We start from the raw sequence: 68,137 nt of genomic DNA on the forward strand, positions 1-68,137 counted from the left end.
CCGGACATCCAAGGAAGATCGCCAACGCGGTCGGGTCCGCGGCGTGGACGAGCCCTCGCTCGCATTCACGTCGCCGCCTGATCGACGGAATTCTCCCACTGATCGGCGTGATTTGCCGGAGAGCGCTGGTATCGGAGGTCATCCCGGCGGCGCGCACGAGTCCATTCTCATTCGCACGTCGCCGATTGATCGCCGCTACGTATCCTACTCGCTCGACTACCCTTTCCTGGATCGCGCGTAGTGCGATTCGTCTCGGCGCTAGCGCCGACGAATCGCACGTCTCGTGCGTTCCAATTATTTGAGTTCTTTGTTTCGATAGTTCTTGGGTTCATCATGCATAAGAATATAACAACTAAAAACAAGAACATGCTTCGAAAACAAAAACGCATGCATACATGAATTTCGCGAAATTTAAATCCAAATAATCAGAGCCAAAGACTGGCTCTGATACCAATTGAAGGGGTTGGCAGCGGAAGCGCATGCATAAACCAATTACATAATAATCAGATCTATTTAGCGGATTATTTAGAAAAATTCTATTCGCGTAATTATCTCACGTATCATGCTGATAACTCAAATAATAACATGCTTTAAATTAAATGAAACCTAAAACATGCTGTTCTAAGGTTTAGCCATTATACCTTGATGATTCTCCAAAGAATCGAAGATAGCTAGCGCCTTCTCCACGTGAAGATCTTCAGTACAAAACCACAGATCTTCTGACTGGTTCCCGGACTGTGAACTGATATCAGGGTGGGCTGATCTTACCAGCGCACTAGGACTTAAATAGAGAAGACAGAAATCCTTTCCCACGGAGGAGAAAAATTCGACCTCTACTAGGAATAGAGAGGGCCGAAAATTTTGAGAGAAAAACAAGTCTATTTTCTGTCTCCTTTATTCTCCTATTTATAATAAGTCACATATTGGGCCCAGTCAGGGATCTATGGAAGACTTTGGATATGGGCTCCCCCAATTAGCTTTTTACTAATTAAATTAAACCCAATTTAATATAAGCTTAAAATTGGAATATTACGATATTGACTGTTTAATTTGCATTTTTGTTATATGCAGATTGCATTTTTTATTGTTGAGTTTTGCATTTTCGATAATGACTGTTTAATTTGCATTTTATATCTATACGGATTGCATTTATATATGTGAAAATGCAAAACTTAACAAAATAAAATGCAATTTATGTGAACATGCAAAACTTAACAATAAAAAATGCAATTTTCCTATAACTAAAATGCAGTCTGCGGAAATGCATGAACAACTTCACAAATGTGTATTGCATTTTTATATATACAATATTGCATTTTTCTTGCCACATGGCAGCACGTGGTTGGATGTACGTTAGCACTCTAATTAAGGATACGCCCTAGTGCTCCCATATATATATATATATATATACAATATGCATGGAACTTAATTGAAACAAATTCAAATCACTCATTCAATAAAAAAGTGGATAACAATTAGTATAACAAATGGAATCAAGTTCAAATTTAATGAATTACTTACGCTTTTGACTTGAATAAATGAAAACTTGAAGATCTTCTTTATTTGAACTTGAGAATAAAATTGCAGACTCTGGTTCGGCGCTAAGCTTTTACGTTTATGATTTTTAATGACGATTGAATAAATGAAAGCTCTAGGGTTAATTTTAGGTTTTAGTTTTGTATTTCCTTTTTTAAAGAATACCTACATGGCAGCAAACTACTGGTGTATAAGAAAATGTATGATGATAATTAAATTTTTAGTCTTTTATTTTAGTAATTAAAAAAATATCCACATATCATTATTTGATTAGTATAGTGTTAAAAGATGTACCATATGAATGAGCTGATCCGGTCCGCTAATTTGTACACAGTTCTCGTACAAGACATGTTAACAAATTGATATAGTATCAAAAGATGAAAATCGCTTGGTCCCCAAATATTATAATTAGAATATTATTCGTAATTTAAAACTGACTTCATTATTAGTAAAATGGGACCCAAAAAGAGTCTTTTATTTTATGATAGCATAATTATTTAAGGATGCGGGGTCACGCCTAGCATAATTAACGGCGCGACTGCAGAAAGAGATGAAGGCGGCATATGGAATATGTGATTAAAGGGAACGAAAATTACGGCAAATATGAGATACAAGAATTTCAACAACATGCTTCGTCACAATTTTCTTACCTTCTTGCTCCAACTTAGTTTCATTTCTGCATCACACTTTCATCATTGAATCTTCCAATTTGCAATGAAGGAACGAAAGAATGAGGTTTTTCATGTAAATATCTATAAACAATTATATTGGGCCAAGTTAAATATATTCCAATTTTAAAACGAGCCCATTGTATCACGAGCCAAGGCCTCTTAAGTTAAACTATAAAGAATTATGCGTAGTACTATGCTTATATTGAAAATTACGTAAACCCCTCTTCCTAAACATTGGCAGACACAATCTAATATCACAAGGGAAATTTATATTATTACATAGGAGTATTTGATATTTTTGTGTAAATAAAAGTTCCAAAATCGAAAACAAATTATAAGTAAAATTCTTCTTTCTACATTTCAAATACAAAAGAAAATATGGATCATAAAACTCCTACTAAAATTCAATTTTGTGTCCTCTCAGTCACAGTGAAGAGTCGGTAAACCAGTTTGATTCTGGTGGTGTAGGTGTTAGACACGACCGTCGGCTTCTACACATCCGTGGGAAAGAGGGTCAACCCGGTACTCAACCCCAACCCCATAGTTTGTCGATCCATGTTAAGCTATTTCTTGTAATGTTCATTCCGATGCAACGAGTCAAGTGATACTTGTCTTCCCTTTCAATTTTTGTGTCCTCCCAATCACCAAAAATAATTTTATTAGGAAAATATATAATTTTAATGTGAAATTGAAAAATTATAGTAAGATAGAAAGATTATAAATAGATAAAATAATATTAATATAATTATATCTATGTGCATAATTTATCTATATTACAACAGAATAACTGAATAACTATCCCACATTTGTCTCATAATAACTCAATGCATAACATCTTATCAAAATTTGTTTTAAAAAATATAGCTTCCTTGATACAAAAATGCTACTATCTCAGTCCCCCAAAGCTTGACATGGTTTGACCCGGCACGGATTTTAAGAAATGTAATAAAAAATGTGTTGAAAAAGTTGGTGGGATGTGGGTCCTACTTTTAAAGTATTAGTTTTATAATAAATGTAAGTGGGAATGAGTTAGTGGAATATAGGGTCCACTGCCAAAAATGAAAAAAGTGAAGTGTGTCAAGTATTCGGGGACGAACCAAAATGGTAAACTGTGTCAAGCTTTGGGGGACGGAGCTAGTACTATGATTTTTTAACTGGACCAGGGAATGGAGAAATTGAAGAACATTCTCTTGAATTTCAAATAATCCGAGTGCAATAATTTAAAGTCATTATTTCAGGTGGAAGTGATGACGAAAAAACCCCCAAATTACAAATAGCTAGTAGGCTCAATTAGGGCACAGATCGTCTCCTCCAATTTTGGCGCAATTGCTGTGTATTCTTATTTCTCGACAACAGATAAAGCATGACAGTGGACGATAACAGCTCCATATACGTCGGTGGCCTCCCCTACGACATTACTGAGGACGGCCTCCGCCGCATATTCTACGTGTACGGCGCCGTCATCGCCGTCAAGGTTCAGTTTCTATCTATTTCGATCTGCTGCTTCTCATTTGCATTGACGTCTATTTTTATGGAAGGATTTCAAAATTCTTATGCTAGCAATTCCAGATTTTTATTTGATTTTTCTAATTCCACGTTTTTTTAAATATTTTCGCTGCGAATTTATCGCTTTTAGTTGTATCTCTAGCTGTACCCTGCAGATTGAAGCCCCTGCTTCAGTATATTTTTCAGATCTTGAGTTTAAGTTTTATGTCAATTAGTTATTCATCAAGAACTTCATTTTTAGCTCATGAGTTTAAGTTGCAAGTTAGTTAGTTATATCTCAAGAAATTCGGGGAGAGGGATTGTTTGCTCTGGGGTTTGCTCCTGGAGTTATTCCAGTTTTCATTCCTAAAAGCTATGAAATTTTTACTGAGATTTATAAACTTATGCTGAATTTCGAAAGATACCTTCTGTGCATATTCTGTACTTCTGATTAAGAGAGCTGGAGTACTTTAAACTAATGTTTTGAAAATATAGTTTTTGAAACCCGGTTAAACCAAATCATGAGAAGCCTCTTTAGAGCATCTCGAATGAGTGCCATTTCAGAATCTATATATATTACGTTTGGTATGCGAAATGCCAACCCCTTTGCTCCCCTCAAGTAAAATTATTCTGCAGAGTACAGACATTAACATAAAGCTTTTTACTTATTTCTAGATTATAAATGACCGAACCGTTGGGGGAAAATGCTACGGGTTTGTTACTTTCGCTAATCCAAGGTCATCAGTACAAGCCATCAGGGAGATGGATGGGAAGGTATTATTTTTTTCCCTTTTATTTTATCTATTACTGTATGATGATATAGAACCTACAAATAATTCTCATATCATGTCTAGGTGGATTTATTTTCCTTAGATTTTGCTGTAAAACTCTGAGTTCTTAACCCCTCAAGAATGATGTACATAATCTTTGATTCAGACCATTCATGGGAGAGTTGTCAAGGTCAATGATGTTAGAAGTAGGAATGGGAAACCGCACTTTAATCGTGACTCTCGGCGTGACTCGGATAGAAGTATAGATGGTGATAGAGGTAGAGATCACGGAAGAGAGGATAGTTATGATCGTCATCGTCATCATGATGGGCATAGGGACAGGTCTCTAGACCATGAAGAAAACAGGGAGAGAGGCCATGATCGGACACATGGTCATGATCGCATGAGGGATCATTATGTGGATGAAGAGAGATTTCGAGACTATAGCAGACATGTAGATGATGTTGAGCAGGATCATGGGAGAAAGCGTGAGCGCGACTGGGATAGAGATGGTGAAAAGAATACTGAGCAACAGAGAAACGCCATTCATCATAGAAGTGGGGACAAGGATAATGAGCAACAACATCATTACCCGAAGAGGTAAAACTTTCTAATCCTGTGCTGCCTGCATATTTAATTTGCATTACTCATTATCTTTGTATTTAATGTTGCCAGACAATTCATGATTCTGTCCTACATATTCAACTCATAGCTGTTGCATGCAGTTAATTGATCATTAGTTTTCTGATGGAAAACTGCTAATTGGAATTGTTCACTGTGTATTCCTGCCAGATCCAGATTTGATGATCATGGGAGTAGGGAGATTTCATTGGATTCTTTCAATGATGAAATGGATCAGGTTGAACTCTTGATTATATATATGTCTAGATCTAGTCATGAAGAAATCTGGTAACTGCTATGCTTATTATTTCTTGTGTTCAACAGGGAGAAAACCAATTAGCAGTTCTAAGTCTGAAGCTTCAAGAACTTCGTAAAGAGGTACTCATTGTAAATGTAGAATTAAACCATCCAATATTATATGGCATGGTTATTTTTGTAGCTTGGCCTCTATAATTCAATAAGTTTGAAAATGGGGAAAGATGTAAAAGAAAGCCTGGTTTAACCTAAATCCATTTAGGGTGAAATGGTGAACCCAATTAAATTGTGTTCTGTTAATTTGGGCAGAGGCACCACATGTCATGTTAGATCTCATCTCTGATGTGGTGGCCTGGTAGAAACTTGTTGCCAGTACTATTACATGTCTGTCTGCATGTCCTTATGATAAATGCATTGAATTCTGGTTGCATGAAATGAGTTTTTTCCAGCATGTATCTAGATTGGCATCATATTCTTAAAAGCTTTCAAAATCAGCTCATGAGTGAATATTAGAAATATATATGCATACAATATTCTACATTTCTTTTGATGTATGGAGTAGACCTGTCACTTATTTCATAGTTGTATGAACCGATTTATATGTCTAATTGTTTAGTGAGAGAATTTCATAATAAATTTGGAACTTGGTTAGATGCCAACTATTATAGTGAAAGATCAGTCACCATCCAGGTGGTAATAGAAATACATTGTTTTATTGATTCAGAGATCTGAGATGGAAGAATTAGTTGCAGAAAAACAAGAAGTTGTTTCTCAGTTGCAAGAAAATTACCAGGTAAGTAGTTCGTTTTGGTATAGATTTTATATTATATTTTTGTAGTGCATCATTCATTGGCATTAGTTTTGTAGCTTTCCAATGATAAGTAGTTCGTTTTGGTATAGATTTTATATTATATTTTTGTAGTGCATCATTCATTGGCATTAGTTTTGTAGCTTTCCAATGATACTCATTTGTTTGACCTTAGAAATTGGAGGATTCTGTAATTGCTGCGAAGAAGCTAACTTCACGTCGTCACATACAATTAACCAAGGTAGTGCGATGTGCCATTAGACATTATATTTTTCAAGGTAGAAATTCTTATGTTTGGTTGCTGTATCCGAATGTTGTAATTTGTGCAGCTACATAAATGTTATCTGCACATGAGAGACTGTGATGAGAGATTCAAACAAGCAGAACAAGAACTCCAGGTTTGTCTGCTTATAATCCTTCATGGTTTTATTTGAATCCAAATTTTAGTTATTCATATTTTCTCGTGTACTTCTTTCTTTCAGTGTTTAAAAATTGAGCCTCTCCGCTTTCTAGCTAAAAATTTTAGCCTGAGTAGATCACTTGTGCTCAAACTTCGTTCATAAGCTATATTTACCTGTTGCTTGGAAATTAACATTGATTAGTTTGCATTTCATACCCACCCTTTAATCAGCTCTTCTTTCTGTTTGCTTTCAAAAGCAAAACCAGCTATCTCATAAATCATGAGATGTACGTAATAAATGTAGGCACCTAGATATGGTACAGAAAAACTAGTTTGTCTGGCAGTTTCTGCTGACATTTTTTTATTTCAATGAACACAGTATCATTGATGAAATTGGTCCAATGTGTTTGTTTCTGGAGATCAGTGTAATGAAAAATCAAATCAGTACCTCTTATGATAATCCCTTCTTCTCCAAACAGCCATTACTCAAAACGTTTTCCTTGCAGTGGCTTGTGGATTCAACTGCGACTGAGTTGGGAAACGACGGGGGAGGTGTTGGTGATGGCATAGTCACAAATGGGAGGGCTTGATATTTTTTTTAGGCATCAAATACCAATGTCATGTGTAACTTTCTTTAAAGTCAGCTCTAACCAACAACGAAGTGCAAGATATCCGTTCCATCATGTGTCTACATTATCACTATCCATAATTTATTGCTTGGCCTAGATCACATAAACAACAATCAAGTCAAAGCATAACAAATGATGCTAGGCAGTTCTACAGTTCTTGGTTGTAGAACCCGGAGTCTCTCTTATCAAACAATCGCCCCAGCTAAGGCTTAGCTCATAACTCGAACAGGACCTCTAGCAAGAGATAAGGGATATTTGGAGAATGATAGTATTATTTGAACTTTTAGACAATAGAACTTAGTTCAGATGTAAATGTTTCTTCAGATTATATATTGATTGTTTTGCTGCTTGTCATTAGTAGAGATATAGGCATGTAAAAAAGGAAAACAATGATGTATTGCAGCAAGATGATGATGAGTGCACAAATATCTAATCAGACTTATATCCATGCATATAAAAAAAGGGTATATTTATGTATAATAAAATTAAACATTGTGTACATAGGGATTGAATACTAAAATAGTATTGAATCAATCCAAAAAAAGTAAACATTAATGAATATGCGTGAAAAATGTGTAGACTAAAAATTTCCTTTTGAGTCGAAATATTAAGAATTAAATAGTTTTGATTTGGATGAAATTGCTAGCGAAAACAGTGGAGCACTCATTATAATGGTAAGTCTCTTTGCAAGTGCAAAATAGTAGTGGCATTCAAGAGGAGGGAGGAGACTAGAATTTTTATCTTGCAATTGAAAATGTTAATTAACACGTGGATGAATGGAAAAGAGGGTACAGAGTAGTAATTAGAAGAAGTTAGGTTATGGATTCTAAATATTTGAATTTGTAGTTTTCCCCTTAAAATGGTTTAAAATTTTCAATTTGGGTGGCCTCTAGGTAATGTTACTTACTTGATACATCCACACTGGATGTCATTAATGCTTAAGTATGTAGCAAATTAAGTTCATGTTCTACTAATATGATATATACGGAGTAGTTTTTTTTACAAATTTTTTAATGAACCACTATAAACAACTCCGGATCCGAAAAATTGATCTCTTTCAATAAAATACATGATATTAGAGCAATACATACATATCATGACACCTTAAATTTTCCTTTGTCAAAACCTTGGTATATTACTTTCTTACCAACAACACTTTCATTAGACAATCAATTGACTACTAAGCGTCTAATTATCTAAATTTGAAGATATTTTGAAACTATATTGTCGAAAATTTCTTTGAAAGAAAACCCACAAGGAAAAATAACACCGACATGAATTTTATATCCTTAACAGCATAAAGACACGTGTGAGTAGTTTCATTCATCTATAAGGTCAACAGCTTTTGGTGAAAATACATTGGTTTATCATTATAAAATGATCTTATCATAGTTTGACTCAAGCAATTATTGATACATCACTCAAGGCCATTAGGGCATCCACAATGTGACGCCCTATGCGACGCCATATGCACCGCCACGTCAGCATATTATCCTCCTCCTATTCCACCTGCAGTGGGGCGGACTATAGCCCGCCCTAAGCGACGCCCTAAGCATTTTATCTATTATTTGAATATTTAAATACTTCAAAATTTGGAAAAATAACTTCATTTCATTAAAATTCAAACATTACAATACGAAATAAAAAAAACTACAATTTCTCAATGACGGCGGTTGCGGTTCCAAACTTCTTCAATCATGTCGGTCATGGGCTGAGTATGGTCTTGTTGGTTGCGCATTGAGGCCTGTCGCTGTAGAATCACACCGAAGCCAGTCGGTAATCCTCGAGAGACAGGCGAGGTCACCGTGCTGGAGCTAGATCCGGCTTCATCATCCACCTAATTGGTGACATGTCCACGTTCTTGTTCGACTATCATGTTATGCATGATGATGCACGCATACATGCCGTCGGCGATGACTTCCTTGTACCAGAAACGCGCCGGACCTTTCACGATTGCCCACCGCGATTGGAGCACCCCAAAAGCCCGCTCCACATCCTTCCGCCCGGACTCATGCTTTGCCGCAAACAAGACTCTCCTCTCACCAATTGGGCAGCTGATCATCTTCAAAAAAAATAGGCCACCTTGGGTATATGCCATCGGCCAAGTAGTACCCCATATGATGTGTGCGGCCGTTGGCAGTGAACTGAATGGCCGGACCGCGACCCCTGCACTGATCGGCGAATAGGGTGGACGAGTTGAGGACGTTGATGTCGTTGTTCGACCCGGCTACACCAAAGTAGGCATGCCAGATCCAGAGGTGGTGGTCAGCGACGGCTTCTAGGATCATCGTCGGGTGGCTGCCCTTGTAGCCGCTAGTAAATTGGCCGCTCCAGGCCGTCGGGCAGTTCTTCCACTGCCAGTGCATACAGTCGATGCTCCCTAGCATCCCAGGGAAGCCGTGCACCGTCTCGTGCATCTGCATCAGGTTCTGGCAATCATCAGCAGTTGGGCGTCGCAAATATGTGTCGCCAAAAGCCTCCACAACTAACTTACAAAATTTCTTGAGACATTCGCGGCCAGTTGTATCCCCGACGTGAAGGTACTCGTCGAACATATCCGCTAACTGGCGGATCGCAACCGTGCACTTCTGCAACGGCGTAAATCCGGGTCTGCCGATCCCGTCTTCCCGATACTGGAAGTACTCATCACGTCCCTCCAACGTGTGCACAATGCTGAGAAAAAGATCTCGGCTCATTCTAAAATGTCGGTGAAAAATATTCGGGCCCCAACTTGGATTCTTGGCAAAATAATCTGCGAACAGACGTTCGTGCGCTACGTCGTGCTCGCGGGGGACAAACGTCCGACGTCGTATCGGGCGAGGGACCCGCGCATCCGCCGCCTGCTCCCGCTGCATTTGTGCCAAGCATTCCGCCTTGGCTTCATTAACGGCATCGAACAAGGCTCAAGTCAAGGCCCGTCTGCAGCCATTCGATGTATTCAAATCGTAGTCGTCGGGATTCATTTTTGAGACGATGAGAGAGAATAATTGAAGAGAAATTGAAGAGATGTGAAATTGGAGTGTGTGAAATGGTAGAGAATTGTAGTGTTTAAATAAGAAAAAAATTTTGAAAAAATTCAAAAAAAAAAAAGGGCATGACCATCATCCGTCGCATTGTCCGCGTCGTCCACAGTGGCGGACAACGCGACGGACGATGGGTATCCTCCGTGCATCGTCCGCGATGCTGCAGTGGCGGACGATGCATCGTCCGCCCCATTGCGAATGCCCTTAAGTTGGATTTACGTGAATTTTGGTCCAGATTAAATTTTTCGTTGTTGGATAAGGGGAAGGTGAATACTTTCAACTATTATTGAGGCTAAAGCTACCACTAAATCACATTACCAAGCTAAACCTGTGCATTTTCATGTAGTACTACTTTGCACAATTGGTTGTCAAACAAAATTTATGATATTTCTCGAGGTTAATTAGAAAAAGTAGTATACAAGGTTGGGAATTTTTATATAGTTTGTAGTATCATTTACTTTTTATTTATGATCAATCTCAATGTTTCTTGTTACTAGTCACCAATGTATATTTTACCCTAGTATAGTATTTACAGACAAATCACGAAACTATACACCTCAAATGAAAATCATGCAAATGCAACAAATCCAAATATAAAATTCTCATGCCTCACACGTCTAAGCTCCACTAATTCAAAATCGATCGATCAATGATTGAGCCAACAGCATGATTTTGAGTTTCCCGTCAAACTATTGATATTACACTTGAAAACAAACAATTTTTGAAAAAGTATAAGTGTGTGTATATATACTATTCTATAGCAATAGCTCCTTGACAATTTGGTTTAAATGGATCAACAATACGTAAATGGTAAATAATAATAGTAAATTACAATCCCCTGTATGATAAGAAAGTAAGAAAAAAGAAAAATATAGTAAAAAATTAAACTAAACTATGAGATTACATTCTTATACCCAAAATATTTTTGAGTGATTTTGCATTCTCCATACCTAAATTTCTTTTGAGTGAAAGAAAACTTGGAGTGAAAAGAATAGAGCTAAAATATAAACAATCACTGTCTATTTCCCCAATCAAATCAATTCCTATAACATTTCTCTTCTCCTTTGAATAGTATAAAAAACGTCTATCGTGTGATAACATCAACATGCCGCCATTTCTGTAAATTTTGATAGGTTGACAACCCTTTTGGTAAGCATAGTTGTTACAAGGCTTTTCCTCGATGAGTTGTATAGTCATCCAAAATTTCTCCACTTGTTCATATTCTTTCAACAACCATATCACATTATTAGCTATTGTATCATTAAGAATACATAGGCAATCCCCCAAACCATACAACTTCCCCCTTTTAAATGTGACATTATCAACAGGCACAAGAAATGTGCTAAAACGTTCTGTTTCAAGATCAAAGCAACAAATATGAACATCCCCTGTCGTACTTTTAACTAACCAATGGAGATTGCCACTAAAAAATGCACCACAAATGGAGGAGTCGCAATAATCAGAAAAAGGGGGGGCGGCTTCGACGGTTCTCCACAAAGATCCCGCTTTAAGAGTGTACACATGAAATCCAGATTCAGGGCTATGATAGACAACTTTATGTTGTCCGCTTATTTTGCTCACTCCAAATCCAAAACGATCTCCCTTCCGAGTAACACGCCCACATAGCTCAACAAATTCATGGGTGATGGGATTACATACATAGAGATTATCATCCATGAAAGCATTTTTTAAAAGAAGCAGACCATTGGCAGAACATTGTATTGTTGATTCTCGACGAAAATCAAACTTGGTGATTGGACCATGCTTGGCATAAACATCGAACCAATTTGAGAACGGCTCGAGCTCGTCTTCCAATTTGAAAACACTAAACCAATTCGAATCCCACTTGGTAATGGAAACAGCTAGGGCGGGGGCCGATATAGAAAAATGGGACTTGACAAAAGCATCACTCTCAATGAGATTAAGCCATGGTTTGCAAATGCATTTGCAAGTTGCAATGCTTCGAGGGGAGAGTCTCAAGAGGATATTTGTGATGATTTCTAATGGTAGGTATGGCTTCATTTTTAAGATGGATAAATTTGGTCTTTCTTTAAAGATATTCTATTTCTCTGTAAAGAATAAACAATATATATATAAGCAGAAATTACTAACACTAACAAAATCTTCAAAATAATTTATTTCAACCAAATCTATTATTCGTATGCCATAGATTTAATCCTAATCAACACACCTAAAAAAGAAACCACATGTGTCGCATGAACTATGAGGATTTAATCTTAATCAAGGATGCGATATGTTCAAATTAAAATTCAAATTTATAACACTAAATATAAAATTTATATGAAAGTTTACCTTGATTAAACTTGCACACCACTGCTCTCTTTCTGTCCACCAATTGTCGACTCTTCTCTGGAAGATAATATTGCATATTTATAAGATTTATGAGCTAAGCTAGGGAATCCTATAACAAGTATGGTTAGGACGTAATGGGCTAACGCGATTTAATCTGTTCAGTTTATTAATATAATTTCAATAATTTATGCGATTCATATTTGATTAAGAGATATGTACGTAATGGGCTAACGCGATTTAATCTGTTCAGTTTATTAATATAATTTCAATAATTTATGCGATTCATATTTGATTAAGAGATATGTTCAAACAAAACTTCAAATTTTATAACATTACATATAAAAGAAAGTATATGAAAGTTTACCGTGATTAAGTTTGTATACCACCGCTCTTTCTTTCCACCAAATTTTGAATCTTCTTTGTAAGAAAATAAGTGCTCCTATAAAAATTAATTCAAAAGGTGTGTCTTTATAATCGAACAATGAAGCCTTTATATATAGAATCCTAAACTTATAAAAAAATAAAATAAAAGGAAATAAACTACAAAGGAAACTATAATTTGGTAAAACTTAAAATAATTAGTATATTTTTCCATTTATAAATTCTACTAACTAGGAAATAAATAAATACAAAATGCATAACTGCACACCTCAGATAACATAATCACATTAATTCACTCAACATATTATGTCTGTCCATATGTATTAAATATTATATTAGGTCCATATTATTTATGTTTAAAATATAGTACCACATTACAATTATATATACTACTAAAGTTTTTTTTTTAATATATTATACTCCGTTTAGAGGAAATATTTCATATGCATTGAATCTTCCTAAAACGATGCTGATCACATATTAATTACAAGAGCCATCCAGCCCTAATGACCTATATTGTGCTATTTTTGTGATTCTATGTGCTAAGTAAATTCTGTAATTTCTATGTTTCCTCACTTGTTTTTGAGATTATACAAACACACAATTTCGTGGTATGAAATTGATAAAATTCAAGTCCAATCATCTACCGGGCCGGGCCCAAAATATAGTAGCAACCCCAAATAATATTGGGGGTGAGTTTTTTGGCGTTCAATCTATTCTATTCTATACCAATTTAATTTATTTTCTGGAATTTGAATTTATTATGAAATGAAACTAGTAGTATTAATTTTGTATTAACAATTAATTAATTTGTGTATATCTTGATTTTTAACGGCTGGGATTAAGTTGCCTCTTTGGTAGTGTATGATAGGATAGGAGTGCATCCCAATTTCGGAAAGCCAAAATCTGCACAAGAGATTCAGCCTTTTTCGACAAGGAAGGCAAGAGAGCGTTAAATTATCTCAGCCGGCATCACTAATTTTGATTTCCGGCAACCATTCTTTAACTCTTCATTGTTCAGTATGTGAGAGAAGGATGAGGATCACTATGTGTGAAAAATCCACGTCAACAAGTTTTGTTGGAGTTAAAATTAGGCTTTAAAATAATTTTAAAAAGGGAAAATCGATTAGTAGTAACCCACACTTTAATTTTAATTTTAATTTTAATTCAATTCACTATAGGTGTATGTTGTGCTTAAAATGTTAATGCATTTCATTACTACTTAAATATTAAAAAAAGTAATTCTAATTGTGTGTGCATGGGCAATACTAACAGACTATCTTTACTCGATGACATTAAGAATACTGATTAAACAGTCAAAACGAAGACGATGAATGAAATACCTTTTTCTTAACACTAGCACTACTTAAAAAATTAAAAAGACTGCTAAGTGATTTAGTGAAAACCCTAAAAATATTCTGTGATTCATCCTCCGTCATCCACGACACCTATTTAATTTTCCGTCCATCCTTCTGTTTTAGTAATATGCCCTATATTTTATTTTGTATGAAATACTACCTATAACAGTAAGATTCAATTTAACCAACATTTTCAATCCATTATCGACTGTATTAATTAATTAATGGGAGGGAATATATAAAATAATCATTTCATTCTAAAAAAGCGGATTTTCGTAAAGGGATTATAGTAACTAAAGAGAGAGGAGAGACAGAAGAGAGAGTAGAATTATACTAGCGTTTTGATTTTTGCTGATATGGCGTCGAATGGCATGATGGTGCCGGAGGAGTTGACATGCCCTATCTCGAAGAAGCTGATGAAAGATCCTGTCATTGTTCCGTCTACTGGAGTGGTACATTCTCAATCCTCTCTCTTTCAAATGTATTTAACTAAAACTAACTATGATTGGTAAGTGCGAGTGTATGTATACTCGGTGGTGTTGTTTTCTTGTTTTCTACTTAATATCTCTGTTTTCTTGTTTTCTACTATCTCTGTTTTCTTGTTTTCTCTGTTTTCTTGATTTCTTGTTTTCTAATATCTTGTTTTTTCTTGATTTCTTGTTTTCTTGTTTTCTTGATTTCTTTGTTTTCTTGTTTTCTAATATCTCTGTTTTCTTGATTTCTTGTTTTCTAATATCTCTGTTTTCTCTGTTTTCTTGTTTTCGAATATCTCTGTTTTCTTGTTTTCTAATATCTCTGTTTTCTCTGTTTTCTTGTTTTCGAATATCTTTGTTTTCTTGTTTTGTGATATCTCTGTTTCGTCATTTCTTTCTGTTTTGAATTTTTCTTGTTAGATTTAGTTAACGAATTGGGATGAATGGCATGCAAATTGAAAACATGATTAATGATTTCGCACTAGTAGCATCCCTTAATACTTCCATTTAATTATTGCACATAGGAAATCGGGTCAATCTTCCATTTAATTATTGCAATCAATTGAATTTTGCACTTAATTCTTTTGAAAAGGCTATATGCATCTTTTTGTGTTGAATTTGGATAGGTGAGTGAGTTTTTTAATGAATACTATTTGTGTGTTTGTGTTAATCCCATGCTGTGTTTGTCTTGGCAGACATATGACCGTCATTCCATTCAGAAGTGGACTGACGATGGAAATGCTACATGTCCGCAAACTGGGAGGAGGATACCGTCATTGGCTATGCTAATCCGAAACAATGTGCTCAAAGATATGATTTCTGGCTGGTCTGAAAATCCTCCACTCAACAATGAGTTCCAAAAGCCTGATTTCGAGTCCACAATGGATATAAACTTAACAGCGGAGACATTCCAAGGTCAGAGAGAACTTTTCGAGAGATGGCGCCTCTTGACAAAGGAGAATCATGCATTTCGGAAGCATTTTGTTGAATCAGCTGCAGTTCATGTGTCGACACTATACAATGGCATCTGTTTAGCTATTGCTGCCTCTAGAAGAGGCATCTTTATGGATGATCTTCAAGAGAGTCTCATTGCCACTCTTACAAACATGGCCGTTCACAGTGACGATGTCAAGGTGTTGGTTGCAAACAAGGGTCATCGGATAGAAATTATTGCTGAAGCAATGGATGTTCGGGGCAATATTAAGTTTCGGACAATAGGTGCTAGTGCCATTAAGACACTGTCCACTCTCGACTTATTCAAGAAACAGGTTCCTGGACAACACAAGTGTTATTCTGGGTCCCTACTACTACTAGGCGTTATGGAGTACCTCAAAGGCATGTTGGAGGTACAGGATGTTTTGGCAGTTGAAGAGGCGGCCGGTGCGATAATCAACCTGTGTTCCGTCCCACGTAACATAGGGCTTGCTCGTGAATGTGGTATAATTGGAACTGTCATGGATAATATTAAGTACAATTTGTTTGTGAGAGAAATGGTACAAGTTGTTGCAATGTGTTCGACTGACAAGACTGTGATTGAGGAGATAGTTAGGTGTGAAGCAATCAGCACTTTGTTCAAAATCATAAAGGGTGACTGTAGTCCGCATAACGCAGAGAATTGCGTGACCATCATGTACGAGATCGTCACTCGTACCGCGTCCACGACTAACCAAATCAGATCTCAAGAAAGGACTCATCGTCTGTTGGCTACCCTTGTCAAGGAAGGCACTCCAATTGCCCAAACCAAGGCTCGGGACATCCTAGCGAAGATATTCCCTAAGAGCATGAGAGAGAGAAAGCTGAAGAATGATTAACAGAGAGTGTTACACAGCAGCCAAGCCCCTTGCAAAAAGGTACTATAACCAGCCTTTTTCATTTAGTTGGCATACTACTTAACTGAACAATCATGTCTTCCTAATTGTTTATGCCTAAATGATTTATATTGATGATAATTCAGTACCTTTTCTTGTCATCTCAACAGCATTTCACTTTTTATTTTGAACTTGCAAATGACTTCTGTTCACTGCCAAAATATTGATTACATAATTGAAAAGAATTCTGTAAAACTTTCAAAACATTGATTTTGATGCTTGAAAAAGAATATTCAAGGCCTTCATGAAAGTACATATGTTCATGTATTACCTTACTGATTTGAAACTGAAAATTAGTGATTTTTCTCTAATTATTGTGGATAGGAAACCTGGTCTAGCAGTAATCATGATTTTTATCATTAAATCGTCGAGATTGAAATCAACCTTTTTTTTGTTCTTATATCGGCAGGTACTTGGACAAGAGGCAGAGTTATCATTTTTGAACAAAACTGTTTGTTGATGTTTTAGTGATTAAATTCCAATGCTACTTTGTTACTATCACTTTCTCCTTTGTCCATATCCGAATATAGTGATGCTTTGGTTATAAAATTCTTCTGCTACTATCATTTCCTTAGTATTATTCTCTTCTTTTGTCCCTACTTGGTTATCAGTAATCTATGTATAATTGTTTGTGCATGCTCTGGAGTAATTCTATAGATATAATGAGTTGGCTTTGTTTTAGTCTAAATAAAGGTTCATAGATACATTAGTCTAACAATAAACAGGATGACATCTTCTTGAAAAATCAATTATCTTGACTGTATATGATATGATTTACTGAATTTGAGGTTAATAGTAAAAATCGAAGCTTGGATACTCCATTTTGCCAAGTTTGATAGAAAGTTGTAGATCTCTTTGTTTTTTTTGTTATATCATGGTTGATTTGGAATATCTGAAATAGAAAGGATTAGAATCAAAATTTGCACAAGAAAAAGAAAATTTTGCATTTTTGTTCATGATTTTGGTGCCTCACTCCAAGGTACTTTATTGATTGAAAATTTGTAGAAATAGTCTTGTTGTTACGTGACATAGGGATGAGCTTGTAATAGATAACTCCTTTTTACATAATTTTTTTAGTTCCAAAATTTGAAATGAAATATCATTATTACCTGGATAAATTTTCACAGAATCCATCGATTCCTAAACTAGAATCTAGAGGGAGAGGTTCTACGCTTGAGATGCTTGTACCTTGCAGCTGTTGGTGTTGTACATTCTGGTTATGGTAGATTGAGTAGAGTTGATGCTGATACATCTGTGAATCGAATTCAAACCATAAAATAGTGTGTTCAATCAAGAGAGAGATGATGAGAAAATTACATCTTTGGATAGAAGGTTATCCATGTTGAAATCGAGGTCTGGATTTACTGATGCCAATTTCATTGACTAGAACTGTAGAGAAACATTTAAAGAAACACAAAATTAGTTACGAACTAATCTCTCTGACAACGACACAGCTTTTCAATTCTAAGATTGGACCTGCAGTGATTGGACGTAATTTATGATTTCGTCTAGCATTAGTGCTTCTCCGTTCGAGTAATGATAAACAACCAAATTTTGTACAACCAAAATAAGGTTGTATTAATAATTTGATATATTAATTATATATTAAAATTATAAATATAGTATATCGACAAGTTAAAAAGACTTATTAGTATTTAACCTTATTTTTTATATTTATATTTGAATTTTTTTTCTATTATTTTTATAATTTGAATTAAAGTATGCATTAATTATATTTATGGTTCCAAAAAAATAAAAAAATAATACAAAAATCATAAATATATGACCACAACGTTATGCACTTTCCATGTACTATATATGCATCCAAATATTTTAATTAAATGCATAAATAAATCTATTTTTTATCAAATAAACTAGTTTTTGGTTGTACAAAATTTGGTCACATAGATTTGTTGTTTCCGTTCACCTGAAAAAGTCCCATTACAAAAACAACATAACCAAATTTTGTACAATAAAAAATTAATTTATTTTAAAAAAATAAGTTTATTTATGTATTTAATTAAAGTATATAGATGCATATATAATACATGAAAAGTGTATAATAGTGTGGTCATATATATAATTTGTGTATAATTTTTTTATTTCTTTAGAATCATAAATATAATTAGTGCATACTTTATTTAAATTTTTTAAAAAAATAGAAAGGAAATTAAATATAAAAATAAAAAATGAAGTTAAAAGGCTAATAAGTCTTTTTAATTTATTCACTTATTATATTTATTATTTTAATATATAATTAATACATCAAATTATTAATATAGCCTTATTTTGGTTGTACAAAATTGATTGTTATCATCGCTCTTACAAAAAAATAACAACTTTAATCGACCCTCTGTACAAACCTTATTGCAACCTGGTACCAGATCTTAATAATCTTCATTCTCTCACTAATTGTCTCTCTCCATACCTAATAAATTAGACACAGTTAAAATTCAAAATCATGAAATACTAGTACGAGATAAAAATAGAAGAAAAAAGGGTGTTTTTCACTCTTTCTGATAAGCTATGGCTGTCAGTGGCTTGGCCTCTTCTGGCTCGGTCATGAATGTAATCCTTCGGCGGCTCCGGCGGCTTTTGGTCGGTTTTATTACATTCTTTTCCGATTGCTTTGAGCTCCCGTCATCGGCGGCTTCCTAAAATAATTGAATCTTTGAATTTGATTGATTAATTGATAAAATAAGAGTTGAATTCAAACCTTTGCCGAATTCGACCTGTCGTCTTTTCTCTTGCCTCAGGAAATCCCATTTCTTTTCCGGGAATTCATCTTCGCCTGAATCTGGTCGGAGACGGAGGATTCTCTGCCGGATCCGGGAAGTTCACCGGAATTTTTAAGGGCAGCGGCGAGGCCAGGGTGCCGAAACGGGAGAATTTCGCAGCGCGCTCCGCGAAGCCTGGATCGGTGGCGATGTGTGGCGGAGTAGGAGGGAATTGAGATCCAAGATGAGTCAAAATGAGGGAATTGGTGGATTAGGAAGGAATTGGGGTTGAAGAAGGATTGATCGGATCTCCATGGATTTGGCATTGGGGTGTCGAAGTGGAGTGGTTGAGGTGGTGGAATTCCTGAGCTAATAAAGTACTCCCTCTGTCCCAATGAAGACGACCCATTTCTTGGGCAACACGAGATTTTATACAACTTTATTTTGTGGGTTAAATGGAGAGAGTAAAGTAAGAGAGAGAGGATAAAGTAGAGATAAAAGGGGTTTCCATTTTAATGGGACGGCTTTGTCCATTTTTTCGATATTCTTAGAGCATCCCCATCCGCGCTCTTAGCTAAGAGCACGGAGGTGGGCCCGGATCCACTTTTATTCCTTGTCCTTAGCTAAGAGCACAACACCCACATCCGTACTCTTAGTTAAGGACAAGCTGGAGGGTCCAACCATTCTATTATTCAATTTAAATACTTTAATTACTAAAAATATTTCTACATTATAAAAAATACATTAAAAATAAAAATTACATAATTAAAATCCTAAAAAATAAAAATTACATAATTAAAATCCTAGAAAATAAAAAAAATATAATTAAAATCCTAAAAATTAAACATTCCCATAATTAAAGTGTTATGAGAATTTTTTTGTGTTGAAGTGGAGGGTATTTATAGATAAAAATGTGAATTTTGGGAAAAAAATTGAAAAATAAATTAAAAGTGATTAGAAAACGGATATAATTTTTTGGAAAGTGGAAAAATATATTTTTTTAATTTAAAAACATTTTTTTAAATTAATTTTGAATTTTTTAAAAATAAAAAATTAAAAGTTTGAATATGCCAGAGCGCCACGTAAGGGTGCTCAGCGGCACGGACGTGCTCTTAGCTAAGAGCAGCAGTGTGCCGCTGGCACGGACGGAAAAAGGTTTTTTTTAGAAGAATTATGTAATCATCAAGAGAGAGAATGGAGGTTGAGGGGAAGGGGAAGGGGAAGGGGAAGGGAAATGGAGGGTGGTGATATAGAAGAAATGGAAAATAATTACTTCCTCCGTTCCAAAAAAATTGATATAAAATTTTTGGGCATAGAGATCAAGAATTTATATTAAATAAATAGCAGAGGTGAAAAAAGTAAGAAATATAAGAGAGGGTAAAGTAAACAATAGAATAAAGAAAAAGTGATTAGATGTTTTGTCTTTTGTTAAAAAGGGAAATAACTCAACTTTGTTGGGACGAACTAAAAGGAATACGACTCAACTTTCTTGGGACGGAGGGAGTACTTAATTTGAACTTTTATATAGTACTTCCTCTGTCCGCGAATAAGAGTCTCGTTTTTCCATTTTTGTCTATCCACGAATAGGAGTTCCGATTCATAATTACTATAAATGATAAATGAGCCCCACATTCTACTAAACCATTTCACTCACATATCATTTAAAACTAATACTCATATATACAAGTGAGATCTCTATTCCACTAACCATTTTACAACCATTTTTCTTAACATTTCTTAAAACTCATGCCGGAAACAAATAAGACTCCAATTCGTTGACGGAGAGAGTAATATATAATGGGAAAACAAATACGTACACAAGAAAAAACAAAATACGCTGTTGGGCATATGAATATGTATTGTTGGAAAAATGACCAAATTAGCAAATTGATGGAAAAAGTAGCACAATCCTTTTCGTATAAAAAAACTATTATCAAGTATCAAGATTCAAGATTATGATTATTACAAATAGAATTAAATTAGCAAATTGATGATCAAACTAAAAATAAATAAATATTTGACAACACATGTAACCAGTGTTTTAAAAACCAGATCGACCGGTCGGTTCAACCGGTTGGACCGTGAACCGGTAAGTAGTCCGGTCCGGTTTGCTCATATAAACCGCCTATATATTGAGCCGCCTTGAACCAATGAAACCGTCCGGTTGGACCGGATGAACCGCGAACCAGAAACCGGTTTTCACTAAAACTGCTTAAAATTTTGTTGTCAAGGAGGCTTGAACCCAAGACCTCTTGTCAAATTAGTAACACCTTTACCACTCCACCACAATGCTTTGAGTGATATGACATGAACATTAACTAAATTTATATATTAAACATGATAAATTTTTATTGACACTGACTTATAATCCGAATTTAATAAATAATTATTAATTATATTATCTATAACTATATTTAGCCCTCACTAAATTTTAATATTATTTATATATAATCAGTTATACATAAGGTTTAATATTTTTATATATTATTAATTGCATTTTGTTATTTATTGAATCTTAATGTATATAGTATGCATTTATATTTTTATATATATGTTATATTATTTCTTCAAATAAAACATATTTTGAAAAAAATGAACTTTATTTGTTTTTATCATAAAATATCAACAAAATTTTAGCATATTTAAAATATATTTTTTTATAAAAATATTAGTTTAAATTTAATATTCAATATATTTTACTACTATTCTTTGTGTAATAGTATATTTTTATATAAGTATACATAATGTTAAATGTGTTTTAGTGATAAATTATTAATTACATTCATCATTTATGATTTAATATATATTTTATAATATATATTTAATTATATATGTTTGTAATAATATTTCGGTTCGACCAGTGGTTCGACCAGTGAATCGATTGAATCAGTGAACCATTAATGACACCGGTTCGTCGGTCGGTCCGATTTTTAAAACATTACATTAACAAATTCAAGAGTATCATGATTGATGACGTGCTAATTACGTCATTAAGAGTAGTTACGATATAAATCAAGAATCACTTTTTTAATTAATAATGTTGAGAGATGATTGGCCTTCAACATTGTACATTCTTTTTTACCCACGTTTATCAAAGGCAAGATCAAAGTTGAAATTAACTAGAAAAAGAATAATGAAGTTCGAGAATTTTTTTAATTAAGATTGACGGAAGAAATTTGGGTCTCGAAAATCGGGCACAGGTCCTCTGCAGTTTTAAAAACCACAGCACAAGCTGCTGTGGTTAAAACGCAGCTAATTGTATGTTAAACGCATGAAATTGACAAAATCCTATTCATTTCCTTTTTCTGTTTGCTATGTTAGTTTTTAGTTTTGAACTTCATTTTATTTAAGAGTGAACTACAAAAATAGTCTTTGGACTATGCGTTTTTCTCGCCAATGAACCTTGAACTTTAAAAATATCTTCAGACAATCCTGGACTAAGCATTTATCTCGAAAATGGTCCATTTTCACTGTTTCATGACAAAAATATCCTTTTGGGGGGGGGGGGGGGGGGGTTTGGAAGGTTTAGGCAATTCGGTTTTTTTATATTTTAAATCTGATATTACTTTTGTGGTGTACTAAATATGATATTATTTCAAAATTATCATATTTCTTTCCTTTTGTCATCCTTCACTTTATTTCTTATTCAATATTAGATTTACTTTTATAAAATTAATTTTAAAATTTTGATTATTAAATATCAATAAATTATTTTAATTATTAAAATTACTACTCCCTCCGTCCCATTTAAAATGAAACATTTGAGAATCGGCACGGGATTTTATGTAGTGTTATTTTGTGAGTTGATGAGGAGAGAGTAAGGTAAGAGAGATGAAAAAGTAGAGATAGAGTTGTTTCCATTTTAGGAAACATTTCATTTTTAATGGGACAAACAAAAAAGGAAAACGTTTCATTTTTAATGGGACAAAGAGAGTATTAAATAACAAATTAATAGTTTTAATCAGTATTTGATAGTGTCTAATATTTAATCAATAAGGTACAACGCCGCCTTCGTTTTAATCAATAATTAATAGTTTTAATCATAAATAGATCATATAACACGATTTATTCCGAAATAAATATGCATCTAATGTATAGGAGTGTTTGACTAAAAATATTATGAAGTTGACTAAAAATTTGATAGTACTAAAAATTTGATATAGGAGAATTTTTGTTGAAATTTTCTAGTTAATTTTGATTGCTTTCAAATTAATAAACGAAAATTATATTAGTCTTACATTAGATGCATATTTATTCGGAATAAATTGTGTTAATGATCTATTTATGATTAAAACTAAGGTGTCGTCGTACCTTATTGATTAAATATTAGACGCTATCAAATATTGATTATAACTATTAATCTGTTATTTAATAGTAATTTTAATAATTAAAATTTTTTATTGATATTTAAGAATCGAAATTTAAAATTTAATTTTATAAAATTAAATATAATATTGAAATAAAGAAACAAAGTGAAGGATGGCAAAATGGAAGAAAAAGATAATTTTGAAATAATATCAGATTAAGTACATAACTGAAATAATATCAGATTTAAAATATAAAAAGACCAAATTGTCCAAACCCCCCAAAACCCCCCAAAAGGGTATTTTCGTCACGAAACAGTGAAAAAGGACCATTTTCGAGATAAACGCTTAGTCCAGGATTCACTGGCGAGATAAACGCATAGTTCAAGGACTATTTTTTTTAGTTCACTCTTTATTTAAACATTGAAGAACACTATCAACCCAATTAACTTTATTTATTAGAGTGAACTACGAAAATGGTCCCTGGACTATGGGTTTATCTCGCCCATAGTCCCTGGACTTTAAAAATATCGCCAGTAGTCCCTAGACTAAGGGTTTATCTCGAAATTGGTCCTTTTGGCTTTTTTTGGTACGAAAATACCCTTTGATATTATTTTGGGGGGTTTGGGCAATTTGGTCTTTTTACACTTTTAACATTTTAAATTTGATATTATTGTAGTTATGTACTAACTTTGATATTATTTCAAATTTATCATCCTTTTTCCCTTTTGTCATCCTTCACTTTGTTTCTTTATTTCAATATTAGATTTAATTTTATAAAATTTTACATTTTAATTTTTAAATATCAATAAATTTTTTTAATTATAAAAATTATTAAATAGCAAAAATTAATAATTATAATCAATATTTGATAGTGTATAGTACTATGTAATCAATAAGGGATGACAATGCCTTAGTTTTAATCAATATTTAAGCTTTAATCATAAATAGATTATATAACACAATTTATTCTGAAATAAATATGCAGCTAATGTAAGACTAATATAATTTTCGTTTATTAATTTGAAAACAATCAAAATTTACTAGAAAATTTCAACAAAAATACTCCTATATAAAATTTTAAGTAGGATCAAATTTTTAGTCAACTTCATAGTATTTAATCACAAGCAATTATAACAACCGAACGGAGGCTAAATAGAATAACTCTTATTTTTCCATCATGATTAATATTATTTTTATGTACTTCTTCAATTCAATTGAATATTATATTAAATAACAAAAATTAATAGTTTTAATCAATATTTATAGTGTCCATGAATTAATAGTTTTCATTAAAAAAATTTATTGATATTTAAAAATCTAAATATTAAATTTAATTTTATAAAATTAAATCTAATATTGAAAAAAAAAAAAAAAAATTCAGTGAAGGATAACAAAATGGAAGAAGAATGATAATTTTGAAATAATATCAAAGTTAGTACATAACTAAAATAATATCAGATTTAAAATGTTAAAAGTGTAAAAAGACCAAATTGCCCAAACCCCCAAAATAATATCAAAGGGTATTTTCGTACCAAAAAAAGCCAAAAGGACCAATTTCAAGATAAACCCTTAGTCCAGGGACTACTGGCGATATTTTTAAAGTCCAGGGACTATGGGCGAGATAAACGCATAGTACAGGGACCATTTTTGTAGTTCACTCTATTTATTAATACGTATAATTGATCTTCACTATTTATTGGGCTTGTGTCAAAGTCTTGCGTTTAGTGCGTATACGGCTGCGTTTTAACCACAACAGTTTGTGTTGACATTCTCAAAGCATTAGGTTGATATTATCAAAACACTATATTGACATTTTCATCCAAAACTCTAATTTGGTACTTTTTTTGTCTTTTCCAATTTAATTAATAAAAACGAAAATTACACGTGACATTTTAGACCACTAGATTTCTAAAATCTTATGATCTTAAATTAGTTGTGTTAACAATTAGAGAGTTAGTTAGCAATTTATCACTCCCCTATCATCTCCCCATGACGATGTATCTAAAAGGATATATTTATGTATAATAAAATTAAACTTTGTGTACGTAGGGATTGAATACTAAAATATTAATGAATCACTCCAAAAATAGTAAAAATAAATAAATATGCGTAAAAAATGCGTGTGGACTAAAAATTTCCTTTTGAGTTGAACTAGTGAGAATTAAATAGTTTTGATTTGGATAAAATCGATTCAGCACTGATATATTCAAGTTTTATATGGATTAAGCACAAAGGCTTGAAATGGTGCATATAATGCATAGTGACTCACATTTGCTTAGCTCTATCATGAAATTGCTAGCTGAAAAAGTGGAGCACTCATCATAATGGTAAGCCTTTTGCATGTAAATAGTACTAGCATTCAAGAGGAGGGAGGAGACTACAATTATTATCTTGCAATTGAAAATGTTAATTAACACGTGGATGAATGGAAAAGAGGCTAGAGAGTAGTAATTAAAAGAAGTTAGGTTATGCATTCTAAATATTTGAATTTGTAGTTTTCCCCTTAAAAATAGTTTAAAGATTACAATTTGGGTGGCCTCTAGGTAATGTTACTTGATACATCCACAGTACTGGAGGTCATTAATGCTTAAATATGTAGCTAATTAAGTTCATGTTCTACTAATATGATACAGAGTTTTTTACAAATTTTTTTAACGAACCACTATAATTAAACAACTCCGAAAAATTGAATTCTTTCAATAAAATACATGATACTACTTGCAATACATACATATCATGACACCTTAGTTTTTCCTTTGTCAAAACCTAGGGTATATATAGTTTCATACCAACAACACTTTCTTTAGACACTCAATTGACTACTAAGCGTCTAATTATCTAGATTTGAAGATATTTAAAAACTATATTGTCGAAAATTTCTTTGAAAGAAACCCACAAGGAAAAGTAACACCGACATGAATTTTATATCCTCAACAGCATAAAGGTATAGATGAGTAGTTTCATTCATCTATAGGGTGCTTTTGGTGAAAATACATTGGTTTATCATGATATAATGATCTTATCATAATTTGACTCAAGCAATTATTTATACGTACACGGTACATCACTCAAGGACATAAAGTTGGATTTAGATGAATTTTGGTAAAGATTAAATTTTCGTTGTTGGATAAGGTGAAGGTGAATACTTTGGCAGCCGTTGATTCGCCCAACTATTATTGAGGCTAAAGCTTCCACTAAATCATATTACCAATCCAAACCAGTGTATTTCTTACTATTTTGCACATTTGGTTGTCAAACAAAATTTGTGATATTTCTTGAGGTTAATTAAAAGAATAGTTTGTACTCTGTAGTATCATTTTCAAATTTCCAATACTGTACTCGTTCCTTTTAGTATTACAACGTGAGTCAATATATATCTTAAAAAATGAAATTAAATGCCAAATACTATCATTTGCTACTTATAATTTATGATCAATCCCCATGTTTCATGTTACTAGTCTAGTGCACACCAGATGTATATTTTACACAAGTAGTACTATTTACATTTTACTGACAAATCAAGAAACTATACACCTCAAATGAAAATCACTCCACTAATGTAAATCATGCAAATGCAACAAATCCTAATATAATATTCTCATGCTTCACACGTCTAACCTCCACTAATTCAAAATCGATCGATCAATAATTGAGCCAACAACACACACACTCATATAAATATGAGCACAGATTAAGTTGTAGTGAATCTTAAAAAAATGGAGTGTCTACACTTAGTCTTGATGGTGGCGATGACGACGGTGGTGGTAATGTATGGCGAGGCCGATTTAAAGACCGGCTTCTACTCTTCATCATGTCCAAAATCCGGAGTCGATCGTGCGGTCCACCGTGGAGAAGTACTTCGACAAAGACCCCACTCTTGCTGCTGCCTTGCTTAGGCTCCATTTTCATGATTGTTTTGTTCAAGTAATTAAACCAAATTCATAACAATGCTATTTTGCTTCTATGTAGTAAAAGGTTGATTAATCGTACGTTTCAGGGTTGCGACGCGTCGGTTCTGATTGATTCGCCTTCATCTGAGAGAAAAGCATTGCCTAATCTGGGGCTGAGAGGCTTCCAAGTGATTGATGATGCCAAGTCTCAGCTTGAGGCCGCATGCCCTGGCGTCGTCTCCTGCGCTGATATCCTAGCACTGGCTGCTCGCGACGCTGTCGATCTAGTAAGCATTTTCACATATCACAAATAAATAGTACTACTAGTAGTACTACTATGTTTTTATCTTTATATTATGAGAATACAATATTTTGTTAGTTACTTACCACTTTGTTACATTATTTTTTGAGAGTGGTGGCCCAAGCTGGGGAGTGCCGACTGGGAGAAGAGACGGCCGCGTTTCTTTGTCGTCCGATGCCTCCAACTTACCCGGCCCTGCGGACTCTGTTGCTGTCCAGAGGCAGAAGTTTGCAGCCAAAGGCCTAGATGACCATGATCTTGTCACACTAGTTGGTAAACATACTGAATTTTGATAACAACATTTTCCTCTTTTCATTGCTTATAACATTAAGATCAAACCCTCTACATCCATCCACTGCAACCAAAAAATCGGGTAAAAACACTTTTTAATGCTATTAAGGATGCTAATTTGTATGTTTAATTATATACCAACATTTCATAAAATGTCCTTATTGTTAGTGTCCTAACTAAAATTAAGGGACACAAATAGAAGCGTCCTAAAAAAGCAAAAGATTAAGATAATTTTCGTTCAACTTAAAGACGCTTTCTTTTGCATCCTAAATTATGGTTATTTTTAAAAATTTGCATATCAATTCCAAAATGATAAGTTTTTAGTAGTGATCGTAATTCATATCACATACATCTATGCAGGAGCACATACGATAGGGCAAACGGACTGTCTGTTCTTTCGATATCAACTCTACAACTTCACCATAACGGGGAGTGCGGATCCGAGCATAACCCAAGCGTTCCTGCAGCCGTTGCAAACGCTCTGCCCAAAAGCCGGGGATGGCTCACTGAGAGTGGCTCTGGACAAAGACAGTCAGCTCAAATTCGACGTTAGCTTCTTCAAGAACGTTCGAGATGGCTATGGGATTCTCAAGTCCGACCAGAGGCTGTGGGGCGACGCGTCTACACGACGAGTGGTGGAGAATTATGCGGGGAATGTGAGAGGGTTGCTTGGTGTTAGGTTCAATTTTGAGTTCCCAAAAGCTATGATCAAAATGAGCACCATCGATGTCAAGACTGGTGTTCAAGGGGAGATTAGGAAGATATGTTCCAATTTTAATTGACTCAATCATCTAGATTCATTTCCATCATCTTTAAATTACTAGTAGTAATATTCGATCTAGTATGCTTTTCTAATCTTCTGTTATTTCGACTATTCATTAACGTATACTGACCTTGAAATTTAAATTCATTTACACAAAAAAAATGAAGACATTCACTAACTATCGGCTTGACATAAACTGTTGGAAAGAAATCAAAGGAGATCAAGTCATGGAAGAATAAATCAAGGAGATCGGAAATTGATTCTATGAATATCTTTTACCATATATTAGGCTATCAAATTAGGGTAAATCTTTACCATAAATATTGTATCCCTAAGCCTATTTAGTGTAAACATTGGTGAACATAAGTAGAATAAGAATGATATTTCAACATGGCATCAGAGCAAGGCTCATAAAATCATCATAGCCCCAAAAATAATTCCCAGCCGCAGTTAAGGCAAACCAAAACCAAACCAAACCATGGCAGACGACGACGATGTTAAACCCAGAAACACAGACGACTCCAAATTGAGAGTAAGCAAAAGTGTTACTGTTGCGGTCAAGCTCAACGGAATGAATTATCAGTTGTGGGCTCGATTGATGAAAATTCAGATCGGAAGTAGGAGGGTGCTCAAGCACATCACCGGCACTCCACCACCACCAGCACTAGGGGCGGCCGATTTCACGGATTGGGAGGAGACAAACTTGATTGTTTTCTCATGGATATTGGACAATATCGAAACTGATATTATGATCAACTTTGCCCATCACCAAACTGCCCAAGCTTTGTGGGAAAGCTTGGCCGTGACGTTCGAAAGCTCCGCTGATCCGTACCGACTTTACAACCTGGAGGAGAAAGCAGGAAAAATCACACAAGGAGAACAGGATCTCGAAACATATTGGCGGCACTTACACGAGACATGGATCGACGTGGATCGACGCCAACATCAGCCCATTGATTGCTGTGACAAAGGGACCGGGCAGTTCCGGCGGTACAGCGGAACGCGGCGGTTGTTCAAATTCCTAACCGGCCTCCACCCGCGAAACGACTCAATTAAACGGGACATTCTCAAGGAGACTCCTTGGCCCTCAACGGAGGTCGCATACGGTATGGTCAAAAGGGAAGCCGCTCGGCTCAAAATTATGCCGACAACAATCACAGATCCAACCCGGTGCAACCAATGATTCCGCCTCATCATCAGGCGGCGTAGGTCTCGGCTTTGCTGCCCGAAACCAGCAACGAAGTGGAGCCCCATCTCAACGCTCCGGTGCGCCAGCCACCGTCAACCGTCGTCCGTTCAAACAAGACAAATCGAAGCTTTGGTGCTCTCATTATGAAAAACAGAAGCATACCAAATAATCGTGCTTCTTGCTCGTCGGATTCCCGGAGTGGTGGGAAGAAAATCAGAAAGCCAAGGCAAGATTGGCAATCGGGGGTAAACGACGGTGGAGGAGGACTGTTTCCAGCCGTCGGAGCGGGCAACCAAGAGACCGCCGACGCTCACGGATGGCAATGAGAGAACGGGAGAGGAGCAGCGGTCGGAGAAGCGGCATTCGCCGAGTTTCAGAGAGGAGGAGGCGGCGGAAATTATGGAGGTAAAGGATTGGGGTTTCTTAACCTTAATCCTATTTCTGAAAGTTTAATTAAGTCCCCCAGAAATGATATATTACAGATTTTACCCCATGACTTGCATATATGCCCTTCGAAACTTGAAAATTTGCATTCTGTACCCCATGCTAATAATAGTGTGCAATTAAAACCTGTGGATATGCAAAATTCGAAAAAGGACCCCGGGATTTCAAAAAACCCTTTTTTAAGCCATAGTTATTTTGCACCCTTGGAAAATGTTCATATTGCTTGTATGGCCCAGAATGTGCAAAACAGTGCTGAAAGTGGATGGATTTTTTATTGTGGGGCTACAGATACCATGGCATATGATAGGAATAATTTTTCTACCTTTAGTGAATCAACTAAAAACCAAATACAGACTACTGACGGTGAATTAACTTCTGTAAATGGGAGTGGAACTATTGAAATCTCTCCAAATTTGAAACTCTCGAATTGTCTTTATGTGCCAAAATTGTCTCACAAGTTAATGTATATTAGTCATGTGATTAAGGAGCTAAATTGTACTCTATTGATGCACCCAAATTTCTGTATTTTACAGGATATCAAGACGAGGAGGATAATTGGGTGTGGCACTGAGTGTCAAGGCCTCTATTACGTGGATGAGATAGCTCACCAAGGTGGCGTCGCGATGCTTGCTCACGGATCTGTCGTTAGGGAAGCTTGGCTGTGGCACCGAAGAGTGGGACATCCTTCTTCGGGTTATTTTAAATTGTTTTTTCCAAAAATTTTCCAGTTTAAAGACATTTATTGTGAATCTTGTGTTTTGGCTAAAAACCATAGACAATCTTTTAAATCCAGTGATACGCGTGTTAAAGATATTTTTTCACTTATTCATGCCGATGTGTGGGGCCTTGCGTCTATTACTGGTGATCATGGTTTTAAATATTTTCTGCTGTTTGTGGATGATTGCACTAGAATGACTTGGGTGTATTTTTTGAGAAATAAATCTGAAGTGTTTGAAACACTTGTCATCTTTTTTAAAATGATTCAGACACAGTTTCACAAAACTATCTCTATCCTTAGGTCAGATAACGGTAGGGAATTTGTCAATGGAGACATGGAAAATATTTTTAAAAAACAAGGGCTAGTTCATCAAACAACTTGCCCGTACACACCGAACAAAATGGGGTCGCTGAAAGGAAAAATCGAAATCTTCTTGAGATAACTCGAGCCTTATTTTTTTTACTCAAACGTCCCTAAATTCCTTTGGCCCGAAACTGTTGCTACTTCAGTATATCTTGTAACCGTCTTCCCACAAAAATACTTGACACGAAAACACCCATCCAAGTACTTTCAAAAATGGCAAAAATTCCTGAATCCCTCACCCTTCCGCTTAAGATTTTTGGGTGTTCTGTCTATGTGCATATTCCGAAACACGAGAGAACAAAATTTTCTGCATGTGCCATTAAATGTGTTTTTCTTGGGTATGAAGTTAATCAGAAGGGATATCGGTGTTATGATCCATCTTCTAGGAAAATAATTACTACCATTAACTGTAACTTCCTTGAGTGTGAATATTTCTATCATACTCAACTTCGGGGTCAGGGGGAGTGTAGTAGAGATGTGAGTATAGGTGGACCCCAAAGTTGGTCGGTACCTCAGCCAAGTAACTCCGAGGCGGAACCAACAGAACAAACTAGTGCCACCGCCGAGCAGGTCACATCTACTGTAGAACCTCCTCAGTTAACCACGTCTCAGTCTAATTCTCCTCTAGTGATATCCGAGGTAAATCCTAGACCAGATCTTGAGAGTACAGTCATTGCTTCTGACATTTCTGGTGTAGATGAAATTACCGCAATTGATGGTGACACTGGTCGGTATATCCTTCCCTCATGAAACAATCATGGGGTTCCACCCAAGAGATACAGTCCTGAGAGAATAGGAGCCAAGAGCAGATACTCTGTGGAAAATCTTGCGAAAGCCAACCTTACAGAAATGGCTAGGGCATTCACAGCTGCTCTATATGAGGAAGAAGAGATTCCCTAGACTGCTGAAGAAGCTATGAAGATAGCACATTGGAGGAAGGCGATGTTGGTAGAAATGAAGGCACTAATGAAGAGCAAGGCATGGGAAGTGTGCTTGAAACCAGAAGGTGTACAAACAGTGGGATGCAGATGGGTCTTTACCATCAAGAGAAGACCAGATGGGTCAATTGAGCGGTACAAGGCAAGGCTAGTAGCCAAGGGATACACTCAAACTTATGGGGTTGATTATGCCGAGACTTTCTCTCCAGTTGCCAAGATGAGCACAATCAGGGTTCTATTTTCCGTTTAAGCAAATAAGGAATGGCCGTTACATCAGTTTGACGTCACCAATGCATTCCTGCATGGTGAACTTCCTAAACCAATCTACATGGTGGCTCCTCTTGGTTTTTCTGAAGATTTTGAAGGAGGGAGAGTATGTAAGCTTAAGAAGACGTTGTATGGGTTGAAGCAGTTGCCTAGGGCCTGGTTTGGGAGGTTCACCGAGGTAATGAAGAAGTATAGGTATAAACAGAGTAACTCCGATCATACTTTGTTTTTGAAGAAGAGGGGAGAAAAGATCACATGTCTAATCATCTATGTAGACTACATGATCCTCACTGGCGATGACGAAGAGGAAATTGAGCAGCTAAAGAGAAATTTATTTTCTAAATTTGAAATGAAAGATCTCGGACTACTCAAGCATTTCTTAGGAATATAAGTACTAAGGTCTCCGAAGGGAATCTTTATTAATCAAAGGAAGTACGTTCTTGACATACTGGCAAAAACCGGGATGTTGGATTGTAGACCGGTGAAGAGTGGTCGAAGAGTAAGCGAGATGTGTTTGAAATAAAATCCCCCGATCCAGAGAATCCACTAGACACCGGGTCTAGGAACTCAGAGAATCATTGGGTAACCTGTCGTTGGGGACACAATCACTTCCTTCGCCCTTCAAAACCCTCAACCCGCTATAGCTAAAAAGATTAGTACAGGGAAGTAGGGATCGAATCCACAGAGACAGATGCGTGAGAAAACATGTTCTAAGACCTGTAAGCTAGTTTTGGCAGCTGCCACGCAATTTTTGGGGTTGAGCTTTAATTTCTAGATTGGGTAAATGAAATATTCTACTCTAACAGCTAGATCTAGGCAGAGACATGCATAATGAATAGAAGTATTTGAAATGACTACTTGACTGGATAAACGACTTCCTGAGCTAGCTTAGACAGACGAAAAGCGAAACGTAGGGATCATTTCCTAAAACGGCATAGTACGACTGGAAAAGCTGCAAATTAACTAACCTAAGGACTAACTAACAGCGACATCATCTTCTCTAATTTTTATAACGAAACAACCGGTGAAAAACAGAGCAAGCAAAGATCGAAACAGGGCTGACGGAATTAAACCGATGAACACAAAGAACGACTAAAACTAACACAGATCCATGACTACTAGAAGAGGCGAGCAAGTAAATAGAATTCAAAACATCATATCCATGCAATTGTGAACAGATCTACACGTCGGATGCTTCATCCACTCCGGATCCAAGCCATCCACAACAATCAAGCACCATTTCCATCCCCGATCGTCACAGATTCAACAAGATTCAACCGATCAACTACAACTTCCAAGCAATTCAAACTCCAAACTCAAATCAACCAACAATATCCACCAAAGCAAACAAATGAAAGGACAATATCATAACTGAAACCCAAAATAGAAACATCCATAGCAAAATACGAAGTATCCAGCGGGAGAATAACAAAACATAACCGAGCTTCGAACAGCGAAGACTCGGGAAAATATGGAATGTAAACAGAAAAGCAGTAAACAATTGTATCTTAACCTCCGTAGAGGCGGTGTTACACCACGGCCAAATCGGAAACGTGAACTCCCCATAATGATCCCCCTTGGACAAAGATCTTGCTCCTCTCTCTATAACACAGCCAAAGAACCGCACTTCAGTATATGAACCTCTCTTGTCAGAATCTCCTAGCGCCACGAGACGCTCTATCGGACCTGCACAGAGATTCGATTATTTCCAGTCACAGTCCCCACTCGCTTCTACTCATACAAGAAAGGATAACTGAGGCTGAGACATATACCATGTATAGGGAGTTAGTTAGCACTGAGGCGTCATATATTTCATGTATGTTAGTTAGACTTAGGAGACCCATTACTCAATTATTTTAGTCCAGATTTTTTTGAAATTTCATGGCTCACCTTTTTGGATACAACTTAGAGATCATTATGAATTGTATATTTCGTTATTTAAATATATTTCTCTAAATTTTAAATATATAGAGCTTCTAGACTATTCCTGTGATTCTCATTTTGCCCTCCAATCGGATGCTCCTCAGTCTAGTAACTCTGCCTTCTTCCGCTCACTTTTCCCGCCAGCTTCTTCTTCCAGGCAATCTTCGTCTTCTTCCTGGGGCTGGCGATTTCTCTACACACCTGGCTTACAAAACCTTGTTAGACCCAGGAAATCACAAAATTTATCCCTATAACCAATGTATGAAATTAGCCTTATCAACCGGCCGATACTCCAATGGCTCAAAACCACGGATTGCAGATAGTATAAGGGGCGGAACCCACTCAACGTGCAAGATATCAACGCTTAGTCCGGAAGTTGATCTACTTATTCCACACCAGGCCTGGCATTGCCTACATAGTTGGCGTGGTAAGCCAGTTTATGCACAAGCCTCAAGTAGCCCATTGGGAAGCAACTCTGCGGATTGTTCGATACTTGAAAGGGACACCTGGTCATGGAGTCATGTTCGAGAAGCATGGGCATATGGACGTACACGGATTCACTGATGCTGATTGGGGTACTTCACATTTGTTGGGGGCAATCTAGTCACCTGGCAAAGTAAAAAACAGAAGGTGGTAGCTCTATCAAGTGATGAGGCAGAATTTCGAGGTATCAAAAGTGGATTGACTGAAGTTCTGTGGTTGAAGAAACTAATGACAGAGTTGGAATTAATGCCCAAGAAGCCCTGCAAAATGTTCTGCGACAATAAGGCAGTGATTAGTATATCTGAGAATCCGGTGCAACATGATAGGACGAAACATGTTGAAGTGGATCGTCACTTTATCAAGGACAACATCGAAACAAAGATTGTGGAACTATCATTTGTCAGATCTGAGGATCAACTAGTTGATATTCTCACCAAAGCTGTGGACTCGGAGAGCTTTCGTGAAGTGTTTGGCAAGTTAAGTATGGGTGATCCCCTTACTTAACTTGGAGGGGAGTGTTGGAAAGAAATCAAAGGAGATCAAGTCAAGGAAGAATAAATCAAGAAGATCGGGAATTGATTCTGTGAATATCTTTTACCATATATTAGACTATCAAATTAGCTTAAATCTTTACCATAAATATTGTATCTCTAAGCCTATTTAAAGGCGTGTAAACATTGGTGAACATAAGTAGAATAAGAATGATATTTCAACATAAACAAATCGTCAAGTTATCGTACTCTTATTGTGTCGAGAATATAAAGAACTAAGTCATTAACTTCATGAGTGTGTGAATAGACTCTTTTACTTGTGTTAAAACTGATTTGATGAATCCTAAATTTATGGATTGTTCGGTTGTATTGCTAGGAAAAATCAAGAATGAAAATTGCAATTATTACAATGAGTTGTAAAGATAAAGATTAAATTTATAGTACTAGTATGTTGTTTGGAAGATATAAGATTAAATTAAGATAAAAAAAAATTGAAATTATTTTGTAGATTACGCCAAAAATGATTTTTTTTTTCTCATAAATATACTCCGTATTAACCATAATTTCATTACAAAACAATAATAAAAATTAATAAAAATATTTAATTTTAGTTTTTTATGCGTTAGTTTGATTCTAAACCTATTGTCAAGAGTTTAATGAACTACTAGTAGTATATGATTGGTTTTTAAAACCTATTAGATATAAATTGATTATTAGTGTTCATAAATTGATTATTCTAGTAGTATAATTTTTCAATTAAAAATTAATTATAATATTTTACTACTTCGTTTCTTAAAAGTAGAAACTATTTTCATTTTGATCAATTCCTTACAAATAGAAATTTTCTAAACTTTCCATTTTAAAAAGTGGACTGTACAATACACTAATTCCACTATTTTTTTTTCTTCTTTTTCTCTTACTTTCCTCATTTTTTTCTTTCTCTTTCTTATATTTTTTTCCAATCATTCATTAAAACTCCAGTCATTTCAAAAGTTTCCATTTTCAAGGGTATTAGTAAATACTCAAATGATTTATTTAGGAATGGAACACTGTCAAGGAGACGCAACTAAAATTAAGATAGTAGTACTAATTTTTTTGTTATTGTATAAAAACAATAATCTTCTCTCTCAAGCTCAATAATTTTAAGCAACTAACATAAGATAATCTCTACTTATTAACTTGCGTCGACTTACATAGGTGGACAAAGTAAGGAGAGGAGGAGCTTAGTTTTAACCAAATCATTCTTTTTCTACTTGGTTTTTAATGATGAGTTTATGCTTTTGAAAATCTTGCGGAGAATAGGAAAAGAAATGGGTGCCGAAATAATTTAAAGAAGAAGAAGAAATCGTAAAGTAAAAGGTTACCACACTAATAATTACTCAATCCTTCATAATTAATTTTCTTTCCGCCAACAAAGAAATGAAAAAGATATTTTCACCACTTTTAAAGCCTGTGTTACGTAGAGTGGGTAACTCTCTGGAAAGGATAAATTAAAATTTGTTATCTCTGCGCTAATATCTCAGTTCCTTGTGCAATTGGGAGCATAAATTTTGTTAGCTGCACCTTAAACAAGAATAAAATTTGATGGTACCAAAAAAACCATGTCACTGTTTACACTCCACAAGGCACATATATTAAAAAAGAATTGATTTTTTTGTAATAATATAAAAAACGAGAGCCAAGAAGCTGATACGACGCCGTATGGGCTAAAACACCCACCAAAGGCCAGAGTTGGCGTAGCGTGACGCTGTATCTCTCTCTCTCTCTCTCCTCCTTCAATAGAGAAAAAAAAGGGACGGATCTATCCAATTGGAATTTCCATGGCGGAATAACCGTTATCCCTTCTTTTGATTTATTTTTTATACAGACAATCGCGAAATCCAGAAACATTTATTCACATAAAATAATCTTCCCCTCTTGTCTATTGCAATTCTTCAAACCGCCATTATTGCAGCCATACCTGTGCTTATTTTTCTCCACATTCTTATCTTGTTTGCACTCAACTGCAATATTAAACTACCTGTCTCTATCAACTCTTGACTGCTTCCTTGGATAGCAGCTTCCCCACGCTATACGATGTCTTCTATAACACCCATCTCCAGCGCTCAACCCCTCTTCAAGAAATCTCAATTGGGAGCCTCGCAAAAGCCCCAAGCTCATTTTTTGTCCATGCCCATATCGCCGAAGAAGTCGAGGATGGTGGTGGTTGCAGCAACGACGGCGGCTGAGAAGGGGAAAAAGAGGTACCCTGGCGAGGCGAAGGGGTTTGTGGAGGAGATGAGATTTGTGGCTATGAAGCTGCATACCAAAGATCAAGCCAAGGAGGGGGAGAAGGAGCCGCAGGGGCAGCCTCTTGCTAGATGGGAGCCTAGCGTTGAAGGCTACTTGAGATTCTTGGTTGATAGCAAGTTGGTTTATGATACTCTTGAGAGGATTGTCGACAAAGCCGCTTTCCCTGAATGTGAGTTTTTTTAGATTTAGTTTTTGCTGCTGATGCCTGTTTATCTTTTCCTTTAATTGATTGATTTTTTTATACATATGATCGTTTTATGTGGTTGCTGGATTATTTTAAGAGACTTACTGCCTTACTGGTGATGTATGATTTCTCTTGCAGGATGAGTTTTTCTTTCGTTCTTTGCATTTTTGTGATGCTTTAGTTTGTATTCCTTCTTTTGATCTTGTGTTTATGCTTTACTGAGATTTCATGTCTTTCATATTAAGACTTGGTTTGGTTAGAGGAAATAATATTTGTTTTGCATCCTGATTTTTCATGTTTAAACTTTGGTATAAATGATTTCTCTTACACATATGCTATGCTCTGGCTATTTGTTCTTGGTAATTTGCGCATTGCCCTTGTTGACTTGAGGCTTCTTCAATAATAAGGGGCACCTATTGAATGATTTACATTACAGATGATATGGAGCGTTATGTGTTATTCTGGAAAACCTTGATACTTGGTGTGCTTTCTTCTGAAATGCATACCTGGACTTTAGAAATAAGAAAGACGGTCTTGAGGACATGACAAATATCCTTGGTCTCTGATGTTGGGTGAAAGGAACATTTTTGTCGAATTCTGTGATACACTTGTTATGCTTTAAAATATTCTTGTGATATTATCCAAATATCTTCCGTTCCTCCTGTTTCTTCCTTTCCTACTTTTATAAGCACTAGCCTTAAGGATAGCAGCTCCCGTCAAACATAGTGCAAATTTGCGCAACCCCACATAGGTTCCACATGAAAGTGTGGAATAGCATATAAGTGGGAGTCAGCGCTTTACCTTTGACCATGTTAAGTTAGGAGTCCTAACTTATATACTTATCAATTTGGTGCAATGAACGTGGATCTGGATTGGCCTACACACAGAGGGGCTACCCGGAGGTGTGTGGGGCCAAGGGGCAGCAAATGGGATGGTGGGCCTGTGGCTTTGGGTTTGCCAACGGGCGTCTACTGTCCACGCTTATCATCTTGTGTGAATGATTTAACTGGATATTTCAATACGTTAGTTGTTCCTTGGAAAGTAATTCCTGCAGTGACTAGTTGATTCCATCAATATTTGCTCTCTTTCCATGTACAAGAATGTTTCCTTTCTTAAGTACCTTGTAGACAAACTGTGTTAAGTGTTAGATTTTCCTTTTGTTAATCAGTCTTATTTGCAATACAAATGGAAATTGTGATCAATGCTGTGTCATCAATTGTTTGCTTCCGTTTGTAGCTTAGGATAATAAATTCAGGCTATTTAGTTGAGAGTTGCTTTTGTGCTGTCAGATGCAGAATTCAAGAACACAGGGCTCGAAAGATCAGAAAGGCTTGCAAAAGATCTTGAATGGTTCAAGGAGCAAGGTCATGCAATCCCTGAACCATCATCTCCTGGCATTACCTATGCTCAGTATGTCGAGGAGTTATCTGAAAAAGATCCTCCGGCATTCATTTGCCATTTCTACAATACGTACTTTGCTCACTCAGCCGGTGGCAGGATGATAGGGAGGAAGGTTAGCCGCAATAACATTCTTTTTAAGCCTTCCTGAAAAATACTTGGGCCCATAGTAGTTGATGTTATACTTTCCGATTTCTTCCTTGCACGCTGTGGGATATCGTAATAGATGTGGCAATATGGATTAGAAGATGGTTTATCTTAGACAGTAGCTGCACGACCAGTGACATAATCAGAAATCTAATGCCTTTTTCAGTCGATAAAGACAACGCTCATGTCAACAATATGACACAACTGTGCATACTAATTAGACAGGGTATAAACACTCACTCACTTGCTCACTCTATGCTAGTTTACTATGATCAGGTAGCCGAGAAGATACTGAATGGGAAGGAATTGGAGTTCTACAAATGGGAAGGGGAGCTGTCCCAATTGCTTCAGAATGTTCGGGATAAGCTAAACCGAGTTGCTGAAGTATGAACTTGGCACCCTTATTCCCTGTTTTTATGCAGAATTTTATGAGTTTATAGCTAATGTTTATATGTGTTGGATGGTTGGCAGAATTGGAGTAGGGAGGAGAAGGATCATTGCCTCGAAGAAACTGAAAAATCGTTCAAGTTTTCTGGGGAAATTCTTCGTCTGGTGTTGTCCTAACTCAGACTGCAAACTTGTTATTTACATGTGTAATTCTGAGATGGAATATCTTCTGTACAAATTACTCTCCATCTACCAATGTATCTTCCAAATTAATCACTTATGTTATAATGTCATCATGTCCTGTTTAAAAGTAAATTGCAAATGCATTTATACAATCTCTTGCATCAGAGGGAGTGTTGGGGAGAGTGGCTAATGAGGAGAAAGAGGCTTGGGCCTACTTAGGCCTACAAATATTAACATGCACAATATTTCAAAACTATCCTGGGCTATATATAAATGTATGTATAGCCCAAATTCTTGAACAAGACTATAAATATTTAAGTCAAATGAAAATATTTTTTATTCCTAAATGAGGAGTTTGAGATAAATTTGATTCCCAAATTTCTTGACTAAACTTTTAATTCCAATTGCGACTGAATCTCTCTTAATTTAATTTTTTTTTAACAAATATACAAATTTAAAATTAAATTTTAGTAGGAACCAAACTTTTTAATTGCAGATGTCAGATCAAGAAATTTAATACTAACATATCTATCATACTATATAAATATATTATTATGAGTCCTATTAACCACAAATCCACTTTTAAAGACCGAACTATAGACCAAATTAGGGTCATCTATTTTCTTAATCTTGTGGTTAGGATTAATATACAATTAATTTAATATTTTATTTAATAAAAACTTTTTTATTTTTATTTTAATTTTTATTTAATTTTAATTTATTTTAACTTTTTAAATTTATTTTATTTTATTTTTAATTTATTTTTAATTTTTTAAATTTTTTTTAAATTTTTTTTAAATTTTTTAAGTTTTTTTAATTTTTTTTTTATTCGATAAAAACTTGCTAGAATAAATAATGAACTATATTCACTACATAATGAACTATATTCACTAATAATGAACTAAATGAATGTATGTTATGAAGTAATTTTTCGCATTCATTATATACTGAATTTACTTCAACAGAAAGATAATTATGTCTTGACACATTATGAAGTACTCCCTCCGTCCACGAATAGGAGTCCCGGTTGGCCATTTTCATCCGTCTGCCATTAGGAGTCCCGGTTAGACATTTTATCTTGGGAGTATAAAAAATGACCCCATTGTTCCCTTAATTTAGAAGCTGCAATTAATTTTAATCCACTTTGATTGCAATTTCTCACTCTCTCTCTTAATGTTAGATTTCATTATTCCAAAGAATAAAGCAAATAATAATATAAATGAGTCTCACATTTCACTATCACACACTTTAATTATTACACTCAAACTTTTCTTAAAACTCACACCCAACTCAACCGGGACTCCTATTCGCGGACGGAGGGAGTAATAAACTAATGAAATGAAGTACTAAACTAATGAAATGAAATAATAACATAACTGAATGAAGTAATAAACTAACGGAATGAAGTAATAAACTAACGGAATGAAGTACTAAACTAATAGAATGAAGTAATAACATGACTGAATGAAGTAATAAACTAACGGAATGAAGTAATAAACTAACGAAATGAAGTACTCCCTCCGTTTCTTCATAGTTGAGTCATTTTACCATTTCGGGAAGTTTCTTCATAGTTGAGTCATTTCCTTATATGATAACTTTTTCTTCTCTCTTACTTTACCATCTCTTACTTTACTCTCTCTACTTTATTCACTTTATACTTTATTCTCTCTACCTTTTCCTCTCTCTTACTTATTTATTTATTTATTTAACACACCCAACATTCATTTATAAAACTCTGTGCCGAAAAGTTCCGCCTCAACTATGAAGAAACGGAGGGAGTAATAAACTAATAGAATGAAGTAATAGCATGAATAGATGAAGTAATAAACTAACGGAATGAAGTAATAGTACGACTGAATGAAGTAATAAGTTCATAACATACTTCATTTAGTTCATTATTTAGTTCATTATGTAGTGAATATAGTTCATTATTTTCTTCCAGCAAGTTTTTATCGAATAAAATAAATTAAAAATAAATTAAAAATAAATAAATAAATAACGTTTTTATTTAATAAAATATTAAATTAATTGTAAAGTAATCATAACCATAAGATTAAGAAAAATGAGTGGCCCAAATTTGGTCTCTAGTTCGGTTTTTAAGAAAGGTTTGATCAATGTCTTTAAGAAGGGTTCGACATTGATCACAAATCTATTATTAAATATGCATAGTAGTATAAGTTTTTTCACACACAATATCAATATATGCTAATAATGATTTTTTTGTGCTAAGACACTTAGAGCACTCCCAATGGTGCCGGCTAAAAGTCGGCGTTTATTCGCCGAGTTATCGCCGACCAATGGGAGAGGTCGGCGATAATTCGCGATTTTTCCTCCCGTTTTATCGCCAACCGGCGAAAAATCGCCGAATTATCGCCGACCACTGCGGGCGATAATTCGGCGATAAATATATTTTTTATTTTTTATTTTTAATTTTCCCCCTATAAATACACACCTTCTCTTCATTCTCTCCCCATCCTCATCCCTTTTCTCTCTCCATTCTCTCCTCATCCTCATCCCTTTTCTCTCTTCATTTATTTTCTCTCTCTCCATCTATATTTAATGAATTCTGAATCGTCTTCTCATTCTGAATCGTTTTTTTTTTTTACTTTGAATTTTTTTTCCATTCTTGTACTATTTTTTTTTATTAATTTTCGTCGTTGTAATGTTTACCCGTGTTTAATACAACGAACTTTATTACTATTATTTGTTTTGTCTTATAAATTAAATTAGCTAGTTTTATTATATACAAAAATAAAACAATTAAATTAGTGATGATGTAAAAATGAATGTTGAGTTAGGGAGAAATAAAGGAGAAACCATTGGAGCAGTTGGCTAAAAGTTGGCTAAAAACTGAGGATAAATTATGGTGCTGATGTGGCGCTGATGTGGCAGGAGTTAGGGAGAAATAAGGGAGGTTTTAGGGAAACCGTTGAAAATGCTCTTATATAGTACATGGGTATACTCGGTGGATCCAGTTCATTACAAGGGCTCACTTATATTTTTATTGTATCTGTATGAATTTTTTTTTCTATATTTCATTTTAGATAGTTTACCTTTTATATTCTTTTTGTTTTGACGTTATAGTACTAGTATTTTTTTTGTCAATACAAACTTTTAGTTTAATTGTGCTATAATATATAGGTTTTATTATGTATTTTAATGTACATGACTTTAAAATTTAATATTATTTTCAGATATATTATTATAAATATTATTTTATTTTTAATGTTTTATATATTTATTTATCATAAAATTTGTATCCCAAATTCAAAAGGTTTGGATCCGCCACTGTGGGTATATCAATATTATGTATGTACTAATACTCCTTCCGTCTGTGAATAGAGATCCCATTTTCCTATTTTGGTATGTTCGTGAATAAGAGTCTCAATTCAATCTACACTTTTGACATTCCATCAACTCATTATAGTACTACTATATACAAATAAGACTAATATTATATTGATTTTCTTCAGTTTATGGCACACAAACTATCCGTTATATTTACACAAAATTAGTGTACATATTGACGATTTTCTTCCATAACTACATTAGTTTTGATGGAAATCTTTGAAATTAAGATACTATCAGACTCCTATAATCTTTTATTTTTGACACAGACATTTGATTTAAATTCAATAATTTTACATAAACAATGCTTATAACGTGTGTAGAAAACTGTTATTGAATGCATAAACGGAGAAAATCACGCAAGTTGTGGTAGGCAAATTACTGACTAGCATAGTTTCAAAGTGGCATGTGATGAACGATTGACGGATTGAGTAATTCCTCAAATTAATTAATAAAGTATGGAGTACATATTAATATCCAATGAAAAGAATAATGGAAGGAAAAATGACCAAGTCAATGTATTGTTTAGTGCTTACTCTATAATTCCTTTTAGTTGTGCAATTTGCATAGTCATTAAATATGGAAGGTTAGCGATGTTTTCTAGTCTAACAAAATACATCATAACATTCTTGACTTGTCCAACTTGTCTAATATATTAGGCTATTCAAATCCAATTCTTAGAATATTAAAGATATAGTTATATAGGTTGTACTGTACATAAATATCCCAAAAGTTTGAATATCAATTTTTATCGTGACATAACTAATACGTGTGTCTCTAGTATTTTTTTAACATAGTCAATATAGTAATGGTTTTTATTTTCCATTCATACACTAGTTATCATCAATAACTAATGAATATATCACGGCAGTTTTTTAAATTATGCTTATGAGTTAAAGCAAATTAAAAAAAAACGGATTGTTAATTTCTAGATTGAAATTGAAAAATATTGTGATGTAATAATAATAAGAAGAAAATTTTGAAAAATAATAATAATGAAATTGTTTATTTTAAATTATTGAAATAAATGGAGTTTCTTAAAACAACTTTGTGTATGAATTGGAAATATCCCCTTCCCTTATAATAGGGTAAATACCTTTAAAAAAAATTACAATAAAAAATAGAGTAAATCTAAACTTTTGAAAATTAATGAAAATGACAATATAAATACTATAATTATGCTATTTTATCGCTCTCTTCTTACAAACGATTGATTAAAGAAATGTACGTAATAACGTAAATCACTTAAAATTCAAGCCTACGGATTGTGTCGGGTGTTTGATGGGATTTTAGGACTTATGTTCATATTATACGACAATTTTCGTGGATGGTTTTATTACTATATTTTATTTCGAGCTATATTAATTGGTCTCACTGGCTCTTGGACCAGACGAAAAAAGTACAAATAAAAGAATTCATTTTGGAAATCAAATAATTGTGAACTTTCCTGGAAAAAGTAAATGCAGTAATTTAGTAATTTACAGTATATCGTATTCATCTTGTTTTCATTTATAATAAGTGATATCGTTCGATTAGTCCAGCTAAAAAATTAAACAAAGAAGTAAAAGAAAGAAAGTAAAAAAGAAGATTAAGAAGAATAATAAAAAGAGAGAAAATAGACTTATGGATAGTCAGTCAACTAAAAATTATTGGTCGCAACTTGCAATACTTAATGCTGCCCAATTTTAGAATATCTTCAAATAAATGTTTTGAATATGTTAGTAGAAAGTTATTGATGCTAATGCAAATATATAGTGAACTAATATAGTTTACGTTAAAACACATATTAGTATAAATTTTAATGAATAAAACATTAAAATGTACAAAGCGAAATATGCATTTTGCTTTTATGTAATTTCTTAGTGACGAGGTTAATGATGAAGGGGATGAAAAATAGGAGTATATGATGGTTCATTAATGGAAACAACAAAATGTAAATGGGTTACACGAATACAATTTGACACTACTATTAGAAAAGGTCGTGATTATATTAATGCTTTGGAATTTTCATGATATTGACAACATTAATGTTCAGCCCTAAAATGAAGTCTTGGAGCTGCCCGCACTAGCGTGCTCAGTTGTTGCTCAAAACACGCTGTGGCAGACTTGGCAGTAATTTCTAATTTCGTTAAATTCAATTTTCTCTTTCTAACTCACAATTTTTTAGTAGAAGTCAAATGCTGAAGCATGCATCAGTGATCAGAGGGTCATATTTATCTATCTAACTAACTAGGCAAACATTATGAACTTTTAAAAAATCAAATTTTCTCTTTTTAACTCAATTTTTTTATATAGAAGTCAAATGTTCATGCCCATGTAAGAGACTCAGAGGTTCATATTTAGAGCATCTCTAATGGCTTTAGGCCAGTTACAGGCTAGCCTGTGGCTAGCCACTCTCTTCCTGCCACGTCATCAGTACTAAAATTCCACCTGCTACATCATCATTTTAATCAAATAGGCTAGCCGCAATAAAAATAATTCAAAAACTACATTTACGGAATTAAACACAAAATACGGAATTAAATTTACGACACATATACGGAAAAAATTCGTTAATTTTATTTAAATAAAAAAAGTACATTAACTAAAAATAAAAAAATTACATAATAAAAAAAATCTGGACTTCCACACACGAGTCACCGCCCCACTCTACTCCTCATTAATTTATTAAAAAAATACATTAAAAAATGCAATAAAAATGCAATAATTTTATATAAATTAAAAAAAATCCATCCTAAAAAAAATTACATAATTCAAAAAACTCAAAAAAAAAATACATTAAAAATGCAATAAAAAATGCATAAAAAAATACATTAAAAATGCAATAAATAAAAAAAATGCATAAAAAAATACATTAAAAAAAATGCAACCGGCTAGCCGAAATTGAGCCTACAATGGCGGATAGCGGGATCGGCCAGCGGTCGGCTAGCGCCCACAAATCGGCTAGAGCTCGCCGATCGGCTAGCCGAAATGCCACTGGCCGGTTCCAATAGTTCGGCTAGCTGACCGGCTAGCGACGCGAATCGGCTAGCCGCAATTGGAGATGCTCTTATTTCTCTAACTAACTAGTTCAATTATGCAAACATTATGAACTTTTAAAACATTGTACCTTATTAGTAGTTTAAAAGGATTATTTGCTTGTAAAATGATATACTTTATCTCAATTCTAATTTAGGATAGCATCTTTCAAATTTGTGCGGGAAGTACCAATCCATAATTTTATTTAGATTAGGGATGGGTAGGTACGGTATACATTACCGAAACTACTTTACCGTATACCTTACCATAAATACGGTATGCGAAAAAGTTATACCTTTACCTTACCAAAGTTTTTATTTTCGGTATGACGAATTTCCATACTGATACCGTACCTCATTTTCGGTATACCGTACCGAAGTTCGGTATACCTTACTTTTGCGGTATACCTTACTTTCAACATCAATTAATATAGAAAATTAGAGTTTTTAGAATATTATTTATATTTTATAATTTTAAAAATAAATTAAATATAATTTATTCATAATTATATTTATATTTCACAATAGATTTTATAATTTAAAAATATATAAAATATATTTTATATGTAATTATGTTTATATTTTTGTGGTATATACCTTAGTTTACGGTATATACCTTAATTTACGGTATATACCGAATTTCGGTATGCTATGGTATACCGCGGTATTTGAAAATTCATACCGTTACCTTACCGGAATCTTTCGGTAAGATATCATACCGTACCGAAAATTCGGTATTTTCTGTATTTTTTCGGTTCTATAAGACCGGTATTTCGGTATTTCAATATGTTTCCCCAGCCCTAATTTAGATCTTGCATATTAGACGCTGGCCATATTTGCCGTTGCAAAAATTCCTGTGTCTAAACCGAGCGGCGGGTTATATTACATCATATTTTTCATTGTTAGAACCTCGTTGGTAGTGGTAGACTTTGATTGAAAGTTAATTAAGGGCAAAATATTTGAAAAGAAGTGAGAGAGGTAATGATGATGCTTACTTCTTCGTCCATTTGAAAACTTGAAACACTGTGCCCATGTGTTGAAGTTGAAGATCTCCCACAATGAGAGACCATTCTATTGTTGTTAGTTTTCTCATCCTCTTTTTCAAGAGTTGTGGCTCCTCGTTAGGCCTTGTTTCCCATTTAGTGCTCCCTCTTTAGAGTTGTTGCCATTATTGATTTCCAAATGAATACCAAAATTCATAGATACCCCAGTGCTCCCTCTTTAGAGTTGTTGCCATTATTGATTTCCAAATGAATACCAAAATTCATAGATACCCCAGGATTTAAATCATTATGTTATTTTAGGATGTCTATGATTTAAAAAATTATTTATCTTTTTCCACCTATAATATGCATGGACCTGATATTCTATTAACTTTTTTTACTCACAATTCACTACTACATAAAATTAATACTTCATTTGTCTCATTAAAAGTGAAACATTTTTCTTTTTGAGTTGTGCCATTAAAAATGAAGTGTTCTCTAAAATAGAAATATCTCCATCTCTACTTTTTCTATTTTACTTTATTCTCTCTTCATTAACTCATAAAACAAAACTACATAATATCCCGTGCCCAAAAACTAACATTTCGAATTTAATGGGACGGGGAGAGTACTAACATTGAGACCCATATTCCACGAACATTTTTATTCTCTTTCACTCACAAAGTCAAATAATTTCTTAAAATTCGTGTCGAGTCAACATGACTCTTTAAATGGTAGACGGATGAAGTATATTATTATATGATTCTAATAGCAAAATAATTAGATTCGCTGGTTGTGGTTATTTGTCCAATTTAGGCTCCAAAACATTATCTTTAAATGTTTCAACAGGTAACGTGAAAATATCACACAGATATATAAGAGCATTCCCATCCGTGCTTTTAAATAAGAGCATGGAGGTGGGCCCGGACCCACTTTTACTCCTTGTTCTTAGGCAAGAGCACAACACCCACATCCGTGCTCTTTTGCAAGGACAAACTCAAAGGTCCCACCATTCTATTATTCAATTTAAATATTTCAATTACTAAAAATATTTCTACAATATAAAAATACATTAAAAAATAAAAGTTACATAATTAAAATCCTAAAAAATAAAAATTACATAAATAAAATTCTAAAAAATAAAAATACATAATTAAAATCCTAAAAAATAAAAATTACATAATTAAAATCCTACAAATTAAAAATTACATAATTTTTAATGTTGAAGTGGGAGTATTTATAGATGAAAATGTGAATTTTGGGGAAAAAAATTGAAAAATAAATTAAAAATGTGTAGAAAACGGATATAATTTATTGGGAAGTGGGAAAATATTTTTTTTTATTTAAAAATATTTTTTTTAAAATTAAATTCGATTAAAAAAAAGAATAAAAAAAGAATTTCTAATGGCTAAGCCGTTGGCCAATCACAGCCCGCCATGTCGAGCTACTCAGCGGCACGGACGTGCTCTTAGCTAAGAGCACCGCCCTGCCGCTGGCAAGAACGGACAAGCTGCATTGGCGGACGAGCAGTGTCCCCGCCACTGGTACGGACGGACAGGGCACCAATGTGGATGGTCTAATATGATTACATACCAATTCCTAATTACAAAAATAAAAGCAGAGCCCTTATTACGTTGTATCATACGCATGTGATTCGAATTTATGTAATCTACAAATTTATGTAGTCTACTCTGAGCACATAACAATGGGACCTAATGTTTTCATACGCGTATAAAATCATAATTCATTCATTCTTCATAAGTGTGCCGTGGTTGACTTAGTCCAGAGATAAAATTCAGTGTAATTCATATTTTGCATCTCTATAAATAACATCAACATTTGGTAAGTAAACACACCAACCCAAAAATGAATCCTCACACCTCAATAATCCTCACCTCTTTTCTACTCCTACTCTCCATCTCAACCGCCACAAAACCCCCTCGAATCCAAGACTCATTCCCAAAATGCGTAGCCAAACACACCGATAGATTCACACCTTCAAACACCTCCACCTTCTTCGGCGCCCAAACCTCTCTCTACACCTCCCTCTTACACTCCACCGCCCAAAACCTCCGCTGCCTCCTCCCCTCCATGCCCAAGCCGCTCCTCATCTTCACGCCGCTCACCGAATCCCACGTCCAAGCCGCCGTCCTCTGCGCCAACCACCTCCGCGTCCACCTCCGCATCCGCAGCGGCGGCCACGACTACGAGGGCCTTTCCTACACATCGGAACTCAAATCCCCGCCGCCGTTCATCCTCCTCGACCTCGGGAAGCTCCGCGCCGTCGACGTCGACATCCGCTCCAGCACCGCGTGGGCCCAGGCCGGGGCCACCATCGGCGAGCTCTACTACCGGATATCGGAGAAGAGCAAAACGCACGGCTTCCCCGCTGGTTTATGCACCAGCCTCGGCGTCGGCGGCCACATCACCGGCGGCGCGTACGGCCCGATGATGCGGAAGTACGGCCTCGGAGCCGACAATGTCGTCGACGCCAGAATCGTCGACGCCAACGGAAACGTCCTGGACAGGAAATCCATGGGGGAGGACACGTTCTGGGCGATCAGAGGCGGCGGCGGCGGAAGCTTTGGAGTTATATTAGCATGGAAGGTCCGGCTCGTCAGGGTCCCACCCACAGTAACGGTTTTCACCGTACCGCGCACGATAGAGCAAGGCGCGACCAAAATCTTATACAAATGGCAGCAAATCGCTGACAAAATCGATGAGAATCTTTTCATCAGAGTAATAATCCAGCCTGTCCCTGCAGCGGCGGCAGGAAACAGGACGATTATGACCGCGTACAACGCGGTGTACCTGGGCCGATCCAGCTCGCTTCTGAGAGTCATGAGCTCGAAATTCCCGGAGCTGGGGCTGACGAGGAATGACACGAAGGAAATGAGCTGGATCGAGTCGGTGGTGTACATGGGGAGCTTCCCCGAGGGGACTCCGACAGCAGTGCTGCTGTCGGGGAAACCAGCGTTCGTGAACTACTTCAAGGCGAAGTCGGATTTCGTGAAGGCGGCGGTGCCGGAGGCCGGGCTGGAGGGGCTGTGGAAGGTGATGCTGGAGGAGGAGTCGCCGCTGACGATATGGAATCCGTTTGGCGGGAAGATGAGCCGGATTCCGGAGGGGGAGATTGCGTTCCCGCACCGGAAGGGGGTGGTGTTCATGGCGCAGTATCTGACGACGTGGCAGAGCGAGAAGGTGGATGTGGGGAAGCGGTACGAGTGGATGCACAAGCTGTACGAGTATATGGCGCAGTACGCGTCTAAGAATCCGAGGGAGGCGTATGTTAACTACAGAGACGTGGAGATCGGGATGAATAATTGCAGCTCCGTTGAGGTTGAGGGTATTGGTAGGGAATGGGGGAGTAAGTATTTCAAGGGTAATTTTGAGAGATTGGTGCAGGTGAAGGCTAGAGTGGATCCGCATGATTTTTTCTGGCATGAGCAGAGCATTCCTACCTCGCTCTACAAATAATCTCATCAACTTTGCTTATCTTTTTATTAATTAACCTAATTTTGTTTCTTCTTCTTTTCTCTGTTGTAACTTTTTGTTTGATTCTGAGCTGTTATGTGATAAATACTCCCTCTGGCCCATTAGAGCATGAATAACCCTGGCCCGGATTTGGGCCGCAAGTCCCCTCCACGTCATCATTCCCTCAAACTAGGGGTTCCAGGCCACAATTCCATTAACACCGCAGGCCACAACTCAGGCCACAACTATTCATTTCACAACATATTTTAATCGTAAAATAGAATACGTTGAACAATTAAAACCGAAAAAATCATTTTTAATTCAAAATTAATTAATTATAAAAAAAAATTTAAAAATAGAACAACAAAAAAAAATGCAAATTTTTTTACTATTATTCATCTTCCTCTCGCCCCTCTTCTTCTTCAAAATGCAAAAAAAAAAAAAAAATGCAAAGAAAATCAAAAATTGAGGCTGGTCGCCCCCTTCTTCTTCCCCACCCTATCCCTCTTCTTTCTATTCCAAATGCAAAAAAAATCAGAAATTGAGAGGCTCCATTGCCCTCTTCCTCCCTCTTCTTCCTCTCCCCCTCCCTCTTCTTCCTCCTGAAATTGGGGCCCGGGACGGAAATAGCTCACCTCCAACGCCGGCCAGGCCGTATTGCGGCACGTCCCACGCCATGTAACGCCGAGCCGGGCCGGACCCCGGGAGCGGCCCAGGGACGCAACTGCGTCCTCGGGACCGTCCCGAGCCGTGCCGCTCTCCCCTCCAACGCTGTTCTCGGGCCGGGACTCGCGATTTGCGGCCCGGTCCAGGCGCGTTATCGATGCTCTTAGAAATGCAACGTTTTTCTTTTTGGGTTGTCCCACTAAAAATGAAACGTTTACTAAAATGGAAACATCACTCTCTCTACTTTTCCCTCTCTCCTACTTTACTCTCTCTTCATCAACTCACAAAATAACACTGCATAAAATTTCATGCCAAAAACCAAATGTTTCATATTTATTGGGACGGAGGGAGTAATTGTTTTTTCAGTGCAAGATATGTTTTGAATTTTGATGATGTACTATTTGAATTTGGAGTTTGTGTCTCCTCTTTCGAGATTGATATTTAATGTAGTACTATCAGATTTATTTATTCATGTCTACGTATATGGATAGTCAAACTTAGCAATCAATTTAATGTCCATTAAACTCGTTTTACTTGAGAGTAGCTACTCTTTAACTCTTAAAGCTAGGTCTAATTGACAGTTTTAATTACAAAAACAAGCTGGGCCTAATTGATGTACTTAAGTTGAAACTTGTACTGTTCAAATGTAAGATTTAATTTAATACGCATAAGATCCATCTCACCTATGTATGTGAAATCATTCAACACCTCAAGATTTATCAACGTCATTCTTATCCAATATTTTAATTTTAAATTTATTTACACTATTAGTAATTAATTGCTTTTGAATTTAAGTATAAATATCTCTATGAACTTTTTCTGGAATGTTTTTTTATCTTGAATTTTATTATACTTGTAGTATGATTTAATTTTACTATTTACAAATATAGAATTATTAATAATAAATACAAAGACTAATTTTCATCATTAGCTTTTAGCTCGATAAATCCAATAAATTAGCTAAAACTCCTGACATCTAGAGTTAGCGGGTAGCGGATATCCAATATCTGGCGGGTATCGGGTCGAAATGGAAATTACTCGTTACCCGCTACCCATTTTGCCACCCCTAGAAAATTCTAATTCTACTTATGTACACGGTACACCTGAATATATTTTCTGAATATATTTTATGAAGTTGACTGAATTGAACTTGACGGTAGATTGACATCTTAGTTCCAGCAACTTGGAAGATGTTAGTTGTAAGATTTCAAGTAACCATAACTTGTAAATGTGTGTTTAGTGGCGGATCCAGGATCCGAAAATGGAGGGGGCGGAATATATAGTATTAGCTTGATTTAGTGCGAACATGACTATTTTTTTCATTGTTCGGGGTGATGCCAGAGGCAAACGGAAGAGGCGAATATGGTAATTTTACGTCCCGATAAGAGGAAAATAATTGCGCGGCTGCCCCCCTAGATCCGCCACTGCGTGTGTTATTCGTTATTATAAGGATTGAAGCACATGATAAATTGTCAACATGTTGTTGGATATTTGAAAATCTATGCTAGAAAATCTTATTAAGAGAGAGATAATATTATATTGAAGTCTATAAAATTGGAAAGACATAGTTTGGTAATAAAACTTACAATAATAGCATTGCTTTTAACGGAATGTTACTTCAAATTGTGGGAAAAAGGTTACCGTCGAAGAACTGGGATAGTTTATTTTTTTTATATTATAAGCGTGTAGGAATTTATTTTGTCAAATACTAATAAACTCTTAAGAAATTTATGAACTTATACCATCAATCAAACCTCCATGAAAATTCTTTATCTTTTCAATCTAATATTTTGTATTTCATCTCAAACATTCATATATATTTTAGCAATTTTATCATCGAAATTTTAAATTTTAAGTATTTCCAATTATTTCTTTTTATTCGCCTTAGCTCTTTCCAATCAGTATTTACTTTTATTTGTCCAAAGAAAATACTTTCCATCCATATAACACGTGTCACATTATGGACGATATACATTTTTTAAAAATGATTAAAAATGTGTAAATAGAATTAGAGTCTCATTTTAACCGTGGGATATATGTATTATTAAGAATCGCATGAACCCAACTTTTATAAACCAACCTTTAATTGATATACATAATCATGATGTGCATTCACGTCACTCTGGAATAGCAACTAAATGACTGGTGTGAGCCATTGTGAGCCATGTGTAATAAGAGTGTGCAATTAAATATTAATTTTATCATTCCATTATTTGTGTGATACTAAGATTGTGCAATTAAATATTAATTGCTACCATTCCATGATATTTGAAAAAGACGCAAATAATTGACTTTCACCTAATCATTTGTTTATGCATTCCTTGAAAGATGCAAAAGTGAGCTATCTTGGCATCCTTCGTGTTGTTGCATGTGGACATTGATAGACTACTTTGATCGGATCTTAGCTTTAACTTTATTAAGATTGATTCTGACTTTGATCAATTATTTTCATATACATTGTTATCAATTAGAAGCCTTATTAAAATGAAATCACAATAGAAGACTAAATAAAAATGAGAGGGATCGAATACAAAGAAGAAACAAGTTTTTTTTACACAAATTTATGGTAAGGAAAATTTGCAAACGACATTCAAGCTTGTTGCGTATTGAATAAATTTTGTCCATGTACAATAAATCTAAACACTATACAAATTTATACTTCAAAATTAAATATGATAAACTCAATTTAAAAGATATTAAGATTTAAAATCGCGGAAGAAGAAAGGTTTTTGGTATGCCGACAAATATGCAAAGAGTATTTAGACAAAGCTGGGTCAAATACGCTGTCAGATTTCCACGTTACTTTTGAAATAAAATGTACCCCTTTTATTTTATTTAATTGGGCCATAGTTTTGTCCCCTAATTAACTAACCACGAATTTTTTATAATATTAGACCAATTAAAGTTTTATACCTGATAATCAAAGTTAATAGTACAAAATAAACTCTCCACATATAAGAAACGTGGAAATCTGACTTACAAAAGAAGTTCATATCAATTTTAAGTAAAGAACACTACATTGGGAAGATATACTAAAAGGAATATTTGGAATTATAAGAAGAAGAAAAAAAGTGAGAAAAGAAAATTAAAATTACTTTCAATTAGAGGGTTACATTGAGGGCCTTGTTAATTGAATAATTTTTACCATGAAATTATCTAACACTCCCTCCTTACTCAAAAAATATGCAGCTTGGATTCGACACAAATTTTAATGTAAAAATCGGTAAACTAAGAGAGAGTAGAGAGAAAAAGTAATTAAAGCATTATTAGTGAAGAACGGGTCCCACCTCATTAGAGAGAAAAGACTTTCTAAAATTAAAAAATGTATATTCATGTGGGACGGACTAAAAATAAAATAGTACATATTCTTGTGGGACGGTGGAAGTGAATAAATTGGGGAAATATCATACTCCTCATGTACAAGTTTAACCGGTTACTACAACTACTTAATAGTGTTTAAATTTTTATCTTTACATGTTAGAGCATACCCAATTGTTAAGAGTCCAGCCCATTCAGAGAAATAGTCCTCTTTTTTTTTTTTTCCTCTTTTGTAAAGATATAACAATAACAAAACGCAGTTAATCATCTCTATGTATAAACTTAAAGATTTGATATGCCGAGCGACAATTTGTGAGCGGCATTTGAGCGCCCATTTTACCGGTAAGGATCTCCTCATCCACTTTTTCCTACTCCACTCCTCATCTACCTCTCACAATACAATAAAATAATCCATCATCACTTATTAAAATTGATTATAATTATAATATTATTATATTGTATTATGAGAGGTGGATGAAAAATGGAGTAGGAAAAGTGGATGAGGAGATCCTTCCGGCCATTTTACACGTCACTCCTCTCTCTCTCTATTCTGTGAAATTATCACATCTCTCATTCTCAACCGATCTGAAATTCCTCTCTATAATCCCTTCAGTTTTTAAATTAATTTCATATTAAGATTACGACGCCTCAGAAGAATGAGAGAAGAGATCCATATTGCGATTTTAGTTATAGAAGAACTGAAATTGCAAGCTCAATCACACCTACGCACGATCCACAGCATTCAAAAATGGGTCGTAATTAAAGCATTATTAGTGAAGAATGGGTCCCACCTCATTAGAGAGAAAAGACTTTCTAAAATTAAAAAATGTATATTCTTGTGGGACGGACTAAAAATAAAATAGTACATATTCTTGTGGGACGGTGGAAGTGAATAAATTGGGGAAATATCATACTCCTCATGTACAAGTTTAACCGGTTACTACAACTACTTAATAGTGTTTAAATTTTTATCTGTACATGTTAGAGCATACCCAATTGTTAAGAGTCCAGCCCATTCAGAGAAATAGTCCTCTTTTTTATTTTTCCTCTTTTGTAAAGATATAACAATAACAAAACGCAGTTAATCATCTCTATGTATAAACTTAGAGATTTGATATGCTGAGCGACAATTTGTGAGCGGCATTTGAGCGCCCATTTTACCGGTAAGGATCTCCTCATCCACTTTTCCTACTCCACTCCTCATCCACCTCTCACGATACAATAAAATAATCCATCATCACTTATTAAAATTGATTATAATTATAATATATTTTATTGTATTATGAGAGGTGGATGAGAAATGGAGTAGGAAAAGTGGATGAGGAGATCCTCACGGCCATTTTACACGTCACTCCTCTCTCTCTATTCTGTGAAATTATCACATCTCTCATTCTCAACCGATCTGAAATTCCTCTCTATAGTCCCTTCAGTTTTTAAATTAATTTCATATTAAGATTACGACGCCTCAGAAGAATGAGAGAAGAGATCCATGTTGCGATTTTAGTTATAGAAGAACTGAAATCGCAAGCTCAATCACACCTACGCACGATCCACAGCATTAAAAAATGGGTCGTAATTAAAGCATTATTAGTGAATAATGGGTCCCACCTCATTAGAGAGAAAAGACTTTCTAAAATTAAAAAATGTATATTATTGTGGGACGGACTAAAAATAAAATAGTACATATTCTTGTGGGACGGTGGAAGTGAATAAATTGGGGAAATATCATACTCCTCATGTACAAGTTTAACCTGTTACTACAACTACTTAATAGTGTTTAAATTTTTATCTGTACATGTTAGAGCATACCCAATTGTTAAGAGTCCAGCCCATTCAGAGAAATAGTCCTCTCTTTTTTTTCTCTTTTGTAAAGATATAACAATAACAAAACGCAGTTAATCATCTCTATATATAAACTTAGAGATTTGATATGCTGAGCGACAATTTGTGAGCGGCATTTGAGCGCCCATTTTACCGGTAAGGATCTCCTCATCCACTTTTCCTACTCCACTCCTCATCCACCTCTCACAATACAATAAAATAGTCCATCATCACTTATTAAAATTGATTATAATTATAATATTATTTTATTGTATTATGAGAGGTGGATGAGAAATGGAGTAGGAAAAGTGGATGAGGAGATCCTTACGGCCATTTTACACGTCACTCCTCTCTCTCTCTATTCTATGAAATTACCACATTTCTCATTCTCAACCGCTCTGAAATTCCTCTCTATAGTCCCTTCAGTTTTTAAATTAATTTCATATTAAGATTACGACGCCTCAAGAGAATGAGAGAAGAGATCCATGTTGCGATTTTAGTTATAGAAGAACTGAAATTGCAAGCTCAATCACACCTACGCACGATCCACAGTATTAAAAAATGGGTCGTAATTAAAGCATTATTAGTGAAGAATGGGTCCCACCTCATTAGAGAGAAAAGACTTTCTAAAATTAAAAAATGTATATTCTTGTGGGACGGACTAAAAATAAAATAGTACATATTCTTGTGGGACGGTGGAAGTGAATAAATTGGGGAAATATCATACTCCTCATGTACAAGTTTAACCGGTTACTACAACTACTTAATAGTGTTTAAATTTTTATCTGTACATGTTAGAGCATACCCAATTGTTAAGAGTTCAGCCCATTCAGAGAAATAGTCCTCTTTTTATTTTTTCCACTTTTGTAAAGATATAACAATAACAAAACGCAGTTAATCATCTCTATGTATAAACCTAAAGATTTGATATGCCGAGCGACAATTTGTGAGCGGCATTTGAGCGCCCATTTTACCGGTAAGGATCTCCTCATCCACTTTTTCCTACTCCACTCCTCATCTACCTCTCACAATACAATAAAATAATCCATCATCACTTATTAAAATTGATTATAATTATAATATTATTTTATTGTATTATGAGAGGTGGATGAAAAATGGAGTAGGAAAAGTGGATGAGGAGATCCTTACGGCCATTTTACACGTCACTCCTCTCTCTCTATTCTGTGAAATTATCACATCTCTCATTCTCAACCGATCTGAAATTCCTCTCTATAATCCCTTCAGTTTTTAAATTAATTTCATATTAAGATTACGACGCCTCAGAAGAATGAGAGAAGAGATCCATATTGCGATTTTAGTTATGGAAGAACTGAAATCGTAAGCTCAATCGCACCTACGCACGATCCACAACATTAAAAAATGGGTCGTAATTAAAGCATTATTAGTGAAGAATGGGTCCCACCTCATTAGAGAGAAAAAAATTTCTAAAATTAAAAAATGTACATTATTGTGGGACGGACTAAAAATAAAATAGTACATATTCTTGTGGGACGGTGGAAGTGAATAAATTGGGGAAATATCATACTCCTCATGTACAAGTTTAACCTGTTACTACAACTACTTAATAGTGTTTAAATTTTTATCTGTACATGTTAGAGCATACCCAATTGTTAAGAGTCCAGCCCATTCAGAGAAATAGTCCTCTCTTTTTTTTTCTCTTTTGTAAAGATATAACAATAACAAAACGCAGTTAATCATCTCTATATATAAACTTAGAGATTTGATATGCTGAGCGACAATTTGTGAGCGGCATTTGAGCGCCCATTTTACCGGTAAGGATCTCCTCATCCACTTTTTCCTACTCCACTCCTCATCCACCTCTCACAATACAATAAAATAATCCATCATCACTTATTAAAATTGATTATAATTATAATATTATTTTATTGTATTATGAGAGGTGGATGAGAAATGGAGTAGGAAAAGTGGATGAGGAGATCCTTACGGCCATTTTACACGTCACCCCTCTCTCTCTATTCTGTGAAATTATCACATCTCTCATTCTCAACCGATCTGAAATTCCTCTCTATAGTCCCTTCAGTTTTTAAATTAATTTCATATTAAGATTACGACGCCTCAGAAGAATGAGAGAAGAGATCCATGTTGCGATTTTAGTTATAGAAGAACTGAAATCGCAAGCTCAATCACACCTACGCACGATCCACAGCATTAAAAAATTGGTCGTAATTAAAGCATTAATAGTGAAGAATGGGTCCCACCTCATTAGAGAGAAAAGACTTTCTAAAATTAAAAAATGTATATTATTGTGGGACGGACTAAAAATAAAATAGTACATATTCTTGTGGGACGGTGGAAGTGAATAAATTGGGGAAATATCATACTCCTCATGTACAAGTTTAACCGGTTACTACAACTACTTAATAGTGTTTAAATTTTTATCTGTACATGTTAGAGCATACCCAATTGTTAAGAGTCCAGCCCATTCAGAGAAATAGTCCTCTTTTTTATTTTTCCTCTTTTGTAAAGATATAACAATAACAAAACGCAGTTAATCATCTCTATGTATAAACTTAGAGATTTGATATGCTGAGCGACAATTTGTGAGCGGCATTTGAGCGCCCATTTTACCGGTAATGATCTCCTCATCCACTTTTCCTACTCCACTCCTCATCCACCTCTCACAATACAATAAAATAATCCATCATCACTTATTAAAATTGATTATAATTATAATATATTTTATTGTATTATGAGAGATGGATGAGAAATAGAGTAGGAAAAGTGGATGAGGAGATCCTTACGGCCATTTTACACGTCACTCCTCTCTCTCTATTCTGTGAAATTATCACATCTCTCATTCTCAACCGATCTGAAATTCCTCTCTATAGTCCCTTCAGTTTTTAAATTAATTTCATATTAAGATTACGACGCCTCAGAAGAATGAGAGAAGAGATCCATGTTGCGATTTTAGTTATAGAAGAACTGAAATTGCAAGCTCAATCACACCTACGCACGATCCACAGCATTAAAAAATGGGTCGTAATTAAAGCATTATTAGTGAATAATGGGTCCCACCTCATTAGAGAGAAAAGACTTTCTAAAATTAAAAAATGTATATTATTGTGGGACGGACTAAAAATAAAATAGTACATATTCTTGTGGGACGGTGGAAGTGAATAAATTGGGGAAATATCATACTCCTCATGTACAAGTTTAACCTGTTACTACAACTACTTAATAGTGTTTAAATTTTTATTACCCAATTGTTAAGAGTCCAGCCCATTCAGAGAAATAGTCCTCTCTTTTTTTTCTCTTTTGTAAAGATATAACAATAACAAAACGCAGTTAATCATCTCTATATATAAACTTAGAGATTTGATATGCTGAGCGACAATTTGTGAGCGGCATTTGAACGCCCATTTTACCGGTAAGGATCTCATCTACTTTTCCTACTCCACTCCTCATCCACCTCTCACAATACAATAAAATAGTCCATCATCACTTATTAAAATTGATTATAATTATAATATTATTTTATTGTATTATGAGAGATGGATGAGAAATGGAGTAGGAAAAGTGGATGAGGAGATCCTTACGGCCATTTTACACGTCACTCCCCTCTCTCTATTCTGTGAAATTATCACATCTCTCATTCTCAACCGATCTGAAATTCCTCTCTATAGTCCCTTCAGTTTTTAAATTAATTTCATATTAAGATTACGACGCCTCAGAAGAATGAGAGAAGAGATCCATGTTGCGATTTTAGTTATAGAAGAACTGAAATCGCAAGCTCAATCACACCTACGCACGATCCACAGCATTAAAAAATGGGTCGTAATTAAAGCATTATTAGTGAATAATGGGTCCCACCTCATTAGAGAGAAAAGACTTTCTAAAATTAAAAAATGTATATTATTGTGGGACGGACTAAAAATAAAATAGTACATATTCTTGTGGGACGGTGGAAGTGAATAAATTGGGGAAATATCATACTCCTCATGTACAAGTTTAACCTGTTACTACAACTACTTAATAGTGTTTAAATTTTTATCTGTACATGTTAGAGCATACCCAATTGTTAAGAGTCCAGCCCATTCAGAGAAATAGTCCTCTCTTTTTTTTCTCTTTTGTAAAGATATAACAATAACAAAACGCAGTTAATCATCTCTATATATAAACTTAGAGATTTGATATGCTGAGCGACAATTTGTGAGCGGCATTTGAACGCCCATTTTACCGGTAAGGATCTCATCCACTTTTCCTACTCCACTCCTCATCCACCTCTCACAATACAATAAAATAGTCCATCATCACTTATTAAAATTGATTATAATTATAATATTATTTTATTGTATTATGAGAGGTGGATGAGAAATGGAGTAGGAAAAGTGGATGAGGAGATCCTTACGGCCATTTTACACGTCACTCCTCTCTCTCTCTATTCTATGAAATTACCACATCTCTCATTCTCAACCGCTCTGAAATTCCTCTCTATAGTCCCTTCAGTTTTTAAATTAATTTCATATTAAGATTACGACGCCTCAAAAGAATGAGAGAAGAGATCCATGTTGCGATTTTAGTTATAGAAGAACTGAAATTGCAAGCTCAATCACACCTACGCACGATCCACAGCATTAAAAAATGGGTCGTAATTAAAGCATTATTAGTGAAGAATGGGTCCCACCTCATTAGAGAGAAAAGACTTTCTAAAATTAAAAAATGTATATTCTTGTGGGACGGACTAAAAATAAAATAGTACATATTCTTGTGGGACGGTGGAAGTGAATAAATTGGGGAAATATCATACTCCTCATGTACAAGTTTAACCGGTTACTACAACTACTTAATAGTGTTTAAATTTTTATCTGTACATGTTAGAGCATACCTAATTGTTAAGAGTCCAGCCCATTCAGAGAAATAGTCCTCTTTTTTTTTCCCTCTTTTGTAAAGATATAACAATAACAAAACGCAGTTAATCATCTCTATGTATAAACTTAGAGATTTGATATGCTGAGCGACAATTTGTGAGCGGCATTTGAGCGCCCATTTTACCGGTAAGGATCTCCTCATCCACTTTTCCTACTCCACTCCTCATCCACCTCTCACAATACAATAAAATAATCCATCATCACTTATTAAAATTGATTATAATTATAATATATTTTATTGTATTATGAGATGTGGATGAGAAATGGAGTAGGAAAAGTGGATGAGGAGATCCTTACGGCCATTTTACACGTCACTCCTCTCTCTCTATTATGTGAAATTATCACATCTCTCATTCTCAACCGATCTGAAATTCCTCTCTATAGTCCCTTCAGTTTTTAAATTATTTTCGTATTAAGATTACGACGCCTCAGAAGTATGAGAGAAGAGATCCATGTTGCGATTTTAGTTATGGAAGAACTGAAATCGCAAGCTCAATCACACCTACGCACGATCCACAGCATAATCAACACAACAACTCCACAATCCACACCACAACACCACCAGTCAATGCCAAATCAACAAGATCAACACCAGAATTTATACAAAAACAGAGAACTCAAGTAATCAACTAATAACACCAATTGCAGAATGTAATACGGATGATTTGATAGATTCAGATGATCAAATAAGAACAAGGAATTGAACGATAATGAAATGCGAACTAAGCTAAGATAGAAGTGCTGCGGATCCACGATCCTATGCCCGAGCCCAACGGAGAATCACCGGCTCACCGGATTCTCACGATGACCCTAGCTCGCAAGCTAACACACTATTTTCATGGCTGCAATTGAAGAAGATGGTCTCTGTATTTATACTTGATTTGAATCAAATGATACTAATTATACTCCAAGTTTTCTCCTATTTTGTATATTTAAATCATCTATCAATTGATCATTAAGGTTTGATTATTATATATTAGTTGATAGATGTACATGTGGAGTAGGGTCTAATTGAAACTGTTCGTTGCCTATCAAGATGGTGTCCAAATCCTTTTATCTTACGACCATTATCTTCGTCTTTGAAATAGCTTCTCGTGAGTATATTGCACGCCTCAATCGGAGCTCGGATGAAGAAGTTATGACCATTTGACGAAGGTTGCTCGAAGCAGTCAAAACCGGCAAAAACGCCCGGGTCGGGCGTTTTCAGCATTAAAAACGCCCGGGGTCAGTGGAAACGCCCGGGTTGGCATAAAAAACGCCCGGGTTGGCACCATTTTGCCCGGTCGGGCGTTTTTCTCGAAAATTGCCGAATTTTAGGTTTCAAATTGGTTTCCGGGGCGGTTTTGGAAGATATTCAGACATATTCAGACACGAGAAAAGGGAGAGGAAAAGAGAGAAAGAGAGGAGGAAGAAGAAAAGGAAGAAATTCCGGCCAACATTCCGACGATCCGTCTCCAAATCCCAATTCCACTTAACGAGAGCATGTTTCCTATGGTTTTTGTTGCAAATTCCACCATGTGTTTAGGCTAAGCTCTCTATGTTGCTCCAAGTTGTAATCTAGGCTTTGTATGGATGTTTCTACACCTTTGAACTCATGTGTTTGATACCAACAATGTGCTTAATGTTTATACACTATGTTTTTGGTTAATAATGTAGTGTTGTTCTTTCCTTTGCTATTGTCTCTTTAACATAGTTTAGGAATGTTTGATTGTTGGTATGCTATCGAATTAGAATTGTTCAGAGGATAATTTGATAGTGGATTAAGTAGGTGATTATAGTAGATGTTTATTTCTCTAGCGCTTCCGCAAGAGTTTATAGACTTTGAAGATTGGTTCATAGGTTATGTGTTCAGCTAATTGTGAACTACTCATCGTGTACATGTTCAGTGTATGTGATTAGGTTGATGATTTAATCCCTTCATATGTTTCGTTGATAAAGGTGTAGAACAATACAAGCCTAGTGAGTAACTTGGAGTGACATATTTTCTCATTTGAATAGTCTTTCTTTAGTTAACTTGTAGTTTTATTTTGTCTTTAACTTTCAGAAATCAAAAATCAAATCTTTATGCTACATCTTTTTAAGTTTTTAAGTTTTAAACAATCTTCTACCTCCCTGTGGATCGACACTTGAAATTCTACTAACGACGTTGTAATCTTGCAGTATCGTAGTATTATTAGAGTTAATTAATTAAACTTGATTTCTTGTGTGAACTAAATTAGATACTCTAAAAATACGCATCAATACTCCTCACTTTTGCCTTCTCTCTCATTTCTGTTTTAGCAGCTGACGTGGCACTCCTGCTGGCACATAAGTTTTGTGATCATAACAATCCATCCCCCTTAAGATTCCTTGTCCTCAAGGAATCATGGAGACAAGCCTATTGACCTTCTTCTTTATCATGGTTGCATCTCTCAAGCACACAAGGACTCCTTTTCTTTTCTGTTTGGCTTTGCTGATTCCATTATAACTCTCATGCTGACGTGGCTTATTCCTCTCCACCTCAACTTGTATGACGACGATGAATTTGTGATTGCAACAATCCCTTCCCCCTAAGATTCCTTGTCCGCAAGGAATCATGGAACCAAGCTTCTTGTGTCTCATCTTTCCTAACTTCATCTTACCAGCTAGTGGCACCATAACCAACTCCGTAAGCACGGATGTAGCAGGCTTCTCACCCATATGAACATACTTTCGATTGATCCCGTGACTCTCATTGATAACTCTCACTGAAATTTCATTAGAATCCTCTTTTTCCTTTTAAGCCTACAAACTTCCTACAGTTAGTCCACAATTCTCTCAATTTGGTCATATAGTCGACCCTCTTCCTGAGCTCCTCCTTGGGTTTACTAGAGCTGATCTCCACTATCTTCTTGATAGTCCATCCACATTTTCTAGTAACCAAACAACAAGAATAGTCCACAACAAGGTCGAAGACAGCAACCTTCTCAACATTGCTGACAAGTACATTTCTGATCACCCTGCACAACTCCTTAAATTTCGTAACCAATTCTTCCCTCTTTGCCTTCCAAGTGTTGTCGATCAGTTGTGTAAACATCAAAGGAGAAGAATTTCCCATGACATTTTCTGAAGCTTCATCCTTAAACTCCTCTGATATAACCTCATAAATCCAGTCCTTATTTGCTTCATTAAATTTCCCTTCCAAATTTCCATCAGGTGAATCTGAATAGAAAGAGTAAGTATATTCACCCTCCTCACTTTTGGCAAAGCTTATTTCCTCACTACCCCCATTCCCTCTGCAGGCCTTCTTAGCCCTAAGCACTTCCAAAACATTTTCCTGCATATGAGTAGCTCTAGTCATGCCCCATCTTTTAAAGACCAAACAACTTACAAAGAAAACAGTCATGAGCTTCATCTTTCCCATAGGTATAGTAACCCAAATGGACAGCCACTTCAGTGAAGGATGATTACTGCTTTTGAAAGCAGAAATCAACATAGTCTTAAATACCAAACTTGCAATAAAATTGGTATAGGACATCTTCTCCTTATGCTTCACCTCCATTGTCAACCAATTTGATACTATGCAACCATGTTCACGGTACAATTTGATATTCCTTATCCTCAAGAAATCATGAGGACGAACTTCTAGAGCTCCTTCTTCTAGCTTCATCTTTACCCTTGGCTTAGGATACCAAATGAACAGCCACACAGGCACACAACAATAGGCTAAGATAGGTGAAATAACAGTCATCTCTCTCAATGAGGCATTTTGTCAAGCATGAGATAGACATTCAGTTCCCTTGAGTTGATTCTGCTCTAATTCCATGCCCTTTATCACCTGACCATGGTCGATTTTTCCACCACCAACCCTTGCATCAAGACAAAATTGCAATGAAAAACTGCTATAATTTCCAAATTCTTCAGAATTACCAATAACATCCTTCCCTAACATCATCGCTTCTTCCTCAACAACACCACTAAGTTGCTCAGTTGAACCATCGTCCACAATTTTAGAAAGATCTAAATCTCTCACTGAATTTCTCACTGAATAATATGCTGAGTTATGAGAGAAGCTCAAAACGTGTGATTTAGAGTCAATGGAGTTCACCTCCGTCGACTTTGAGTTGTGCGGCTCCTCTGTTTTCTGCCACGGAGTCAGCGCTACCTCCACTCCGATCTTCAAATCTATATCCATTTCTTCATATCTCCCACTGCTATGTTGCTCCATTAGATCTTCATCAGCAATTGCTAGATCAACATCAATTGATTTATGAAAATCCAGATCGTCGGAGAATTTAGGAAGCTCCAATTGTGATTTACAGCTGCCGGAACTCGCATCCTTCGTCTCCATCGTCGAGCGCAAATCTTGAAGTGACCTCAGTATCTTATCTAATTTCGCCTCTTGTTCTCGATGGATTTTGCATAAAGATGCCCTAATCCTCTCCCATATATTCTCCCACTCCAACTCTATCTTCCCGCCTCCGTCAATCGCGTCGCCGATGTCATTTTCCGAGGAACGTTGGCTCTAGATACCATTTGTTGCGATTTTAGTTATGGAAGAACTGAAATCGCAAGCTCAATCACACCTACGCACGATCCACAGCATAATCGACACAACAACTCCACAATCCACACCACAACACCACCAATCAATGCCAAATCAACAAGATCAACACCACAACTTATATAAAAACAGAAAACTCAAGTAATCAACTAATAACACCAATTGCAGAATGTAATACGGATGAATTGATAGATTCAAATGATCAAATAAGAACAAGGAATTGAACGATAATGAAATTGCGAACTAAGCTAAGATAGAAGTGCTTCGGATCCACGATCCTCGGCCCGAGCTCAACGGAGAATCACCGGCTCACCGGATTCTCACGATGACCCTAGCTCGCAAGCTAACACACTATTTTCATGGCTGCAATTGAAGAAGATGGCCTCTGTATTTATACGGGAATGGATCCTCTGCTGTGTTAAAAAACACAGCAGAGGGTGCTGTGCTTAAAACGCACAACAATGGCTATGAAACGCAGCAAATCTAATCAACTTAATTCATTATTTAATTTACTGTGGGCCGGCCCATATACAGCCTTATGTAAAGTAGATAGACATGTACACGCATTCCATGCTATTATAGTAATGCAAAATATTATTTTAATTTTGCATATTTTCATTTATTTTAATACTAAAATATTATAAAATCAAATATTATATGTATATTTAAATACTTATAAATTGTAAGTATGATATAAACATTTGTGTATTTCATTTTTCTTAATAAGAGTATGAAATATCTTAACGCGTCTATGATTAATTGAGCTTGTTTGATTTGACACGTATGAATCATACAAAATATAATGAAAAATGGGTTGGAAGGATTAGTAAAATGTGAGTCTTACTTTTATATTATTAATTTTATGATAAAATGTGAATATGATAAGTTAGTGGAATGTGAAATTCATTACCAAAAATAGTAAAAAGTAGGGATATTAATTAATTGTAGTTGGACAAAAAAATAAATTAGTGTCAATTAATCGCAGATGGAGGAAGTATCAAATATGAACATCTCCAAATAAAATTAAAAATTTTATGTGAATCAATATGAAAGAATAAAATATTTATAAATTGAGTTATACAAATATTTATCATCATAGTTACAATTTACAAATATAATACTCCCTCCGTTTCCAAAGAATATAGTACGATTTAGTTCGGCATAAATTTTAAAACAAAGTTCAAAAAGTAAGAGAGTGGTAGAGAGAAAAAATAAATATAGAATTATTAGTGAAGAATGAGTCCCACCTTATTAAAGAAAAAAAATTTCCAAAATTAATAAGTATATATTCTTGTGGAATGGACTGAAAAAGAAAGAATGTATATTTTTGCGAGACGAAGAAAGTAATATACTATGTACATATAAAATATTTAATTTCATAATATTTTTAGTACTTCATATATATTTAATTTCATAATATTTTTAGTACTTCATATATATAAAAACAAATATTTATTACGTCATAATTACAATTTATAAGTATTTTAATATGCAAAATAAAAGAAATAAAAATTAAAAGAAAAAGGGGAATGTATATAGTAGGCATGGAGTACGTGTACATGTTGTATATCTACTTTACATAAGGCTGTATATGGGTCGGCCCACAATAAATAAAATAATGAACTGAGTTGAATAGATTTGCTGCGTTTCATAGTCATTGTTGTGCGTTTTAAGCACAGCACCCTCTGCTGTGTTTTTTAACACAGCAGAGGATCCATCCCTGTATTTATACTCCTCATTTTTGCCTTCTCTCTCATTTCTGTTTTAGCAGCTGACGTGGCACTCCAGCTGGCACCTAAGTTTTGTGATCG

At 35.1% G+C, this 68,137-nt stretch overlaps 5 protein-coding genes, 2 long non-coding RNA genes and 2 pseudogenes across 8 annotated transcripts; 5 read left to right on the plus strand and 4 right to left on the minus strand.

Annotated features, from left to right (window-relative positions):
* The first annotated feature begins 3,403 nt into the window (after positions 1 to 3,403).
* On the plus strand, positions 3,404 to 7,524 carry LOC125191934 (RNA-binding (RRM/RBD/RNP motifs) family protein). Its single transcript, XM_048089369.2, has 9 exons — positions 3,404 to 3,681; positions 4,368 to 4,466; positions 4,629 to 5,062; positions 5,255 to 5,321; positions 5,408 to 5,461; positions 6,063 to 6,131; positions 6,322 to 6,387; positions 6,476 to 6,544; positions 7,053 to 7,524. The coding sequence occupies exons 1-9, from the start codon at positions 3,571 to 3,573 to the stop codon at positions 7,134 to 7,136; spliced, it is 1,053 nt and encodes a 350-aa protein (XP_047945326.1). The 5' UTR covers positions 3,404 to 3,570; the 3' UTR covers positions 7,137 to 7,524.
* On the minus strand, positions 7,257 to 10,030 carry LOC148928595 (uncharacterized). Its single transcript, XM_089056719.1, has 2 exons — positions 9,380 to 10,030; positions 7,257 to 7,268 (listed from the first exon to the last, which is right to left on the minus strand). Exons 1-2 carry the CDS (start codon positions 10,028 to 10,030, stop codon positions 7,257 to 7,259), a joined length of 663 nt encoding a protein of 220 aa, XP_088912845.1.
* Positions 10,031 to 11,098: 1,068 nt separating this feature from the next.
* On the minus strand, positions 11,099 to 12,220 carry LOC125195096 (putative F-box protein At3g16210). Its single transcript, XM_048093293.2, has one exon. It carries the CDS (start codon positions 12,218 to 12,220, stop codon positions 11,099 to 11,101), a length of 1,122 nt encoding a protein of 373 aa, XP_047949250.2.
* Positions 12,221 to 14,505: 2,285 nt separating this feature from the next.
* On the plus strand, positions 14,506 to 17,049 carry LOC125195097 (U-box domain-containing protein 9-like). Its single transcript, XM_048093295.2, has 3 exons — positions 14,506 to 14,702; positions 15,419 to 16,573; positions 17,001 to 17,049. The coding sequence occupies exons 1-2, from the start codon at positions 14,607 to 14,609 to the stop codon at positions 16,532 to 16,534; spliced, it is 1,212 nt and encodes a 403-aa protein (XP_047949252.1). The 5' UTR covers positions 14,506 to 14,606; the 3' UTR covers positions 16,535 to 16,573; positions 17,001 to 17,049.
* Positions 17,050 to 17,648: 599 nt separating this feature from the next.
* On the minus strand, positions 17,649 to 19,662 carry LOC125193638 (uncharacterized). Its single transcript, XR_007171602.2, has 4 exons — positions 19,308 to 19,662; positions 18,955 to 19,245; positions 17,909 to 17,980; positions 17,649 to 17,843 (listed from the first exon to the last, which is right to left on the minus strand). It is a non-coding gene; the product is annotated as an uncharacterized LOC125193638 (long non-coding RNA).
* Positions 19,663 to 27,316: 7,654 nt separating this feature from the next.
* LOC125196708 (peroxidase 25-like) lies at positions 27,317 to 28,995 on the plus strand (annotated as a pseudogene). The gene is made up of 4 exons (XR_016128683.1): positions 27,317 to 27,539; positions 27,613 to 27,792; positions 27,917 to 28,079; positions 28,458 to 28,995. The product of XR_016128683.1 is annotated as a peroxidase 25-like (transcript).
* Positions 28,996 to 29,116: 121 nt separating this feature from the next.
* Positions 29,117 to 30,446, minus strand: LOC148928596 (uncharacterized). Its single transcript, XR_016128726.1, has 2 exons — positions 29,772 to 30,446; positions 29,117 to 29,704 (listed from the first exon to the last, which is right to left on the minus strand). It is a non-coding gene; the product is annotated as an uncharacterized LOC148928596 (long non-coding RNA).
* Positions 30,447 to 37,399: 6,953 nt separating this feature from the next.
* On the plus strand, positions 37,400 to 40,399 carry LOC125196102 (heme oxygenase 1, chloroplastic-like). The gene is made up of 4 exons (XM_048094477.2): positions 37,400 to 38,137; positions 39,442 to 39,665; positions 39,974 to 40,081; positions 40,169 to 40,399. Exons 1-4 carry the CDS (start codon positions 37,753 to 37,755, stop codon positions 40,259 to 40,261), a joined length of 810 nt encoding a protein of 269 aa, XP_047950434.1. The 5' UTR covers positions 37,400 to 37,752; the 3' UTR covers positions 40,262 to 40,399.
* A 9,026-nt stretch (positions 40,400 to 49,425) lies between these two features.
* Positions 49,426 to 51,195, plus strand: LOC125193176 (monolignol oxidoreductase AtBBE-like 15 pseudogene; annotated as a pseudogene).
* The last annotated feature ends 16,942 nt before the right edge of the window (positions 51,196 to 68,137 follow it).

The sequence above is a fragment of the Salvia hispanica genome, chromosome 4 (assembly GCF_029641045.1).
Source record: "Salvia hispanica isolate PSC_SH4W2 chromosome 4, Shi_PSC_v1, whole genome shotgun sequence".
Lineage (NCBI taxonomy): Eukaryota > Viridiplantae > Streptophyta > Magnoliopsida > Lamiales > Lamiaceae > Salvia > Salvia hispanica.

Excerpts from the sequence above, each read along its gene's own strand:
- LOC125191934 (XM_048089369.2), top strand. The coding sequence starts at position 3,571 with ATGACAGTGGACGATAACAGCTCCATATACGTCGGTGGCCTCCCCTAC. Across the intron at positions 5,063-5,254 it reads CAACATCATTACCCGAAGAG|ATCCAGATTTGATGATCATG; the intron begins GTAAAACTTTCT and ends TATTCCTGCCAG. Across the intron at positions 5,462-6,062 it reads TTCAAGAACTTCGTAAAGAG|AGATCTGAGATGGAAGAATT; the intron begins GTACTCATTGTA and ends TTATTGATTCAG.
- LOC148928595 (XM_089056719.1), bottom strand. The coding sequence starts at position 10,030 with ATGCAGCGGGAGCAGGCGGCGGATGCGCGGGTCCCTCGCCCGATACGA.
- LOC125195096 (XM_048093293.2), bottom strand. The coding sequence starts at position 12,220 with ATGAAGCCATACCTACCATTAGAAATCATCACAAATATCCTCTTGAGA.
- LOC125195097 (XM_048093295.2), top strand. The coding sequence starts at position 14,607 with ATGGCGTCGAATGGCATGATGGTGCCGGAGGAGTTGACATGCCCTATC. Across the intron at positions 14,703-15,418 it reads TTGTTCCGTCTACTGGAGTG|ACATATGACCGTCATTCCAT; the intron begins GTACATTCTCAA and ends TTGTCTTGGCAG.
- LOC125196102 (XM_048094477.2), top strand. The coding sequence starts at position 37,753 with ATGTCTTCTATAACACCCATCTCCAGCGCTCAACCCCTCTTCAAGAAA. Across the intron at positions 39,666-39,973 it reads GCAGGATGATAGGGAGGAAG|GTAGCCGAGAAGATACTGAA; the intron begins GTTAGCCGCAAT and ends TACTATGATCAG. Across the intron at positions 40,082-40,168 it reads AGCTAAACCGAGTTGCTGAA|AATTGGAGTAGGGAGGAGAA; the intron begins GTATGAACTTGG and ends GATGGTTGGCAG.